This window comes from Bidens hawaiensis, unplaced genomic scaffold (genome assembly GCF_021521415.1).
Source record: "Bidens hawaiensis isolate Kalapana, Puna unplaced genomic scaffold, B.hawaiensis_p1.1 tig00003956_1, whole genome shotgun sequence".
In the NCBI taxonomy this organism is placed as follows: Eukaryota; Viridiplantae; Streptophyta; class Magnoliopsida; order Asterales; family Asteraceae; genus Bidens; species Bidens hawaiensis.
Genome location: NW_027491227.1, coordinates 1930838 through 2002926, shown reverse-complemented (window position 1 = coordinate 2002926; position 72089 = coordinate 1930838).

Sequence of the window (72089 nt, the reverse complement as noted above, 5' to 3'; positions counted from 1 at the left end):
ATCACATGAACAGTTTGCCCTAAAACGAGCCAATAACACTGTTACATCAGATCAGGACCAGTATGACCAAATAAACATGAAATTAATGATGAATCTCCGAACAAGTCATTAACCCAAACATCAATCCATATAATTTTATCCAAACCATCAAATAATTTCAAAACCCCCAAAATTAAAAAATTTCAACGAACTTCTACGTTTAACGATCATGGTGGATTTAAGAGCGAAATGAATCCGATTCAGTGGTTAGTCTGAATGATTCGGTAAACTTGTTTTGATACCAACTGACAAGACCCGACCCCCGGTACGGAAGCGTGAATAATCGATATTATTGAAAGAGCTCGGATCTGGGTTAGGATCGAATCACACTCGTATTCACTCTTGAATGATATTTGGACGGATCAGATGTATTGGGAGAGAGCCTGATTCGATTAACAATAATCAATAAAATATGATGAATACATATATGTAATCGAAACACAAACAAGATAGAAATCGTAGTATGATATCATTAGTCGAATGATTCTCATAAAGATGAACCACTCATACATACATACATTCATACATACACAAGAAGTATCAGCCACCCCGAGAGAGCTCATCCTGGGGAGGAGACTCTCTCATAGGGATAAAACCCTAGATCTCAATCAATACACAATACAATCAATCATTATAGACAAATGAATAAAAACATCTATTTATACTAGCCTAGCATGACTAGGTCTTCAAGCCATCCACCCTTGGTTGAGACCAAACCATATATTGTTCACCCACATATTAATTCGACGCGTCGGTCTAAAATATAAGACCCAACAATCCACCCCTTAGACCGTTGCCATCGAATTTTGTTCCATGATCACTTGATAACCCGTTGTCTTTCATTGAAATTCTCCCCGTAACTTTAAGCGGCTTTGGACTTCAATGATCAACATTAAGTAACATGGTAATCACAAAAGGAAATATGCTCAATGTGATCATTAAATAATCTTCAATTTTTTAAACCCGTTTACTCCCTTGTAAATCATCTTCAAACCATTCCCTGAATCAAGATAGCATTCAAGTCAACCATAACCCGTTCTTGACTGTTCAAGTGACTATTGCATAGGAGGTTAAACTCTACTGATTATCCTTTCAACATTGTTACTCGTGATGACTGTATCTTCTCATCCGTACTAGGAATCTGAAAAATTACCCACGATGAAACATCTTTGAAAAACCTTGGATTATTGATCTTGATAAGCTTTTCCTTAACTTGAGTCTTTTACTTGATTTCAAGATTGCCATTTTCAATGAAATTCAAAGATTCAAAGATTTTTACTCCCCTTATTTCATTGCAATTGTCTTTAATGAACGTGTCTTCAAATCAAGTGTGGGTGAAACAATCTTGACTATCCTTATCAAGATTGTAAAAATCTGAAGTAGACAATTCATATGTTGGCTGACACTCAAAGTCATTAAATCCTTAAGATTCATCAACACTTGCTCTTGTTAAACTCTTGATGAAGTCGTGAAATTTGATAAGGTTTGAATTCCATAAGCTTGTTGATGACTTGGGAAAATTTGCAAAATACCTCTGCGTATGTATCTTTCGTAGAGAACTGCTTGGTCAAACAGTCAATGGAATCAAATATCTCAAAAGTTCTTCAAAACTTTGAAATTGTTTCACAAACAAAAAACTTTATGTTCACGAGCACACATATTTAATCCTTTCACGAGCACACTTAAAAATTATGCTCCTGAGTAGAAGGTGTGCTCGAGAGTAAAAAGATATGCTTGAGAGTTGTCTTAAAGGTTCACTTCACGAGCATGCTCGTGAGCAAAGGTGTGCTCGAGACACAAACTTGAGTTTTCTCTTCACGAGCATAACTGTTTATGAAAAAACAAAGTATGCTTGAAAAAGAGTTTGCTCGAATAACCAGGCGAGCTCGAGACCAAAAAGATAGTTTTTCTTTGTGAAGACCAAGGATATGCTCGAGGTTACACAAATAATGTGCTCGAATTTGATATGCTTGAGATAAAATATGTCCGAGACATCAAAACTTCTTTTCTGCATCACCAGATACTGATTTGTAGAACCTGCTCGAATATTCACTTTTCCTCTGCTGCAACAAACAATGATGAAATTGCCTTTAGTACATGTGCATTCTTGACTTGTATATTCTCCTTATCAGTTTGTACCATTGGAAATATTTTTCCAACAAACCATGTACCGTTTGTGCAGGACACTCATCAGAAAAAATAACGAGGACACAAAATCCTAATTCTTTCAGATGGAGAAACTAGTTTCATAATCTGAAATAAATCATCGTAGCACCATCCAAGTCATCTCGAAATCAGAAAAAAATCTATCTTCATATTATTAACATTTTCAGATCTGAAAATCATCACATGAACAGTTTTGCCCTAAAACGAGACAATAACACTGTTACATCAGATCAGGACTGGTATGACCAAATAAACATGAAATTGATGATGAATCTCCAAATGAGTCATCAACCCAAACATCAATCCATATAATTTTATCCAAACCATTATATAAATTCGAAACCCTCAAAAATAAAAAAATTCAACGAACTTTATCGTTTAACGTTCATGGTGGATTCAAGAGCGAAATGAATCCGGTTGAGTGGTTATTCTTAACGATTCAGTAACCTTGTTCTGATACCAACTGACAAGACCCGAGCACCGGTGCGGAAGCGTGAATAATCGGTATTATCGAAAGAGCTCGGATCTGGGTTAGGATCGAATCACACTCGTATTCACTCTTGAATGATATTTGGACGGATGAGATGTATTGGGATAGAGCCTGATTCGATTAACAATAATCAATAAAATATGATGAATACATATATGTAATCGAAACACAAACAAGATAGAAATTGTAGTATGATATCATTAGTCGAATGATTCTCATAAAGATGAACCACTCATACATACATTCATACATACCCAAGAAATTTAAGCCACCTCGGGAGAGCTCATCCCGGGGAGGAGACTCTCTCATAGGGATAAAACCCTAGATCTCAATCAATACACAATACAATCAATCATTCTAGACAAATGAATAAAAACATCTATTTATACTAGTCTTGCATGACTTGGTCTTCAAGCCATTCACCCTTGGTTGAGACCAAACCATTTATTGTTCACCCACATCTTAATTCGATGCGTCGGTCTAATATATATGACCCAACAACCGATCATCATCACTCTTGAATTTTTAAAAGAAAAATGAGTTTTATTTTAAATCAGAGCATATAATTTGGGATGTGTCGGTAGGCTCAGCTCTTTAGTTGGTATAGACAGTACATGTTTGACTTTAATTGAATCTTAATTTTCTTGAGCTTCAGTGGGATGCGTTAAAATAATTTTGGGATGAAAGCCTGGGCCATACTCAAACCTCATGTTTAATATGATTGCTAATTTTTTTTTTTTGAAAAATGAATGCTGAAATACGATGTCTGGGTAGGTTTAACGTTAGGATATACTAGTCAGCCCATGATATAAACATAAAAAACATACTTCAAGTTTTAGTGGTGACACTTCATATGTGTATCGTTTTATAACCTTAACAACTGTATTGATGGGATGCTCGGGTTCGGAGACTATGGATCGGTACATGGTATATCATCTGGGTATTCACATCCCCTAAGTGGATTTGTGAATAATTAAATAAGCTAAATATAGCAAATCCACAATTTATTGCCGAATCATAAGTCATAAAACTTGATCACTCGTGCTTTAAAATACAAATCACATTACTGACTTGATTAAGCCACGTTGTTAGCCACATGAGGTCTCCTTGCTCGCGTCCTATACCATTAAGAAACGAATCACAAGGCTCACGCCATATGTAAACTGACAGATGAATTCGTGTATACTCACCGATGGTAATGGTCCTGGGGTGTTGCTTGATAACGGGGGCTTGCCATGCAGTAGGGAACACTAACTAGTTAGTTCTTAATTACACTTAATTGAGTATATAAGTGGCTGCCTAGTAGACCTTAATGCTTAAATTTAGGTGGATAAACAATATCCTTGATCGTCTCAGTTTTTGCTTAAATGTTACATTATGTTTTTATCAGTTGGATATAAGGTTTAAGTCAACTTGGGGTGGTTCCTTGTCGGTAAAACCGAGCAAAAAGAAATGAAAAATATTATTAATAATTTTGGATTCAACTAGTTCATATTAACTTTAAAAACCGTCACATGTCATTTATCTCGTTGTGTATGGAAAGAGCATGAGTTTAAGTGGACCAATATATTGGCAATCGCAGTTAATATTTTGATAATGTTTTTGAATATTAAAAGAATCAAGAATTGAGTTGCTACTATCTATCGGTTATGATCCTGTGCATACTTGTTTTTCAGGGACGAAAAAGTCTTAACTGTGGGGATATTTGATGTGTTGTAAATACAATAGTTTTCCACGCTATTTATCATTGTTTTAATTGCTTATTTATCTAATATTTAATGTTTTTAACTTGTTTTAGTATGATCTTACATGAATATGTATTTTGTAGGTTACAGGTTAAAAGAGAAAGAAACCGAGCTTTTCAAGACACTTAGAGGCCTTTTATGCACTATTCTTGAAGAACCAAGTCAAAGGCCCGACCCATATCCATTTTGTGAAGCCCAGATGTGTTATAAAATAATAAACAACAAGAAAACAAACCCTAACCAGCCCCTAGAGTCGAAATGAGCAGCAACTGACAAGAACAAAGATAAATAAATTTAAAACCTTAACTTGTGGGCAATAGTTCCGATCGCAGCAGCCAAGGAAGGAAGAAAAAAAAGTTAGCAGCCAAGGTTTGAAGTATTTTCAAGTGTTTGAAGCCTCCAAGGACTAGGGGTGTTCAAAAGATTCCAAATCTGTATCCGAATTATCCGATAATCCGTATCCGAATTATCCAAAATTTCGGATATACGAAAATTCGGATATCCGAATCCCGGATTCAAATTCGGATAGCAATTCTGAGAATTTGCGGATAGTTCGAATATCTGAACTACCAATATATTGAATTTAATAATTTTTTTTGTTTTTTTATATACCAGTTAATAAAAAATGAAAGTATGGAACCCTAAATCTAAACATAAGTTGCTCCATCCATGTGCTCTCTCATGAGTCTCATCTTTATTTCATATCTCCACAATTCTAGTCACCACCTCCAGGCCGTCATCCCCTTCAGCTCTCGTTTCACGTCGTCGATTACCCATCTTTCACAACTCTATGCGCGTCTCTTAAACAGACAAACTCATTTACCGTTCCTCCAACTCCGGCAACCCCTGCCGCCACCGTATTTTGCTATGGAGATTAGGGAGAATTTGATTATAGTACCTAAAATCACTATATTTATGTAATAATATTTTAAACCCCCTGTTCTTGAACTACCAACAATATCACATGTGTTTTGCCATTTGGATTTCTTGAGATTTTGACCAATTGAAATGAAGTCGATTTCTTGTAATTAAAGCCACATTCTTCTTCTCTATTAGGGTGATGACCATTTATTTGGATTTCTCATATCTAGGGATTATGTTTCAAATTTTTGGATATCCGTTTCACTATCCGAACAGATATATGAAATTTCAGATATCCGAACTTCGGATATCCGAAATTTCAGATACAGATTCGGATAGTGAAATCAACTATCCAAAAGGTTCGGATATCCGGTTTTGAACATCCCTACCAAGGACAACCAAGAACATTATACTTCATCCTCTTATACTTTGGTTTGATTTAAGTTTCATAATTGTCTTTTTATTTTATTATAAAGTTGAATTCTTTTGCAATTGAATTAAGGATTGAGTTGTGTTTGATTATACTTGATTGTTGAATGAGTTTACATATGATTTGGATGAGTAAAATGAATATTTTTATAAGTATATGCTGCTGTCCATTTAAGATGCTTGGCTAATCTTGTTAATTCTACCTAGGGTTGAGGATGATTGTTTAAGTTTAATGAGTTTTATGGTTTGTTTGATCAAAAGACTTGAATTGCTATTGTAAAATTTGATTTATATATGAATTAGTTTATGTTTAGTTGCTGGGATTTTATTAATATTACTTCATAAATCTCATGCTTTGATTGATTGATTGATTGATTGTGTTTTGATTAATTTTTGCATTTTTTATTCTAGACTTTGTGTTTAGGGTTTGTTTGCGGTATGTACAAATGTAAGGTTTTGTTAAGTGAGTTATATGATAAAAATAAGCGGGTTTACACCTTTTTAGAGACCGAGAGGCGATAAGAAGTTAGGGTTGTCTCATAGCCTTTGCATGCTAGGATTAGGATTGCGCGAGAGCGAGTTCGGTTCTTGTCGGGTTTGGGTTTTTGAGCGTGTAGTTTATCTAATTTGTGTTAAATTGAATTGTTCCTCTATCCTTGGTTGTGTAGTATTCATTTCCATTAGGTTTGAGTGTTGGTGAGTCCGAGAGGAGAGTCGACATTAGAACACCTTAGTAATCGTTTTCCGGTTTGCTTTTCTAATCAATTAGGTGTAGTTCGGGTTTGTTAGTGAGACCGAGATGTGATCTAGCTAGCTTGAGAGAACCTTAGTTGTGTCATATTTAGATACCGGTGTCGTGAGATCATTTAGTCCATTAACTTGTTGAGCCGTCAATTTGATTCTTACCTAGGTAGACGTTTTCTCCATCGTATCAGTTAAGACTTGTTAAGTGTTCTAAGTTTTGTAAGTTTTGTCAGTTAGTCCAGTTTAGTTAATAAATTAGTTTAAAGTAAATTAGGTCAAGTAGATTTTAATATTAAATTTAATCAAAATATTATTGTTAAAAGTTCTTGTCTATGGTGTAGTAATCTAAAGCGTTTTCACGTTTCCTTGTGTTCGATACTTGGATTTCTTAGTTCTATACTACTTACGATCGGTACACTTGCCGGTTGTGTGTGGAATTATTAGGATAATCCGTTTTAAAATTAAAGCTTAGTTGTGAGTTTCAAAGATATAGATTCGTGAATTAGGCACGCATCACATAATATGACCCGATTTTCCTTAGTATCAAATCCTTGGGCAAACCGAGCTCAAAAACTTAACCTTTAATCTAAAACGTACATTTTTGGGTCACTTTTTGCTTTGGTTCTGATTCAAGACGTGTTTCTTGATGCTTGAAACTCTTATTGGTTCGGATTTAAATTTAAGTCGAAATGAAAGAGGAGTACTTGTGTGTGTGTTTAAGGGTGAAAGGAGGCAATGGTGGTGGAATGAAGGTTTTAGGGTTTTAGGGAGGTTTAAGGGTGTTTATATACCCCTAAGCCCATGGACCTAAGGCCTATCACCACCCCTTATTCCATCTTTTTGTCCAAGCCCACACTCTATTATTTTTATTTAACTTAACTAAATAATAACACACCATTAAGTAAATGAAATTCTTTTATTTATTATTATCTAAAGTAGGATGTTACACAATTGATTCATAAACTCTTCCTAATCGCTAATCAATCCAACACTAGATCTGATACCACTTGTGAAACCGGTATACATTTGATTATGATCTCAATACATTTACGGATCTAGTCGTTAGATATGATTACGCTTAGTACTGATTGATTTACATTAACTGTATGTTGAGAGAACAATTTGGCAGAGTAACGGGATGTAAATGATACTAATAAGAACTCTGTTAATTTACTCAATACATTACAACTATATATAGACGACGACCTCATTCATTATACAAGCCATAACAAATGGATGTCATTCACTATCATACGTTACCATGAATACGTTAACGAATAATCATATTCGTAGTCCTCATTCGTTAACAAGTCTAAAGAATGAACCCAAATAAGCATGCACTGACACATTCGTTCTTATCTACTCTAAAGAATGTGCTTAAATACAATTACCAAAATACCCTTATACTTTATACAGAGATCAATTACATTAAACAAAAACCGAGATACACAAAATGTGTACTAACTTCTTTTGCACTTTTGCTATTATTGTTTATTCTCTAGTTATTTTCCTGTTGTCTATGAATTGATAGTATCAGATGTTATCCATTTGCATTTGGCACTGACTGTTAATTTTCATAAATGAAAGCATATCAAAGTATACTGACTCAATGATGATGGAAAATCGGATGATCAAGGAACTGGTCACCTCACCATTGACTATATGGAGTTCTGTTTTTATAATTTTGTTCTTACATTAGTAAAAAAAGTTTTATAATTTTGAAGTTATTTAAAAATATTTTTTTCTCGTTCATACAATAATTTCATGGAGGTATTATGAGTATTCAAGTGAATTAGCTCTTAGCTTTCAAGAGACTGCATGTTACTCATACATATGGTATCCAATAACTACTAATGCAAATCTTTTTTGTGTGCACATTTGTTGACAAACTGATACACACTATACTGATATCGTTAATACCTCTAAGTATAAGGAGGTTGCACCATATGATCCTAACTGGTACCACAAAGGTGTATGAATCGCGTAGCGTGGGTAAGAGTTCTAGAGGTTTATGAAAATACACTTTTTAGGAGAAAAGCGGTGTAGTTGTTTATGGAAACCCAAAAATTTTGTACCTAATAATTAGCTAATGTGTTTCATTAGATTAATGATGATGAATTTTTTTAGATATTTTAATGGTTTTGTTAATTCCTTAGTTTTAGAACATTTTGTATCATCAATAGCAAATGTTATTGAGCGTCCAACAAAATTGAACAAAATAGATAAACTTCATTCACTACAAAATAATTCAGAGGGGTAAAATGGTCATTCTGCATAGTCATTTAGAGGTCCAATAAAACAATACTTATTGGTTCAGTACAAACTGGCTTAGAGCCTGTTAACCAGTCAGACCTCTTATTGGTTCAATACTTAATGTTTCATCACTTGCCAAACAACCCCTACGAAGTTTACATCATTAAATTTCCATCCTCTCGACGATGGTTGTAATTCCCATGCCAACATAAGTCATTACATGATCTATCACTATAGTTGTTTAGAACATCTAATGAATCCTGGATATCATGTTAGGAAAAAATCGTACTCCTCAAAGCAAACGTTTTGCTTAATTTCATAATCGCCTAGTGTTTCTTGATGTGTGTTAGGACTGCCATAGCGTTCGCTGAGTCGTGTTTATTGAATGTATCAATCCTTGTGTGAGCTGACACGAAGACACGTTGATTTCCTCATTTATAGCCAGTTTCCCTCAACACATTCTACATGACCGATAAAGAGAAAATTCTATGATATTACCGACTTATACGAGTGTACCTATTGTGTAAGCGTTATGTTTGTAATCTCTATTCCTTTATAAAATTCTTAATTAAGGAAGAAAACTTCATGTTTTGTTGTGTATTACTGCACTCATATAGTTAGTTTTATAAATTGTCATACTCTTATCTTATCTCTCTTAATTTATGCATCACAACGATAAGTATGACTCTTAGAAGGAAGGCGAGGAACAGAGTACCGAACTACCTGCCACCGCAACTGGACTAACTCGATTAATACACAAAATTTCATCACCACTTTCACAAACCAAAATGCAAATTAGAATGCTTGCACATTAGTGGAATCATGACACACAACAAATTGCTTCCCTGAATCACCTTCAGTAGGAGAATTGCCAGATGTAGAAGTACCACCTCAATGCTGATCAAATCCTCTAGCCTCTAGATCCTTGTCATCATCATCATTCTTCAATTTGTTCAAAATATCATCCATACATGTTAATTGAAGAATGAATCATATTGTTTGCCCAATCGCTCCCCCTGAGCAGTAATCAGGGCCTTCAACTCACGATTTTCTTTCTGTGCATACTGCAAATGATGTACCATTTGCCATTGATTAGCTCGCATCTGCTTTTGAAACTACCTATTAGATGCCATCTGATTCTCATGAAGATGTGTCAAGTTCATCAGTTGTAACATTTGTTGTGAAACCAGCAGATTGTAGAAAGATGGATTCAAAAGTTGCATAGAACCATCAGGACTGTTGAAAGACATGAACGAAAAGTCTGGCCTTTCATCTGTTGAACAAGAACCGTATGACTTGTAGCTACTACTTGTTGAGGAGACGACATCAGAGATAACACCGGTTGAGGAATCAATGTGAATTGTGGATCAGTCAATGTCGTTGTCATTAGAGTTACCACCGTTGTTGGTGGAGTAGATACATTAACAGGGTAGACACCATAATCCTTGGAACACGTGGTTTTTTTCTTCTCATGTATCTCAACACCTGGACCTCTATGGGTTCTTTTCTTCTCCAGTTTATCCACAGCAACCGCTTTCCCCTTAAGTTTAGGTGCTGCCTCAGCAGCACCCTGATCACCATCACCTCCATCATCACCATCATTCCCACCTCACCACCTTCATGTTAAGAATCCGAATTATCATGGATCCAACGTTTATCAGGTGGAGCTATATAACCATCACGAGCTAGATGAGTAGTCAACCTCTTGAACCTCGCCTTTGTCTGAGAAGTTTGACCATGATAAGTTCTAGCACATCTCATCATGTCTTCTTTCATGTGCTCAAGTACAAGTAAATCAACTAAAACTTCTGGATCTTTCACAAGAAACTTGTTCCTCCTATTAGTGCAATTCTCCTTTAGGTGATAAAACACCATCTCTTAGAAGTTAAACAGCTTGTTCAGCTTGAGAGCAACAAACGTCGATTAACATGATTCTACACCCGTCTAAACCACCCTTCCTGTCCACAAAGGCATTGAATAAGTACATGGATTAAGTACTTATAGTGTTCGCACAGATTCGCCTTATTGTACTGTGACTTCTCCAGATCACCTTTATACTTTAAACGTCTAAATAATCCCTTGATCAACTCCTTTTCAAATTTACACATATCATCAACGGTATCCAGAAACCTCAATACATTACGAATCACATCCACATAAATAGTAATATTCTTTCCTTGAATCTCTGCAGTAATGTGATTCTCTCCCAATATATATTTAGCGGTATCCCAAAACGGCCGAATAATGCAAAAATGTATATTCAGATCCATAGATATAGCATAGTGAACCCGTGATCTCTTTAGGAATGAGATCACACCCATGAAAATAGGTTTCCCAAAGAAGTCTTCATCTAAGAAAGCACAAATATTGTGTTTCTTATCATATGGTAAACGAACCCCTTATGCTTCTTCTTCTTCTTCTTCTTCTTGCTGTTCAATATGTTGTTCTTGAATGATTTGAGCTTCTTGAACAGAAGGCTGCTCTTGCTCTCCCTCGGGAATATTAACTTGAGGATTATCAGCCATTTTTTGCAAAAACGAACAAGTTAATCCTTTTAAATATACATTAAAATGACAAAATTGTCCTCATTCGTTATACATTAAAGACTAACGAATGAAGCATATCTCATCAGTTAAATTTATTAAAGAATAGTCACATTCAAATCTTAAAACGAATGGGCACATTCATTAAAATTTAAATAAAAAAGCACATTCGTTATGAGTGACACATCCCCATTCCTTAGAACTTCAACGAATGAAGTCATTCATTAATCATTTTGCACGAATGAGCTCATTCGTCACCTGTTGAACGGATGTCACTAAAATAATAACGAATGACACTTAACGAATAAGATATGTTGACTTATAAAAGTCAAAGTCAAATCAAAATGTAACATAGAAAGTCAAGACATGCATTTCAAAATTTGAAATCAATCAATACTTGATCATATACATTAAAACTTGGTTTCTTATCACTAATGCATCATTGTTAATAAATCCAAACCATTTAATCTAGGTTTTACACTATTTTAAAGTCCAATTGATTCATTACTACGCCGTAAGGGTTTTAGCATCAAATACATTCAAAACCTGATTAAAATTGAAATTGAAACTATGACTATGCTCGTATATATCTTAGGATCACGAATAAATGATGAAATCAACAAGTTTTGATCACAAACTAGTATGGAAAAATTTTGCAAGAGGTTCTCTCTATATTTGTGGGTTTTGAGACAAATAGTGTAACGACAAACGGACTTCCATTCGTTCTTTAGAGTTTATATATGCCATACAATCTTTGCACACACCCCAATACAACCCAAGTGGCTCATTCGTTAAATATAATAACGAATAACCCTTCATTTGTTAGCAATTAAACGAATAACCCATGATTCGTTACTCATTCGTTAATCAAACAACGAATGCCCCCTCATTTGTTATGCATAGCGGAAACGAATGTGAAATGGTAACGAATGAGCAGTAACGAATGTATGGCTTTTTACCATTCCAAACCCTTGTAAAATATTTAAATTAACCACCAAAAACAAATTTTAAAGCATATTAATTAAAAAATTAGTTTAAAATTACCTTAAAGGATTTTAAATTAACCTCTGTAACTTGAAATCATTTATAAAAATCTTTTCTTTTTCAAACTTTAATTCGCATAGCTCGGTAGTCGAAAAGTAAATCAGAAAATAAAATATTTTTGGATTTCTCAAACTTTTATATCAAAACTAACTAAAACTAAAACTAAAACTAAACGAAAACTAAAATTCATACTACGAAATCAGTATGTATTTTTGTGAGTTTTAGTAGTGAATCATGTTGACCAAGAATTCCGTCCATCTCCATTGTATATTTCGGCTTTATTATGACTAGTGTTAAGTCAGTCATTGGTATTGTTGTCCACTTAAGCCTTACAACAAATTTTCATAAATTTATGTGATATGATTTAAATTACAATTAGGGCCCAAAATATAAAAAACTATCAGCCTCTGATATCGAATCAGGCTTATTTTGAATTTTACCATATCACCCCAACTTGACTTAAACCTTAGAATCAGTAGATCCAAACACTTTGACTTTCAGTTGTTTATAAGAGCAAGCTAGAAAATAATCCCCCACTACAAGATATACCCTTGTTATCAAGCAATACCTCGATTTCATTTCCCATGGATGAGTATGCATGATTTCATCTATATAGCTTACATACATTGTGTCCCTTGTGGTCCGTTTCTTAATGAAATAAAACGCGAGCAAGGGGACAATGTACGACTCACATTGTGATTTGATCAAGTCAGTGGTGAGTTTGTACAACGTATAGTGGTGATCAAGTTTAATGACTTATATTGGCAGATAAAATGCAGGTTCGCCTTTTAAGCATAATAATATTCACCGAAACGAATTCCCATAAGGGAAACCGCATAAAGACCCAATGGAGTCTGGAACTTTCGAAGCATCCCTTCAATACAAGATTTAAGGCCATAAGATCATACATCGTTGAAGTGTTAACCATTAACTAGAAGCTTAATCAATTTAATTTGTAACAATTTTGATGATCAAACTGATTTAAGGTTTGAGTGTGACAGGCTATTACAATTTTGCCTTCATTACCAAAACTTTGCAATAGACTAACACCTCTTTCAGTTTGACAATGTTTTATGTTTATATCACATAATCTTCCTTACTCTTTAGTTTAATACCTACCAATGCACTAATACAATAAGCACACAGTCTTTTTCGCCTATTTTTTTTACTGGATATAGGATATAAATGATCAATGTACTATTAATTTCCCTCTTTTCCTTAAAACCTCATTTTTGAGGAGCATTTTTAATGTTTTTAAAATTTTCATATATCTTAATGTTTTTGGATTTTATCTATACAAACAAAAAACAAAATGTTTTTGTATTTTTACCATTTTCTCCCCCTAAAACCAAAATATTAAAGAAAGAAAGTAACAAAAAACAAACCTGTACATAAACCACATAAAATGATTAACCGAGCTTTTGAATTTTAGCAAGAGTTTTTAAACCATTTAAACCAAGCACAAAGTTAATCTTGTTTTATCAAATGCTTTGGTAAAAATGTGTTCCTTTTGATGGTTCGTGTGTATCTTTTTAATATTAATTAATTTCTTTCATATCAATCAGAGATATAGTGATAATGAATTTTGACATGTTTCGTTTTCGGGTGGTAAACGGGGTTTTTCGTGATACAAATTGCATCAGGATTATCAATAAATATGGGAGTAGTAAGAAACTTCAAACCGTAATCCCGCAAATGTTTCTAGATCCACAAAACCTATGACTAGCAACATGAGGCTGCAACATATTCGGCTTCGGTAGTATATGTGGAGACAATTTTACACTGCCAGAAAACAAGCCAATTTCCTAAGAATTGACATCCCGATGTAGTAGACTTGAAGTTTATCTTGCATCCTCCATAGTTGGCGTCTGAAAGAGCAGTAAGATCAAAACTTTGCAAGATTACCCCTCAAATAGTAGAAAATAAGCTTTGCAACCGCCGGATGAGTCACTTGGGGACTCGATTGATACCTGACACACAAGCAAACATCAAACATTATATCCGGACATGATGCAATTAAATACATTAAAGAGCCTATCATAGCTTTATAAAGAGTTGGATCAACAGTATTCTCCAATTTGTCCGGTTACAAATTGTGACCCACATTAAGAGGTGTACAAGGGAATTTTCTTGAAGTTATCTAGAATCGGCTCAAGACATCGTTAACATATTTGGTCTGATGAATAAAGATTCCCGCTTCAGACTACTGAACTGCAACCCTAAGAAGAAACTCATCTCTCCCATCGAACTCATCTCGAACTCTGTATGCATCGTCTTCTCGAGGTCCTTACATAACTTGTGGTTTTTTAAGCTAAAAATGATATCATCCACATATATCTGGACTAGAAGGAGATCAAATTCCATAGTCTTATAAAAGAGAGTTCAATCCACAATCCCTCGTTTGAAGCCACTATCAATTAAATGCTCAGCAATTGTGCAATACCAAGCTCTCTAGGCTTGGTGAAAACCATAAAGCGCCTTGTTTAATCGGTAAACACACTCTGGATAATCTGGATCTTCAAAACCAGAAGGTTGCTTCACATACACCTCCTCATGAATTTCCTTGTCAAGAAACACACTCTTAACGTCCATCTGGTATACTTGAAATTCTTGAAGGCAAGATAGGCTAAGAAAATTCGTATAGCCTCCAATCTCGCAACCAGAGCATATACTTTAGTGCACTCCATGCCTTCTTGCTGATTAAACCCTTGGACAACTAACCGTGTCTTATTTCGCACGATTACCCCACGATCATCTTTTTTATATTTAAATACCCATTTTGCCGGGATAGCCATTTTCACCCGATCCGGGTTATCAATAAGATCCCAAACACCCAGTCTTATGAACTACTACAACTCTTCTTGCATTGCTTCTACCCAAGTTGGATCCTGAAGTGCCATAGGAATACTTGTCTGTTCTATATGTGATAAGAAGAAGGCGTATATGGTGATACTCATGATACCCGATGCATGCATGTCCGCATACGCACACAATACATTATCATCGCATACATTAACAAACTGACTATGAGTTCAAATTCCTTCATTCACATCACAAATGATTTTTTATATGAGGATGATAATAATGAATCCGGAATGTCGAATTCTCAGGAACTTCAACATTGTCTTGAAGATTGGTGATGTTTATTTTTTCCGCTTAATCATTCAAATGCTGGGAAGATTTTCAACTTGTATCTTAGGAGCATCCTAAGATTCAGTAAATGGAGCAGAGAAAGAATCTTCAAAGTCAACATCATCAGAAGAAATAGAAGCATCGTCTGATGTTTTTAGTTGGACCCGTCATTTCTAACAACTTACCATTCGAGAAAGTACACATGGATCTTTTGGACCCATGAATGTCAAAAGAGAACTGGTGTTGCCTAGTGGTTAATGATGATTACTCAATATTCTCATGGGTAATATTCTTGGAATCAAAAAAATGAGACGTTTGAAAGCTTAATGATTTTGTTCAAAAAGTTGGAAAAGTTGTATAATCTGTCGATCAGAAGAATTCAAAGTGACAATAAAACCAAGTTCAAAAATAACAGGATGTTGGAGTATTGCAATGCACATGGAGTTATTCATAAGTTTAGTGCACCCTAAACTCTACAACAAAATAGGATTGTTGAACGAAAATATCGAACATTAATTGAAACTACACGATCTATGTTACCCGATTCCAAGCTACCATTTATTTTTTGGACCAGAGTTCTGGCCTCTGCATGTTACACATTAAACCGTGTTCTAACCGTTAAGAAATATGGGAAGACTTGATTTGAACTGCTGAACCGAAGAAAACCAAATTTGAAATGGCTTGAACCTTTCGAGTAACAATGTAGGGTTTTAAATCCTGATGGTAAATTTGGTGCAAAATCACTAGTGCGATTCTTCGTGAGATATGCTAGTCCATTACGACGTGTATTTCTTCCTAGCATAAAACGTATCGTGCAAGTACAACATGCAGATTGTCAAAGATATAATATTCCAACTCTAAAACCAGGTGATGCGTGGATGTTTGATTATGTTAACCTATGTACGAGCTTCAATATTCCTGAAAAATATTTATTAGATGAAGTTGTTTCATTATTGTTTCAACAATAGTTGAATGATTTTCATCATGAAGAATCTACATCAACCGAAATCCTGTTATTCCAAGTTGAGCCTCATCTTGAAGATCTTGATCCTGAAGAAAATCCTGATGTTAATCCTGCTACTCCTTCGTTAGATGATGATGGAGAATCACATGATGATGTGATTGAGTCCTTGGTTCAATCTACTACTCCGAGTTCTAGTGAAGTGAATGTTGAAGAAAATGTTACTACTTTAATAAGATGTGAGTGTGTCGACCGATGTTATTCCTCGTACCGTGTCATACCATCCTGAGGAAAATATCATTGGAGATTTAAACACGGGGGTTCAAACAAGACGTGGAATTGATAAAAGTATTCAGTGCTTCTATGCAAAAGTTTATTCGTTACAAAATCGGTTCTCGTTCAAATGTTTCATTTCTTAAATAGAACCAAAGACATACAAAGAATTTTTGACCGAAGAGAGTTGGGCTAATGCCATGTAAGAGAGTTACAACAATTTGAAAAGGTAGGTGTGTGGAAGCTTATAGATTTACCGGAAGACAAGAAATGTATCAACACGAAATGGGTGTTCAAATGCAAGTGAGATGAAAACGGGTGATTTAGGAACAAATCTCGGTTAGTCATTCTCAGTTTTAATCAACGAGATGGAATTGGTTACAATGAAGTCTATGCTCCTATGGCTAGACATGAAGCTATCCGGATCTTTTTAGCTTTTGCTTCATGGAAAGGGTTCAAAGTCTATCAACTCAATGTTAAGTGTGATTTCCTTAATGGGAAACTTGGTGAAGAAGTCTACATGGGACAACCACCGGGGTTAGTCGATCCGAGCCACAAAGACTAGGTGTTCTTACTCGATAAAGATTTATACGGATTACATCAAGCCCCGAGAGCTTGGTATGAAACATTATCTCAACACCTATTGGATAATAGCTTTATTCGAGGAACTGTTGATTGTACATTGTTTATTAAAGAAGTGGATGTACATCTATTGATTGTTCAAGTTTATGTGAATGATATCATATTTGTGTAAACCAACAATGGTCTTCGTAAAGAATTTGAAGCTATGATGAAATCAAAGTAGAGATGAGTGCAATGGGGGAGATGAATGTTGGGACTTATGTTTTAGACCGACACATCGAATTAATTTGTGGGTGAAAATATATTGTTTTGTCCCAAACAAGGGTGGATGGCTTAAAGACCAAGTCATGCTAGACTAGTATAACTAGATGTTTTTATTCATTTGTCTAGTATGAGTGAGTATTGTGTATTAAGTGAGATCTAGGGTTTTATCCTTTTTGAGAGAGTCTCCTCCTCGAGATGAGCTCTCCCGGGGCGGCTGATATTTCTTGTGTATGTATGAATGTATGTATGAGTGTTTCATCTTTATGAGAATCATTCGACTTATAATATCATACTGCCAGTTCTATCTTGCTTGTGTTTCGATTACATATATGTGTTCATCCTACTTTATTGATTATTGTTAATCGAATCAGGCTCTCTCCCAATACATCTCATCAGTCCAGATATCTTTCAAGAGTGAATACGAGTTCTATTCGATCCTAACCCCGGATCTGAGCTCCACACCGTTAAATACCGAATATTCACGCTTTCGCAGCGGGGATCAGGTTTTGTTAGGTGGTATCAGAGCAGGGTTACCGAATCATTCAGACTAACCGCTGAAACTGATTCATTTCGCTCTTAAATCCACCATGGATGTTAAACGATGAATTTCGTTGAAATTATTTTTGGGGGTTTTGAAATTATTTGATGTTTTGGAGAAACTTTTATGGATTGATGGTTGGGTTGATGACTCGTTTGGAGATACAACATCAATTTCATGTTTATTTGGTCAGAACGGTCCAGATTTGATGTAACAGTGTTTTTTGGATCGTTTTGGGGCAACACTATTCATGTGATGATTTCCAGATCTGAAAAGGTTGTTGATAATATGAAGATAGGTTTCTTTGATTTCGAGATGATGTGGATATTGCTACAACGATATGAAAAATTAGGGTTTTATGTGCTCGTTGTTGTTTCTGATAAGTGTGCTGCTCAAACTGTGCATGATTTGGTGGACAAGCATTGCCGCTCGTACAAGTTGGTATGGAGAATGCACAAATCAGGAATGCACATGTACTAGAGGCAATATCATTATAGTTTGTTGCAGCAGATGCAAAGTGAATATTCAAGCAGGTTCTGCAAGGGAAAATCAGTATTTGATAATTCAGAAATGAAGTTTTGATATCTCGAGTAGACCATGAACATATAAGATTGAACTCGAGCAAATATAATGATTAAGTGTTCTTCGAGCACATGATGTGTTTAGCCCAAACACATTTTTGGTTCGAGCACAGTTTATATCGAGCACGTCTTATATCGAGCGTATCAAATTCGAGCATACTTTGTGAAAACCAGAGCATGTCCTTTGCCTTCTCAAGAAAAACTATTTTTTTAGTCTCGAGCACACTTTATCATGTATTCAAGCAGACTCTTTTTCAAGCATACTTTGTTTTGTCTTGAACAATTATGCTTGTGAAGAGAAAAATCAAGTGTGTGTCGAGCACACTTCCTACTCACGATCATGACTATGGTCTAGCCTGTTCGTGAAGGGAAATATGTGTGCTCGAGAACATAAATTTTGTGTTTGTGAAACATTTCAAGGTTTTGAAGAAACTTTTGAGATTTTTGGTGCCGTTGACCGTTTGACCAAGCTGTTCTTTAAGGAAAATACATACCCATGGGTATTTTGGTAAATTTCTCTCCAATCATCAACAAGCTTATAGAATTCAAATCTCATTCAATTTTACGACTTCATCAAGAGCTTTACAAGAACAAGTGTTGACCAAGCTTAAGGATTTAATCAGTTTGAGTGTCAACCAACATAAATTTCTTTTATTCTTACAATCTTGATAAGGATGGTCAAGATTGTTTCACCCACACTTGATTTGAAGACACGTTCATTAAAGACAATTGCAACGAAATTGGGGGAGTAAAAATCTTTGAATTTAATTGAAAATGGCATGCTTAAAATCAAGTAAAAGACTCAAGTTCAGAAAAAGTTGATCAAGATCAATAATCAAAGGTTTTTTCAAAGATGTTTCATCGTTTGTAAGTTTTCACATTTCCTAGTACGGATGAGAAGATGGAGTCATCGCGAGCAACAATGTTGAAAGGATGATCAGTAGAGTTTAACCACCTATTAAATAGTCACTTGAACAGTCAAGAACGGGTTATGGTTGATTTGAATGCTATCTTAATTCAGGGAATGGTTTAAAGATGATTTACAAGGGAGGAAACGGGTTTGAAAAATTGAAGATTATTTGATGATCACATTTAGTGTATTTCCTTTTGTGATAACCTTGTTACTTGATGTTAATCATTGAAGTTCAAAGTCTCGTTCTTATGCCCATACAACTTATCAAACAAGATAAGAGAAAAGAAGTCTAAAAGAACAACGGGAGATGCTTAAAGTGAGGGGGAGAATTTCAATGAAAGACTACGGGTTATGAAGTGATCATGGAAGAAATTCGATGGCATCGGTCTAAGGGGGAGATTGTTGGGACATATGTTTTAAACCGATGCATCGAATTAATTTGTGGGTGAAAATATATTGTTTTGTCCCAAACAAGGGTGGATGGCTTAAAGACCAAGTCATGCTAGACTAGTATAACTAGATGTTTTTATTCATTTGTCTAGTATGAGTGAGTATTGTGTATTAAGTGAGATCTAGGGTTTTATCCTTTTTGAGAGAGTCTCCTCCTCGAGATGAGCTCTCCCGGGGCGGCTGATATTTCTTGTGTATGTATGAATGTATGTATGAGTGTTTCATCTTTATGAGAATCATTCGACTTATAATATCATACTGCCAGTTCTATCTTGCTTGTGTTTCGATTACATATATGTGTTCATCCTACTTTATTGATTATTGTTAATCGAATCAGGCTCTCTCCCAATGCATCTCATCAGTCCAGATATCTTTCAAGAGTGAATACGAGTTCTATTCGATCCTAACCCCGGATCTGAGCTCCACACCGTTAAATACCGAATATTCACGCTTTCGCAGCGGGGATCAGGTTTTGTTAGGTGGTATCAGAGCAGGGTTACCGAATCATTCAGACTAACCGCTGAAACTGATTCATTTCGCTCTTAAATCCACCATGGATGTTAAACGATGAATTTCGTTGAAATTATTTTTGGGGGTTTTGAAATTATTTGATGTTTTGGAGAAACTTTTATGGATTGATGGTTGGGTTGATGACTCGTTTGGAGATACAACATCAATTTCATGTTTATTTGGTCAGAACGGTCCAGATTTGATGTAACAGTGTTTTTTGGATCGTTTTGGGGCAACACTATTCATGTGATGATTTCCAGATCTGAAAAGGTTGTTGATAATATGAAGATAGGTTTCTTTGATTTCGAGATGATGTGGATATTGCTACAACGATATGAAAAATTAGGGTTTTATGTGCTCGTTGTTGTTTCTGATAAGTGTGCTGCTCAAACTGTGCATGATTTGGTGGACAAGCATTGCCGCTCGTACAAGTTGGTATGGAGAATGCACAAATCAGGAATGCACATGTACTAGAGGCAATATCATTATAGTTTGTTGCAGCAGATGCAAAGTGAATATTCAAGCAGGTTCTGCAAGGGAAAATCAGTATTTGATAATTCAGAAATGAAGTTTTGATATCTCGAGTAGACCATGAACATATAAGATTGAACTCGAGCAAATATAATGATTAAGTGTTCTTCGAGCACATGATGTGTTTAGCCCAAACACATTTTTGGTTCGAGCACAGTTTATATCGAGCACGTCTTATATCGAGCGTATCAAATTCGAGCATACTTTGTGAAAACCAGAGCATGTCCTTTGCCTTCTCAAGAAAAACTATTTTTTTAGTCTCGAGCACACTTTATCATGTATTCAAGCAGACTCTTTTTCAAGCATACTTTGTTTTGTCTTGAACAATTATGCTTGTGAAGAGAAAAATCAAGTGTGTGTCGAGCACACTTCCTACTCACGATCATGACTATGGTCTAGCCTGTTCGTGAAGGGAAATATGTGTGCTCGAGAACATAAATTTTGTGTTTGTGAAACATTTCAAGGTTTTGAAGAAACTTTTGAGATTTTTGGTGCCGTTGACCGTTTGACCAAGCTGTTCTTTAAGGAAAATACATACCCATGGGTATTTTGGTAAATTTCTCTCCAATCATCAACAAGCTTATAGAATTCAAATCTCATTCAATTTTACGACTTCATCAAGAGCTTTACAAGAACAAGTGTTGACCAAGCTTAAGGATTTAATCAGTTTGAGTGTCAACCAACATAAATTTCTTTTATTCTTACAATCTTGATAAGGATGGTCAAGATTGTTTCACCCACACTTGATTTGAAGACACGTTCATTAAAGACAATTGCAACGAAATTGTGGGAGTAAAAATCTTTGAATTTCATTGAAAATGGCATGCTTAAAATCAAGTAAAAAACTCAAGTTCAGAAAAAGTTGATCAAGATCAATAATCAAAGGTTTTTTCAAAGATGTTTCATCGTTTGTAAGTTTTCACATTTCCTAGTACGGATGAGAAGATGGAGTCATCGCGAGCAACAATGTTGAAAGGATGATCAGTAGAGTTTAACCACCTATTAAATAGTCACTTGAACAGTCAAGAACGGGTTATGGTTGATTTGAATGCTATCTTAATTCAGGGAATGGTTTAAAGATGATTTACAAGGGAGGAAACGGGTTTGAAAAATTGAAGATTATTTGATGATCACATTTAGTGTATTTCCTTTTGTGATAACCTTGTTACTTGATGTTAATCATTGAAGTTCAAAGTCTCGTTCTTATGCCCATACAACTTATCAAACAAGATAAGAGAAAAGAAGTCTAAAAGAACAACGGGAGATGCTTAAAGTGAGGGGGAGAATTTCAATGAAAGACTACGGGTTATGAAGTGATCATGGAAGAAATTCGATGGCATCGGTCTAAGGGGGAGATTGTTGGGACATATGTTTTAAACCGATGCATCGAATTAATTTGTGGGTGAAAAAATATTGTTTGGTCTCAACCAAGGGTGGATGGCTTGAAGACCAAGTCATGCTAGACTAGTATAAATAGATGTTTTTATTCATTTGTCTAGTATGAGTGAGTATTGTGTATTGAGTGAGATCTAGGGTTTTATCCCTTTTGAGAGAGTCTCCTCCCAGGGATGAGCTCTCCCAGGGCGGCTTATATTTCTTTTGTATGTATGAATGTATGTATGAGTGTTTCATCTTTATGAGAATCATTCGGCTTATAATATCATACTGCCAGTTCTATCTTGTTTGTGTTTCGATTCCATATGTTGTCATCCTACTTTATTGATTATTGGTAATCGAATCAGGCTCTCTTCCAATACATCTCATTCGTCCTGATATCTTTCAAGAGTGAATACGAGTACGATTCGATCCTAACCCCGGATCCGAGCTCTACACCGTTAATACCGAATATTCACGCTTCCACAGCGTGGCTCGGGTTTTGCAATGAAGTTCTTCCTAGTACTTCAAGTGGATCAGTTACCTAATGGTATCTTTATTAATCAAACGTAGTATGTTGACGATATTCTAGCGAAGTTTAACGTGGCTGATTCAACGACTAGTAGCACTCCTTTACCATTGAATCATGGGATTAGTCCTGTTCCACCAAGGAGAAGGTTGATCAAACGATTTTTCGTTCCATGATTGGCTCTCTCATGTACTTGAATGCTTAACGTCTGGACATCATTTATCTTACATGCTTGTGTGCCCGATATCAGTCCAATCCTAAAGTCTCACACCTAATGATTGTAAAGAGGATACTTAGGTATATAAAAGAATGTCCTGGAATCGGTCAATGGTATCCTAGGGATGATGAATTTTATTATGAGAGTGTTTTCTAATTTGGATTATGGAGGCTGTAAGCTGAACGCCAAATCTACAACTTCTGGATGTCAATTCTTCGGCACTAGGTTGGTCACGTGGCATTGTAAGAAGCAAACAACCGTGTCTTTGTCTACCTGTGAAGTTGAGTATGTAGCTGCCTCAAGTTGTTGTTCTCAGGTTCTTTGGATTCAACACCAGATGCGTGATTACGGTTTGCATTTTCTGACAACTCCTATCTTTGTCGATAACTCCGCAGCTATTTATATCACTAAAAATCAGGTAAATCACTCTAAAACGAAACATATAGAAATACGTATCACTTTATTCGTAATTGTTACGAAAGGAAGTTGATCACCGTATATAAAATTCACACCAACGAGCAAAAGCAGATCTTTTTACTAAAGTTTTTGATAAAAAAAAGTTTTTATATTATTTAAAGCTCAATGGTATTAAAAGATGGGCGGTGGGAAAGAGAGTGATCATGAGATTATGGATTCAGATCTCGAGTAACAATTCATCTGGGTCAAGTTTGTTTTTGCAAATATATTGACTTTTCAAGTTGGTTTTTCGGTTTTCAAGGTTGATATAAAAGAAAATTCCAAAAACGTTTTAAATTTTGATAAAGTAAAAAACATTCAAATGTGTCAAAAAAGTAAAAAAACTTTGAAAATTGCTCCTCAAAATGAGTTGTAGATGCAACAAGGGAAAATGGTAGTACATTGACCATGTAGTCCCACATCCAATAAAAAAATAAGCTTAAAAGGTTGCGTGCTTAATTACATTAGTGTATTGGTAGGCTTTTAAACAAACAAGTAAGGAAAATTATGTGATATAAACATAAATAGCCAAATTGAAACAGGTGTTACTTCTCTATATAAAGTCTTGATAATGATGTCAGAAATGTAATAGCCTGTCATACTCAAGGCTTATGTCTCAGTATGATCATCAAAACTAGAAAGTAATTTAAAAAAAAAAAAAAACTTCTAGTTAATGGTTAACACTTCAGTGATATATGGTCTTCTGGCCTTTACTCCTGTATTGATGGGATGCTTTAGGTTTTCATGACACCATTGGGTCTTTATGCGGTTTGTCATCCGGGTATTCACAAATGTGAATATTATTATGCTCATTGAGCGAACCCAAGTTATTAAACTTGATCATTGTTGTACTTTGTACAAACTCATTACTGACTTGATCAAACCACGCTGTTAGTTATACATTGTCCCACTACTCGCATCTTATTACCATTAAGAAATAGACCACAACAGACACAATGCATGCAAAGCCATACAGATGAATTCGTGCATACTCATACATGGGAAAGGAAACTTGGGGTGTTGCTTGATAAGAGGGTTATATCTTGTAGTGGGGATTATATACTAGTAAAAGCTAAAATTGAAATGTATTTTGATCGGATGGTTTAAGGTTTAAGTCAAGTTCATGGTAAAAATCAAATTAAGCCTGAATCAAGACTAGATGCTAATAATTCTCTGATATTATGTGCTTAATTGAACCTTTAATCATATCACAAAAATTCCTGAAATATTTGTTATAAAGTTTAGGTGGACAACAATACCAATGATTGACTTAACATCAGTCAGAATAAATCTGAAATATAAAACTGTGATGGACGGACAATTTGTTTAATATGATTCCCTACTCAAACTCATAAAAATAGGTGCTTGTTTGTAAATAGTTTTGTTTGAAACTTACTACTTTATTTTTCATTTACATTTTTTCTTAAACCAAATAGATTTTACATTTATGAGTTATTTTCGACTTTAGGAGAATTGGTTACTGTCTGTTGGGTTGTTCTACCGAGAATGAAAACTGAGTGTTTGTTTCAAATTACATTTCAGAAGGCTAAAACGTTGATTATTTATTCAAGGCCATTAATTTTAACTTGGATGAACAATGATTTTTAAAATGGGCTTATTTAAGTTACTAAAGTTTAATCAGGGTCATTAACTTGGACTTGGTCAAACTCTAGAGTGTGAGTTTTAATTTGAAAATAAGAAAACATACATATACGGTGTGTATGTCAATGACATGTATGGCGAATATGTCAAATATATTTGTTCTTACATATACGACGCATATGTCTGTGTATATATACTTGTACGCCGTATTTCTTAATTAATTCACGCTCACATTGTGTTTCTCTCTCAAAGTTGAACTTGTTTTCAATCTATATAATCTTTAATACTCGTGTTAATCTAGTGATTTACACATTGTATTAACTTGTCAAGGTAAATTTGTTGATTTTATTGGATTGAATGTACAGGTTTCTCGGATGACAGAAATTGGATCTCAAACTTGTTCAAATAAAAAAGGGTTTTGTTAGTCATAGAAGACTGTCATCACAGGGTTAATTTTGCTTAAATGATTGTTAGATTGCCAAAATTCAAAACCATAAACCCTAATTGGTCGTTCACTGTCAGAATGTTTTGAAACATAAAATTAAGTTTATAAATACTGTTATCGGCATTTGAAGTTCATAATGTATTGTCAAATCATGTTGAAACTTTGTTTTATGGAGTACTAGATTGTAGAACCTGTATGTTGCGTATAACACTTATGCGCTACATAAGTCAAACTTTATGCATGAAATGTCAAATTGAATGATAAGACTTTATATCACCGTGTAATATGGAATGAATGTCAAGTTCTTACAAAGGTTAAAATGTAAATTATATTCTGGTTGTTTGTGTGTAAATTTGCAGGTAATAATGATTGGTGAGATGGATGAGGATGATTCGGAAAAGGGTGAACATGAAGAAGATGACTATTCATGGATTTTAAAGGAAAGGACGAAAAGGATAATATCAAGACTACGTCTTGTAACAACTCGGATTTTTAAATTAATATTTTATATTCGTTACCCGACCCGTCTCCAAGTTCAGGAAAATTTTACGAAGAAAATATCGCGTTAATCATGTATTTATTATTTTATTATTAACTGTTATTATATTGAATTAATATATGAAAATGACTTTGGTTTAGATACAATTGTTACCCTAAACTAACTTTATTCTCTGTTTGAATCCATCTCAATAGTTCAGGGACTGGACTGATCAGCAAATTATATTATAATACCCATTAACCCGTTTACCCCTTTTACCTAGACTCGTATCCTATGCAACCCGTGACCCGTTTATTAATCTTGGTCCACAATTTTCGTCCCAATCTTGGAAATTGAATCAAGAATCTTGTAAATCATTCCTATTTCGACCTACCGACACTCCTAATTATGTTTAATCGATCGATTGCGATACGAATTGCATAATATATCTAGCCGACATAACCCGTTCATCAATCTATATTATAACAGCACCATAACAAAATTAACTGGACATGAACCTTCTTGTAACCATCGCTAAGCAAACCCCCACAAGGAATTTGATTATAATAACCTCAGGTATCGTGTTATTGATCTGTTCTTGTCATCTGTATCGTGGTCAGATTGTTCATTCAATTAACATTTCTACAAGTAGTTATTTATATGGTTAGGATCGTCTTTGAACTCTCATCCATAACCCTAACGTTAATTGAACCAACATTTAGCGGATTTACGGATGGTTAGTTCTAGGGTTTTGGTGGATGAACTGGGTATTTTGGTCTGCTGGAAATATTTAATCTGTTCAAGTTTCTAAACAACTAAACCCCCTAGCCCAGTGGCTAGGGGTGTGTGTGTTAAGATTGTTGTGACTGGGGGCGCGGGTTCGGGCCACCCCCAACCCGTTTTGTTTCATTTTTGATAATAAACCTTTTTAAGCATGTATATATATACACACACACACACACACATTTTCAATCATCTAAATAGTATTATAAATATTATAAAAGTTAATGATTAATTTATAGTTTACAATAACCAACATACAAACTATTCGTTTTTTCCGAATCATTTCTAAAACCACACACACACACACATATATATATATAAATATATATATATACCTATACTAATAAAAGAAAATAATTCTGGACACATGGCATTCTGAGGTTAATTCTTACTCCCGCTCAAATCACTTCTATTCTATTGATGGAAAAGAAAGAACAAATTTTGGTTTTTAAATATAGTATTGATTATAAATTCAAAATATCATATTAGTTTGTCAATCCCAATTGATATAATTATTAGCGCCATAAATTATATTTAAAGAGTGCACTAACATACAATTTTTGAAACATCTTTGTATTGAAGAAAACTATAATAAATTTTCTTAATTTCTTTTACAAATATTCAGTCTTAAAAATAATAGACAAATTTTTCATTTTTTATATTTATTATAAGACTATTGTGATAGTTGAACAACAATGTGTTTATAAGGACTTCATGAAAGTTGTTTACAAAAGAAAAATCTGGTATTTTTTTGTCTATGGTCGGGTATGGAGTGTAAACAATTTTTGTGAGATACTTTAGCTACATCTTTCAAACTGAAAGACCACATTGTTTTAAATGTTGTTTCCAGAGGCATTTCATTATTGTATACAGATGGTAGAACAACCAATTCTCGATTTAATATTCAAATACATTTAATGATATAAAGCGACTATATTTGTAATACATTTTCTTTTACATAATATAGGACTTAGTTATCTTTTTTTTAATTGTATTAAATTATTCATTGTAATTTATACATTAACTTATCTCTTGTAATACACGGGTGTCTAAAACTAGTATATATATATATATATATATATATATATATATATATATATATATATATATGCAATAGAATATTAAAAATTTATAAAGGTTTTAATATTTGAAAAGAGTTTTAATTTAAAAAAATATATATTTTATGTAATCTTGTTAATCAATTTATTAAAATATAGTAACAAATATTTAATAAAAAATCGTATTTTATTTTATTTTATTATCTATTATTTGCAAAGTTATTATTTATTATTTACAATACTAGTATAAAATAAATATTTATTAATAATAAAAATATATATAAATACATTAAACGTATTTTTAGATTATAAAATTTTTATAAATATTTATTTAAGTATTTTTAAGCATTTTAAATAATTAAAATCATATTATCTATGTTAAAACTTTGATAAATACAAGTGATATTTCAAAATAGTAAAAATAAAAATAAATCTATGTAATAGTTTTCGCAAAGAAGACACCTGATCATCATCAAAATTCCCGACTCTTTATTTAGTTTACATCCGTTATTCAAATTATATTTATTTCCGCAACTATTTATTGGGATATCTCGTCGGTAACTCCCGAAGAGCTTGATCTACTTCTTTTTCTTAACAAATCATTATCTCTTGCTTAATTGCTAAGATGAGTATTTCACTCCCCTTTTTACTTATTTTAAACCTTTTGGGGACATATGCGTACTTTATCTATTATCCTATTATATATTATTCAATTGCAACTGTTAATACTTGTGTGTATATCTGTTTATGCCTAACTCGCTATTTTCTTACTTGCTTTATTTTACCGTATTTGGAGAGGTCCATCATAATTAGTATGTTCATACGACCATCGTAGTGGCTGGCGTCCAACTGCATGACAATGGTTTCACTGACAACTCATCTTTGGTAACCAATGCCCGATTCGCATGGCAATGATTTAGTTCTTTATTTGTTGTTTGTGTGAATTTTTTTATATGCTATGGTTTAATTGTTTATGTCACAGGAATAGTTTGCGTTTTCTCTTATATATTATTATTGTAGTGTCAAAATCTGGTGTTTTACTCACTCAATATGTGTTGTTGACAAAATTTCATTATACGCATATGCATGTTATCGTAGCAATTTAATGCAAGTTAGTGAAGACTTAGTGAAGAATTAATTAGAAGAATTTTAATCAAGACTTAGTTAAATTTGGAGATTATTAATTATCTTGTTGCCTTATTTTTAAATCCTGTGCTTTGTATTATTTGAATTTATTTGAATATTTAATTAAATTTAATAGATATTGACACCTTAAATATTGCATGATAGTACCTTGAGAGCTGTGAGCAATCAGCTCATGCCCTGGCATTTCCGCCTTAGGTTGGGGTGTGACACGTCTTGTTTATTATTTCCTGATGATTGTATGATTGATCCTGTAATGCAGTCTGTCATGAAAGCTTGTGTATACTCGGATACTATGATGGTGATCTTTTAAAACTTTTGTTCACCATCTAAAGGTTATTTTCGACAAGCTCAACAAACTGAATTTTCATATGGCTGGGGTGCTGCCAAGTCTACACGGTAATTTGATAGATCTAAAGTCTGTGTGAAGATTATCTAACCGAAGTTTCAGGTGACTTAGGAACAATAAAAGTTCTAAAAGATGTTGAAGTCATCTAGATATAGTTTTTGTTAAAGAAAATATTGAAGACCAAGACCTAGCAACATCCAAGGGGAAGTTTGTTAGAGCATAATGTCTATAGCTAGGGTCTTGTATGTAATATTTAAATAGTTGGAATGTGGTTTTGCATGTAGTAGCTCATAAGTACACATATACGATGCATATGTACTTATACGGTGTATATGATATATGCCGTATAAGAGACATATCCAACGTATATGTTGGTATATATAATGTAGACTTATGCGTTCATTTATTGGGGTTCATTCATGTACCTGCATTAAGATTCTGCCATATCTGATTGTACTTGTAATCGGTTTGATTGGAATATAAAGTTAAAGAATTAAAAGCTTCTTGTGATATCTCATCTCAACATGACTTACGCTCATGTAGTTAAAGAGTAGATAGTATTCAACGTCATATCGTTCCTACACGTCATCCGTACGTCACGTCAATTAAATCATGTACAACGTTTTTGTCATAAATAGAAGATCTTGTAATATAAAACAATTGTTCTTCCAAATAAGCATGTACCAAGTCATCTGCTTGTACATCAATCGAAGGAGTAATTGAATTAAATAGACCATCATAGTCTTACATCCAATCAGGTGCCTTGCCAGCAGGTGGTGTAGTGTATCCCTAACAATCAACATTATACCATTCATCTCAAATCCAAAAGAGAAGTTAAATACACGTTTCTTAGGTGACACATACCCAAGAAAGTAACCCTCGATAGCCTTATCTTCAATTTTAATCGTATCTCTTTTCAACATCGTGCAAGGAACCCAAATGGTTCGAGAAATTGAAGGTTCGGCTTACTGTTATTAAGCAACTCATAACTTTTCATTTTGAGATTCTTAACCATTTGAACTCGATTAAGTGTATAACATGCGGTACTCACAGCCTCGTTCCAGAATAGAACAAGAAGCTTAGAATCCCCCAACATAGTTCTAGCCGCTTCAATCAAGGTCATATTCTTCCTCTCAACAACACTCATCTGTTGTGGCACATATGATGCATTGTATTCACTAATAATACCTTTTTGAATACTGAAAAAGTCAAGCATACTATTCTTAAACTCCCTGCCATTATCACTTCGGATACATCTCACTTTATGTTTATAAAGTGATTCTATCTTGGTGATCAAGTTTTGCACAAGAACTGGTGTTTGATCCTTCGTGCTCATAAATAATACCCAAGAACATCTTGTATAATCATTGGTGACAACCAGAAAATAGAGACGTTCAACAATACTAGGCCGGTTCACAAGACCAAATAAATCCATGTGAAGTCATTCAAACGGAGTATCAATAGAGTTGATATGCTTCAACGGGTGTGATTTTCTTCTTCTGCTTCCCTTTATTGCACAAAACACAATGATCGGTCATCTTAAAGTTTTTCAATGAAACACAACATCCACCAAACCATTTTTCGTCAAATGATTCATCTTACGAATGTGGATATGACCCATCCGCCTGTGCCATGTTCTCAAGAATAACAAATCCCGGTTTTGAGAATAACACATTCTTTTCCAGTGAACAAAGTGGTATACTTTTTGTCACAAATATGTGAAACACTCAATAGATTATGATCCACTTTGTCATAATAATTTTACTTTCTCAAACGTAATACAACAATTCGAGACCTCTCCCTCCTTGGTAATTAATCCACCTTGATTTCCAGAAAATGCAACATAACCCCCCCTGAATATCTTTTACGTTTTAAAGAAGACTAAGATTTCCGGTGATGTGTATTGAGCATCCACTGTCCATTATCCATTTGGGTTTCTTTGTTGGAAGAACATCAACAGAAGCCTTACTTTCACTTGATTTCTCTTTTATGTTATTATGATGTGATTGATGAACTTTACAATAAGTCAAAGGTTTCTTTGACATTCGTTTATGACACTCATCATGAATCACACCTGAATCCATGAGAGAGCTTGTGATTGAGCTTAATACATTAATTCATACTGATATATGAATCTAGGATCTAGTTATTGATATGTGTAGGTGATTAGCTATAGCTTAGGATGAATTGAAGTGTTGAGTAATGAATTAGGCAGAGTAATTGAAAGTCCATGATCCGAATCATGTATAACATCATGTACGTGTAAAACGTTATAATACGAATCGATTAAAATGCATTTACTATACTAAATGATATTGCGGAAACATATCATAAAAGGAATAACAAAACACAGTCACTCATAAACTTGATATATTGATATAACAAACATTGATATGAAATTACCAGAACTATTACAAAATTATAACATGAATGTCCTATTTTTACACCCTCCTATGGGCCGTATAAGTTGTCTGTGGCGTATAAGACTTATATGCCACGTATAAGTCTTATACGTTGTACAGACTTATACGCCCTTTAACGAGTATCTAATAATGACAATTTTATCCCTTTACAATACACAAATGACAGCCCGCAAGATATTTCTAGGATATTGCTATGTCTAGCAAAATCCCACTTGGATATTGCTAGGTCTTTATATCTTCAATCCATAACAAAAACTCTCTTACGATATTCTTTTCTAGCTTTTTCAAAAGACGACTTAGTTGATCCTTTTCTAGCTATTCCATTATGCCTGAGTAACTCGATCCTTACGTTCAGCTTCCATCTCAGCCTCAAACCTTTCTTTTTCTTCACTGACTGCTCTCCAGTTTGTTTCCCAAACCTTTCCAGAATGAATCTTTTTATCAAAGCATAAATCCACAAATTTTTGGAACTGGTTGGCTTGCGTCTTGAGTTTATCATCATTGCACTGGATCCTGTTCATATATAATATCTCTATGTCTTTCGGCTAACAGTTCACCAACCACATCGGATCATATACTCGAATCACATCATACCTTTCATTTGCACGATCCAAGTAAATGCTTGCTTCACCAGTCAATGCTAAATAAGACCTACAAAGGAAATTAGGAAGAAAATCCTGTTTCATTGGGTACAACGGTATCACTCATAGCAAATCTGGTCTTGTATATCTCAACGTCCTTATCAGTTCACCTTCAGGATTTTTACGATTCCTTGACTTAAACACCTTAGGTAACTGAGGTGTCCATTTCTTGAAACCACGTTTTTCCTCACTAACCATAAATTCCCAAATATCCTTCACCGGAGCACACTTTGGTTTATACAAAAAATCATAATGCATGAAAATATCATACGCATCAAACCAAGGCAAACTCTTCAATTCCATTAAACTATTGAAGTATTGTACCCAAATAGTCTTCTTATCTCAATCTTTCGAAGTTTACTCAGATAAGCAATATTTAGACATTTCCCCAGTGCAACATCTTTTTGAGTTTTCTGATAGTACTTCACAAGATTTAGATAAACTTGTTTAGGAACATCAACTCGATCTAGAAACCAATCCTTCATTTCATCTTTGCTGAATTTCTTTGATTGTTTATAAGGATTTGGTTCTATCTCAATTTCTTCATCAAACACTTCATCAAAAGCATCAAACTCTTAATTTTCACCAACATACTTGACAACTTCAGGTTTATCGATAAATTCCACGTCTCTATTTAACCGGTCTTCATTAATTTCTGGTTTCAGGAATATCCTTTTTCAAAATCAAATATTAAATCCTCACAGGGACATCTAACATTTTTGCAAGTTCAGAATTGTTAATAGGAATCCCCCCCTTCCAAATCATCAACCATGTTTGATACACGAATATAAGATGTAATTAAATCTTCTAATTCCTCCAAAGGTTTATCGGATTGTGTATTTTTAGATTCTGACTCATGTTATGGTACATCATGCTGAGCATCACCACCAACAGAGTCAATCTTCTTATCAGACTTACTAGATACAACACCAGCACCTCCTTGTGGAGTATCATCATCATCATCCTCCAGATCATCATAATCATTATCTGAACCTTCAAAATCAACTCTCTTATCTTCTTTCTCTTCTTCCTCATCTTCTTTTTCAACTACATGATCAATAGGTTCTACAATCACTGGTTCACTACAACTACAGGTTCATTCACCTGCATCACATTTTCACTAGAACCACCCGCCTGCACTGAGGCATCAACTATATCATCAAAAATAATAGGTTCTTCAATCTTTGACTTTCCTTTTTCAGCAGGTTTTTCCATATCATGATCAACACGAAAAGAAGCTTCCGCCACACCAATATCACCACCATATACTCTTTCATACACGGTGTTACCAGCTTCAGCTTTGTCAACTTCTGAGTTAAATCGAATACCCAACTTCTGCTCAATAATAACAAAATATTTCATATGCTCAACCAGTAAATCATCAGCTAGCTTTCTTTTTCGCTCACTCTCATCCACTCTTTTTCACCTCAATATTATCAACCCTTACACGATCATTCTCTTCAACAAGACTTGTAATTCTCACATCTTGATTTGCAACTTTATCTTTCAACAACTCAAATTCGTCTCTTGATGGTCCACCTAATTGCAAATAAATATCAGAAAAATTTCCAAAAGATTGATGAGAAGCTTTAGGATCAGCTTTTGGAGTATCTTGACGCACAGATTCATCAACCTTTGGAGTAGAGCGTGGTATAAACTTCTGAGCTATAGGAGTTTCCATTAGCTTATCAACCGCATCACTCAAATTAACATCAAATGTTGGTGTCTTTTCAGTATCTACAACCACATCAGCTTTTATTGGCTCAGGAGTCTTTTCAACTGATATTTACTTTTCTTGAGCAACTCCAATGTTTACATTCTCTGGTTCATCCACTAAGCATGAATCAATCACAGATCTTTTCACCATGTGCTTTACTCTTCTCCTTTTAGGCTTACTAGCTTCAGGAACATATGTTTCATCTTTATCATCAAAATTTTTCTTTATTCGCTTCTTCTTTCGAATATCATGCATAGCTCAAGGATCAGCCCAAATAGTCTTAAGAGCTTCATTGTCAGACTCAGTTTCCTCTCCATCAACATTTGAATCAACAATTGGTTTGAGGAGCAGGAACAGGACCAGGAATAGGCACAGAAGCAGGTGGTGTTGTAGGTTCAGATTTAACAACACGTTAACGTTTCCTTTTGGCCTTTGGTGAACCTTCTGCGTCTTCATTTTTAGCTTTCACAAACCACCTTTCACCAAGAGGAACATAACTCTGCATGCAGACATTCTCATTTTCTCTATCTGAATCAATTTCCTCCTTCCTCCACTGATTATTGATGGTGCAACATAATTAGGATTAAGTAGATGATCAAATAGGGCTCGAAACTTAGGAAATCATTCCTCAGTTTTATTCTTGTAAGACTTGAGCTTAGCATAACCATTGACAGACATATGTGCCAATTTCATCTCTTCACCCGTCTTGTCAATGTTTGGAAATTGATGATCAATAATCAGCTGCACAAACCTCTGGTACATAAGCCGTTTGTTTTCAAAGTAAAGCTTCATATGCTCGAATATAACTTTAAAAAAGTTATACTTCAGGTCAAGCATAAAGCAGTTATCGTACACATGTGATAGTCAAGAATCTCTTCATATCCCCCTTTGCGATGTCCAACGAAATGTACAATCACATGCACCAAAAACTTGTAAGGCCTTGACAAACCAACTTTCAAGAATCCTCTGTCTAAATCAATCTTGTATCTCATTCTCAATAAACACCCTTTCACCATTATCTCATCCAGAATAGTAGGATCATTAGAGTTATAACCAAACTCTAACTCATCCCATAACACTTGTTTAGAAATGATGATCTCTTTCTTCTTTATCATAGACTTGATGCATTCTCCGTCTAACTTTGCGTTCTTCTAGAACTCCTCGATAATTTCCTTGATTATCATCGTGTTAGCTGTAATCGCTTTAAAGATCCTTGGTCTTTCAAAGAACGGTAATATAACACGAAACGGTTCCATCTAGTCATCTGATCCGTCCAAGAAAGCACATATATTGCGATTAGCATCAAAATCTTTTATCTTTACCATCTGCACACACACAACAAACAAATCATCACTTTAGCAAAAATTTTAAATCTTAATTATTCTATATCGTATAAGTATGTGTATGCACGTATATGTCTATGTGCGGATATGTCTTTCACACGTATAAGTTTTCAACGTGTAAGTTCAGTATAGCGTGTAAGATAAAATAAGCGGATAAGTGTAAATGAACAGATAAGTATGATGATTTTATACTCCGTATAAGTTAGTCAAACTTATACTCTGTATAAGTATTCATAATACTTATGCGGTCATCATTCAAGTTTAGGTTAAACCAAATTCAGACAAATTGGTTAATGAAAACCAAACAATCATGAACAAAATGGATCAATATGTCATTGAAAACCTTTTATCAAAAACCCTCTGTCTAATGTGCCAAATGAGGTCCAGTTTAGTCCAAACAAAAGAGTTACTGCTCATCGTCATCAAACAACAAATAACCACAGATCTATCATTCGAAACCCGATTTATACTTTTAGTGATTCAAGTGGGGTGCGGATCAACCACTAGAAACAAAGACATTAAATTAAACAAGATATACAGACAGTTTATAATCACAATGGACAGCGTCTATGTTCTTTTCAGAAGCGTATAAGCAAACAAATGAGAAACTCGGCGTATAACATGTTATTTATATGGAACACTAATACGTCAGTATAAGTAATTGACTTATACGTTGTTATTTTCAACAATGATTAAATTTGACAAATTTCACACATACGAGTTCGATCAAGTCCATATTAATGAACTTGATGAATTCTCTTGAAATTTTGATCACAATTTTGATTTTAAACAACCAATTTCACATTTTTGAACTTAATCAAGTCCAACTTAATGACCTTGACCAATTCATTTGAACTTTTACTATTACAAAATCGACTTTTAGTGACATACACCCCGTCAGGTCGATGCGACACTTTCGAAAAAAAGTGTCACCGTATGTATGCTTGAAAATTTCTGGAATGTTTTGGTGACGATTTCAGCGGGCTTGTGTGACTATTGCATAGAGAATCACATCTTTAGTCACACTAAACATAGCGTCTGTCACAAAATATTAGTGACATTTAATCGTAATGTGACCAAATGTCACTATTTGGTCACGTTTTTCATTTGTCACAAATGTAACTTTTTTTTTGTGATACCATAGATAAACATATGGTCATATATGGCATTTGTTTTTGTCACTATATAATGGCGCACATTCAGTGACATAACGTAACTGTGAGTAAATGTAATTTACAATGAAAGTAAATATTTGTTTGTGTGATGTTAAGTTTATGTTTATTAGCCACACTAATTAATTGTGTTACCATATGCTAAAGTTTATGGTGACAGTGAGAATTACAATGTGTCACTAACGATAACTAATAGTCATGACAAATGTAACAAACAGGTGACTAGAAGTAACAAATGATCAACTTCCTTTTTATTATGTGTCACTAAAAATTTAAACTAACGAAATAGTTATTGATGTATAAGAAGTTTATGGTCACAGCTCGAATATGGATGTGTGACAAATTATATATTATGGTCATGGCTAATGGAATAAACATGTGACTAGAATTGCAATTTGGTGATTGTTCACTTTATTAGGTGTGACTAACGGTTAATACTAAGAAAACGTTAGTGAAGTCTAAGTAGTTTATAGTCACAGTTCATTTTAGTAGGTGTGACTAAAATTTTTAATACTAAGGAAACGTTATTGATTTATAATTACTTTTTGGTCACATCTCCATTTCGGATGTGTGATAAAATATATATTATGGTGATGGTAAATGCATCCAATTTGTGACTAGAAGTAACATATGTTAATTGTTCACTTTGTTAGGTGTGACTAAATGTTCAATAGACAATCATCGTTATTGATGTAAAAGAAGTTTATGGTCACAGCTCAAATATGGATGTGTGATAAATTATATATTATGGTCATGGTTAATGAAAAAAAACATGTGACTAGAATTGCAATTTGGTGATTATTCACTTTATTAGGTGTGACTAACGGTTAATACTAAGAAAACGTTAGTGAAGTCTGAATAGTTTATAATCACAGTTCATTTTAGTAGGTGTGACTAAAATTTTTAATACTAAGGCAATGTTATTGATGTATAATTACTTTTTGGTCACATCTTCAATTCGGATGTGTGATAAAATATATATTATGGTGATGATAAATGCATCCAATTTGTGACTATAAGTAACATATGTTAATTGTTCACTTTGTTAGGTGTGACTAAATGTTCAATAGACAATCATCGTTATTTATGTATAATTACTTTTTGGACACATCTCGAATGTGGATGTGTGACAAATTATATATTATGGTAATGGTAAATGCATACAATATGTGACTAGAAGAAGTAACATATGTTAATTGTTCACTTTGTTAGGTTTGACTAAATGTTCATTACTAAGGAAATGTTAGTGAAGTGTAAGTAGTTTTAGTCAACATGTGACCATTACATATTACATTCTTCTAAGGAAACGCTAGTGTTGTCTTAGTAGTTTATAGTCACAAAAAAAATCTTTACAAAAGAGTGTGACTAAAGGTGTGTTAGGGTTATGTATTTATGTAACAATGTGAGTAAAGGTTAAACAATAGTGACTCTAAAAATAATTCGTGACTTTATAGATCGGTATTATCCAGATTATAAATTTCATTTTATTAGGTGTGTAAAAGTATTACTAATTAATTAGGTGTGATTATAGTGACAGTTTTAATTTTAATGTGTGACTAAAGACTATATTATGGTTTTCAATGGGCCATTTTGCTTAAAAGATGATTAATTGGGCCTTTTTTCAAAACACGATAATTTGGGCCCATTTTTGTTCTAAACACGATTATAAGCAGTTTGATTTATCAATAACCAGTGTATGCAACCATGAGTTCTTCATCCTTTCTTTTCACATTTTGCGTAATGAATGTAGTTAATAAATGAAGAGTTATTAATTATACAACCTATTATATGAATCCAATTTTGATTTTTTATAGTTTGATCAAACTATTTGATATGTATGCATGTAGTTTTGGATTTACCGAAACGTTTATATTTACTATTCGATATGGTATAGCGGAATAATGAAATAAAGTAGTCACAACACATTCACTCTTAACATTAAGTACATTCATTATAACAATCAGAGTACAAACTGTACTCTGAATAACCGACACGACTTTTACAAAAATCAACATTAAAAGCTGATTATTGATTATAACAATCAGAGTACAAACTGAATAAGTACAAACTGAATAACTGTCACCATCCTAAACTAGATCAGAGTACAAACTGAATAAGTACAAACTGAATAACTGTCACCATCCTAAACTAGATTTAGCCTAACTAATGATATAGTAGACCTCGGTCGTATTAACTTGAAAATTTGGATCTATCGAATTACCCATGGATGTCTTGGTAGCACCCCAGCTATCCGAAGATCCAGTCTGTTGACCTCGGTCAATGATGGTGAATAAAATTTTTACAGAAACACCATCATAGATTCAGATAATCTATCCGAGATTCGGACAGATGATACTATGAGAAATAATCCACCAATCGCGGATATTAGACTTGAACCGAAACCTTGTGATCTTCCTTTGGAGAGTAGCGATTGCGTCCATGACCAAATCAGCACTATATCATCTTCCATGTCATCTTCCTCTATATCAGTAATCTTCATCTGTAACAACAAATCAACATAGTTAATTAACACACACAACAATGGATACATGCTGATGCTTCAAACTGTTTATAATCTAAACAGAACTTACAAAATTACACTGTCATAGACGTGCAAGTAATATAAAAACTAGCAGACTAACCTTGATAGTTAACATCGTGAGAGAAAATCTGAACTAACAGATATGAAGAAAATAATGTGCCGGTGCCTTTTTAAGTACAAGGCAATGTTATTAATACTAAACAACACGTTAGATATTTGGTCAGCATTGGAATACGTGACAAAGTAACTCCACTAGTACAAGACTAGTTTAGGTGTGACTAATAGTAACCATTAGCAAACTAGATACAAACCGGTTCAACACAACAACATTATTTGCAAACCCACTCACTGCCAAATGTCACTATTTTATTGGACTTCTATTTAATTTGTTTTTCCTTTTCTTTACACATTAATTAGTTTAAACTATAACATTGAATTTTTATAATACCTTTTAAAAAATTAAGTTTTTAAAAAAATCTAAAAACACAGTCTTGTTCAGTTTATTTTTGTGAACAAGCCGGTATAAATTTTAAGTAAAACAGAGTTATATATATATATATATATATATATATATATATATTTTAATAAAAAATAAATATTGACCGACAACATGAGCTAAAGTGAAGATGATGAAATAATTTTGTGAACGATTTGGTCACATATCCAATTTGTGTGTGTGACAAAATATACATTATGGTGATGGTAAATGCATACAACTTGTGACTACAAATACAGTTTGCTAATTGTTCACTTTGTTAGGTGTGACTAAATGTTCATTACTAAGGAAGAGTTAGTGTAGTGTAAGTACTTTTAATTAGTTAACATGTGACCATTACATTCTTTACATTCTTTAAGGAAACCTTAGTGTTGTCTTAGTAGTTTATAGTGACAATTTTAATTGTAATGTGTGACTAAAGACTATTATATGTTTTTCAAAGGGCCATTTTGCTTAAAATATAATTATTTGGGCCTTTTTGGTTAAAACACTTTATATAAACAGTTTTATCCAAGCGCCTTTTCATCATACAGTACGAGTCGCGTCAATACAAGGTTCGTAAGGGGGATGATTTTCTGGAAGAGGACGTGATTGATGTCGGATTGAGGGCCAGTTTCAACTGGAGTGAAGACCAATCGATGTTCACAATCTATCTTCTTAATAATAATTAGCAGATTTTTTATTTTAATGTAAGATTTTATATTTTAGGACATTAAGTTTTTGTATATACTACTTTTTTAATTATATGAATGAATATTAGTTTTGATATGGTTTTAGTGTACTAATTGTTAATTATATGAAAGAATATCTACTACTTTGATTTAGTTAAGGTAAAATAATATTGTCTTTTATATGAATAAATTTAATAAATTAATAAGATATTATTGTCAATTAAATATTGCCTTTTATAGTTCCAAGGGTATTATGATATAAAGAAAATCACTTAGTGTAATGATGACATACATGGATGCTATATCTGAGTTACGGCTAAGTTGCTAGCCAAAAGTAATTCAATGATGATCGATGATCTAGTCCCTACAACTTCCAATCAACTTTATAAATAGATTAACATACCATATCTTTCCAAATCCAAATTTAAGCATATTTACATAATAATTAATAATGAGATTCAACATATAATGAGAAAATATTACATAATAATGAGACTCAACAAATAATGAGAACATATTACATAATATATTACACCTATATAATACTAGTCTAATATTAAGTAACGATGCGAGCCAATGGTCGACGTCCATGATAATCATAAAGGGTCCACTTGTGCCTGAAACAATCAAATGTAAGCGTTAGCTACACTTGTAAAAATGTACATGTTGACAACTTAACGTTTCAGATTTAACAAATGCATCAGTAGATTATCAAGAAAGAATTGCATACATTAGTACGTATAACTAAATCCCGACCGTCATTGCGGTAATAGTTATCTCGGGATTCCTTCCCCAAATCTTTTTTGTCTACAGGGAGCAATACATTTTCATTCTCATAACTAATCACAGTACTGAACTACTCATCTTCGTACGCATGCGTATAAGTTGCTGGAGGATTCTTGATTACTATTGACATTTTTTTATCGAGCTGGTCTGTCACATAAAAAACTTGTCGTGCTTGTGAGCCCAATATGAAAGGATCATTCTTGGGTCCTAATCTACTTAGTTCAACCAATGTGAATCCAAGGTCGTCTTTCTTGACCCCGTTTTTATTGTCAACCCAGTCACACTTGAATAGCGGGATTTTTCTAAAATGGTAATCAAGTACCCATATGTCCTGTAAAACCCCATAATAGCTTGTCTCGGTGTAGTTTTTAACTTCTCTAGAAATGTGCAAGTCATTTTCTATACACTAACCCCACTGTTCTGGTGAACTTTACCTTCTTGAGATTTTGTACGAAATGTAAATCCGTTGATGTCATAGACTTCGTAGCTCAATACGTTTCTATTTGGTCCATATGAAATCCACCTTACGGTATCTGATATACTTTCTCGCGATTCCACTAACTCTCTCTCAAACTGATACATATATACTACAAGGGTGATGATATACAATATATATTTAACTAGTAAGGCCGTTATGAAATATGTAGTATACGTACGTACCTCATATCGTAACCATATACCAAACTTTAAGTTGTAATCTTTCTCTAGCCATGCTGTTTTATTGTCAGGATGTTGTTGTTCAAGAAATGCCATGTGCCAACTGTAAATAAATATTGACGAATTAATTTTATACACCATGTAGCAGAAAATATAATAATATAATCCATGTACATAATACTTACTCGATATAAGGAACAATTTCAGATGTATTTTGCAGCACATAGAAATGTGCTTTCACGAACAGATCTGAAGAAATGTCATCCATCGATTTGGCCGTTGATAGTGGGACTCCGTCTTTATTACTTGCTATATTCTTATTTTCAATCGAGTTCCTCAAGATATTAGGAATACCAATAGTGTTCAAGTCTTTTTTGAATTCGCTCAAGAACTCAATCGTCTCCTCAGCAACATTATGTTTAGCAATGCATCCTTTTGGCTTATTTTTGTTTTGCACATGCCCCTTAATAACCTGCATACACATTTCATATGGATACATCCACCGAAAGCATACGGGACCACATAACTTAACTTCCCTAGCAATGTGCACGGTTAAATGAACCATAACATCAAAACCGATGGAGGGAAGTATTTCTCGAGAAGGCATAATGTCACAAACAAATCTGCCTCCAATTTGTCAACCTAATAGACCTCGATCTCCTTGCTACAAATTGATTATAAAAAAAACAGAACCCGAAATAAAAAAGTATACGATCACGTAACCACATGCTGTATTCCAACTTACCCAAAAAGTAAGGAGTGATAGCATAGTACAATAAGAAAATACCTTATTATAGCATATCTTGTGGGTTGTGGCATAATAGTTCGTATTGCAAGGGGCAAAAACTGTTGCATAAGCATGTGATAGTCTTGTGATTTAAGTCCTATTAGCTTCCTATCCTTTAGACTAACCAGACTAGCAATATTTGAACAATACCCTTGTGGGACCCTTAACTTGTACAACGTGCCGGAAAACTTGTCTTTTACCTCTGTCGTTAATGTGTAACTCGCAGGCGAAAGTTTAATGTTAGTGCCATCTCTTTTGGGATGTAACTCTGGCCTTTAGTGCGTATCATCTAGATCTAGTCGAGCCTCCAATCCATCTTTCGCCTTTCCCAGAATGTTTAACAGTGTTCCAATCAGACTCTCTGCCACATTGTTTTCAATTTGCATAAAATCTATACAATGGTTGACAGAATTAAACCGCCAATATCTAAGTTTCCGATGCCAAATATTAAATTTCTTCTTGTAGGGTTTACCGTTGCTGCCTTCTTCTGTTGTATTTGATTATTTTGTTCCCCCTTTTTTCCCCACATCTCCCGTTCGAAGCTTGTTGCAAGCCTGATGCATTGTTCTTGTGGCCCTTACCCCAAATGTTTATACAATATTGCATGTCGTTATATATTTCTACACCGTTCTTAGGTATTGGTTCACTTCTAAACTTTTGTGTTCCATCGAATCCCTTCTTTTGATTTCTGAACAGGTGGATATAAGTTAGATACCATCTGTGGCCACCATAGCTTTGCTTATTTGATCTTGTTAGTCTAACACAGTTTGTTTCCTTACAACAAACTACACAACCAAAGAAGACACTATATGGACAACCACAAAGTGTACCAAGGGCGGGATAAGCGTTTATGGTCCATAAGACAACAACATGTAGCGTAAACCGTTCTCGGGCATATGCATCGTATGTTTCTACCCCCGTATCAAATAACTGTTGTAGATCTTCAATCAACGGTGCTAAAAATACATCGATATCATTACCCAGTGTCCCCGATATCAATAACGATAGCATGATGAACTTCCATTTCATACAGAGCCATGGTGGAAGGTTGTAAATGACAGCTAAAACTGGCCAGACACTGTGGTGTTGATTTCCTCTATTAACATCCACCCCATCAGCTGCAATGCCTAGCCGCAAACTTCTTCGATCTTGTTTAATGAATTCATATATGTCATCTATAGCAGCCTATGCGGGTGAATCCGCCGGGTGACGTAAAACACCGTCTTTTATTCTACTTTCCGCGTGCCATCTCAAATGTGTCGTCGGTGGCTGAAAAAGTCGTTTAATCCATGGAATTATCAGAAAGTACCATAATACTTTTGCTGTAATTTTATTGTATGTTACTTTTTTAATATCATCTTCCTTTCATCTTGATTTTCCATAAGTGGGACATACTTCATATTTTTCGTACAGTCCCCTGTAAAGAATGCAGTTGTTAACGCAGGCATATATTTTGTTGTAACCTGACCCAATTGCTTTGAATGTTCTCTTAACCTCATATATACTACTAGCCATTTCATTACCTTCTGTTAGCATCTTCTTAAAGACAATAATGAATTCTGTAAAACATTTATCCGAAACTCCGTACTTGTTCTCCACGTTGAAAAGTTGTACCAGCGCAGACAACTTCATGAAGTCGGGACAGCCTTTGTAAAGTGGTTTCTCAGCATCTTCAATTAGTTTTACGAACTTTGCATAATCACGGTCATCCGTGAAAATTTTTTCTTTAGCTTCAACCATATTTACTGTTTGGGCAGCATCAGTTGGTAATTCCGAAGTAAAATCGGTTGTGTGCATTTCATAGTTGTCATCCAAAATCGGATAACTAATTTGGGGCTCATCCTTTTCTCCATGCTTAGACCATATGGTGTAGTTTTGATCTATGCCATGTTTGAATAAGTGATGTTTCACATCGTCCAGACTGAGTGATATGTGGTTTAAGCAAGTCTGACATGGACATGGTATTTTTTTTTTTGGCTTATTGCTCGATTTCTTTAAATTGGTGAGTGCATAATCTATAAAACTTAGAATTCCATCCATGTAAACTAGGACTGATCAAAGGGTCGGGTAGGGTAAACCCGACCCAAACCCGGTAGACCCGATTACCCTTTTAGCATGTGTTAGGAGACCCTTTACCCTACCCTAATAAGTACAAACGGGTCGGGTCCTAAAAGGGTTCTAAAGGGTCGGGTTCGAGGGTCCTTATGAAATACCCGAAAATAACAAAACCTCACTGTGTTTTATATAAAAATCCAAGTTTAAATCTACAATACGGGATTCGAACCTAGGTTGCTGGATCCTAGGTTCCAAGTGCTAACCACTGCACTAAAGAACATGTTTGGTTATGAGATAATAAAAAACTTTATTAATCAACAATCAATCAATCATTGTTACAAGGATATATACCAATATCAAAATACAGCAAGAGCAATAGAATTCCCATGATTCAATCTTTTGAATAAATGAAGGAAACACCATTGTTATAGTAATAACTTTTAACCAATTTGATTTCTTATGTTATTATTTAGATACATGTATTTGTGTATGTATGTGATGACATTACTTAAATGGCGATAGTAGGTTGAAGGGGAAATTGACAAGTTGTCAACGGATGAGGCTGGAAATCTGGAATACTGAATTGTGTTAGTGTTCCTGACTTGTATCGAATATCTGTGTCAAATGAATGACTTTTAAGATCATAATTCAATAGAGGGGTAAAATGGTCATTCATCATCGTACACAGTCATTTCTTTTTCCTAATTCCTAATAGAGGAGTAAAATGGTCCTTTACTGTAGTTCACACCTACCCTTTAACACACACATAAATAACAGTTTTCATGTATGGCTTACTCAACAAACCATAAGACGCCTACTTAGAAATATTGAAACAGATGGTGATGGACCTAGTCAACAAAGCCTAAAAACTGTTTGCAAGTCATAACGGGCCAATTTATTTTCCAGCATACCGAGAGCAGTCAACGCGTCATTTGAGATCGTTTCTTAAAAAATATGCCAAAACTAAGAAGAAGTTAACTGAGAGCTTGTCATTCTAGTAGGCGAAAACATGATGGTAAGACTAGCATGATCAGATAACGAATAATCTTCTGGCCAACATCCGGTTTTGGTTTTCTTTGAGAATAAAACTGCATTTTCAACAAATGATGCATACACACTTTTCAACAACCAAAAATAGACAAAACATACTAAAAGAAACAAATATACTATCAAGTGGATTGCAAATGGATTATTGTCAACTACTTAACTCTTAAAGGAAGAACCATCACTAGCAAAGTATAGTAAACTGTCAAAACAGTGGATGGTATCACACATCGCGACTCTTTAACACAAAACGCGACCCATTAACACAACACAAAATAGATTAAATGCAAATGAGTCAGTATTCGGTAAAAATTCAGTTTCCTGCGCCATTGCCACTCTGAAACGTAACTGAATACTGATGTAAACAAAGCCTAAAAACTGTTTGCAAGTCATAACGGGCCAATTTAGAAAAAAGTTAGAACTTAGAATGGTAACGGGCCAATTTGCAACTCATTAACTAAAAAAATACCACATCAAAGTCATAATAAACCTCATAAAAGTCATAAAGGTGAAAAAATGTTATCATTAAAAAACGCAAATAAACAATGTTTCTTCGGTCTTCCCGCATGCTTTAAAATATATATTTCATAAATCCTCATGCCATCTTCATCGACTCGACATTTTCAAAAACATCTAAATAATACTAACGATTAGAATTTAAACAAAAAAATAAATAAATAAAGGAGTACTTGTTATTGATAAAATAATAATTTATATATACCTTTTGCGAACTCGTCGAATTTCTCACAATATTCCCCTTCGTTAATTTCTTTTCTCCCCTTTCTAATCCAGTCTTGTGTGCAAATTAGCGCCTCGACAATGGTGGGGGATAACGAACTTCTATGCTTCTCAATCACCCGTCCGCCCGTGCTGAAAGCAGACTCGGAGGCTATGATTGAAACTGGAATAGCCAATAAATCTGAAAATAACAAAAATTAAGTTCATAGTAATTCCTAAAAATTAAATAACTTTAAAAAATAAATTTTACCTTTCACCATTCGTGCCAAAGTTGGATATCGAGTAGAATTTACCTTCCACCAATTCAAGATATCAAAGTGGTCTCTCATTTCTTCATGATCTTCCATAAGATATATTTCTAATTCCGTTTTCTTAATAAACAACTGGCCGACACCACCCGAAACCTCTCAAGTTGATCCATCCATGATTTTTTACTATCGACATGTTCTACTTGAGTATTTGTAGTAACCGGATTGCTTGAACCGACATTATCTAAAACCTCGTACTCTTTTAATGCTTGCTGCAATTCAAATTTCACCTCGTCAATCATTTCTTTAAAACTTTTCTCACACTCATCAGTCGTCTCCAACACACCCGAATCTTTCAACAAGTTGCAATTTTTTTGACACTCCAATTCTACCATTGTAAGTTTCACTCTTGGATCAAAGATGCTAGCAAACTGAAATAGTTTATTGGTCCTAACATCATTTCCAAAATATTTTTCTAACTTGAATTTCATGGCGGGTATCATCGTTAAAATGGCATTAATTTGGTCATCATCATTCTTAATAGTATTAAGGTGCTCACCAGCTTCCAAAACTTCAGCAAAAACTTCATGTGCTATCGCATAATTAGAACAAGACAGCTCCACTGTTTTTGTTTTAAAAAGTTACAATATTCTTTTCAATTGTTTTGCATACTGCAACACACTTTTTTCTGGCACCTGATCTAACTCTTTCCGACAACTACTATCTTTACGAACATACGCATTAATAGCCTTTTCAAGATGAAGAGACTTGTCCAACATATCGTAAGTGCTATTCCATTGTGTGGAAACATCCAAACTCACCAAACCTTTCACGTTTAATTTTCTTTTAGTTACACATGCTTTAAACATTGAAATCCTAGATGGTGATGATCTTATATGTTTGACAATGTCACGGATACAAGTAAGGGCATCATCTTGTTCTTTCAGTCCATCCTGAACTATTAAGTTAATAATGTGCGCCACACATCCAACATGAAGATATTTCCCTTTAACTATCAAATCAGGTAGGCTACTTCTAAGTTTCTTAATCGCAGCATCATTAGATGATGCATTATCCATGGTCAATGCCATCACCCTTTCTATTCCCCATTCAACAAGACACTCTTGAATCGCCCCGCGATTTTGTCGCCCTTATGGCTAATATTTGTTTAAAACTTATTATTCTCTTATGATAATTCCAGTTATTATCAATAAAATGTGCAGTTAAACACATATAATTGACACGCTGGATTGATATCCATGTGTTTGTTGTAAAAGAAATTCGTTTATTATTTATGAAAAATTCACGCAGTTTCTTTTTTTCATCTAAAAAGTAATCTAATATATCCCGAGCCATTGTACACCGAGAAGGAATGATAGAAGATAATATGGTTTGAATGCTTGCTATTCTCATTCACGTCATCACTATAAATACAAATTTGCATTCGATGATTGAGCCATGATTATAGGACCTAAACATAGCAACCAAATCAACATGATTATAGAACCTAAACATAGCAACCAAATAAATTACAATCGTTCTATTCTAATATACCTCCGCAGTCTAAGAAGGAGGATCTCAGATGCTTAGACTGGCTCGAAAGTCTTCAAACAGTGAACGCGGAAACCCCTTCGTAAAAATGTCGGCGAACTAATAACGGGAAGAAATGTGATGAACACGTATCTGACCTCTTTGCACCTTTTCCCGAACAAAGTGAATGTCAATCTCGATATTTTTGGTGCGTTGATGTTGAACGGGATTGCCCGATAGGTAGATGGCACTCACATTATCACAATAGACCAACGACGCACATGACGGCGGGCAACCGAGTTCTAACAAAAGATTACGAATCCAACAAAGCTCAGCTACGACATTGGCGACCCCACGATATTCAGCTTTGGCACTTGACCGGGAGATAGTTGACTGTCGTTTGGAGGACCACGAGATTAGATTGTCACCGATATACACACAATACCCAGAGGTCGACCGACGAGTATCCGGACAACCCGCCCAATCAGCGTCAGTGTACGGGACAAGTGAGGAGACTGGCCCCCGACGCATATATAACCCCTTGGATAAAGTACCCTTCATATACCGTAGAATACGCCTGATAGCATTTAGATGTTCGGTGCATGGAGCGTGCATGTGCATGCAAACTTGTTGAACGGCGTAGAAGATGTTCGGACGCGTGAATGTCAGGTATTGAAGGGAACTAGCTAGTTGTCGGTAGAATGTGGGGTCATCAATTAACGGGCCTGAATTGGTACCTAACTTGCCCGCGGTATCGACCGGTGTATGGACTGGATTGCAATTTAGCATGTTGGCCCTTTGGAGAATTTCCGTAGCATACGTGGACGGTGATAAAAACAACCCATGTGGATCACGAGAAACCAATAATCCAAGTAAATAGCTTAGTGCCCCGAGATCTTTCATTGCAAATTCATCGGCGAGGTGCTTTAGTATCTGTTGCTTTAAGGTAGACTAGGATGTGGTAAGAATGATGTCATCAACGTATAGGAGAAGGTATGCAACGTTAGGATCCTGTGTGTATATAAATAACGAGTGATCACATGAGCTGTGATGAAATCCCAACCGTGTGACGTAATCCATAAAGCGTTGGTACCACGCTCGTGGAGCCTGTTTTAAACCATAAAGTGATTTCTTAAGTCTGCACACATGGTGAGGTAAATAGGGATGTCGAAACCCTGTCGGTTGATGCATATAAACAGTTTCTGACAGATGTCCATGTAGAAAGGCATTCTTGACATCTAGTTGACTGATATCCCAACCACGAAATAAAGCAATACTCAAGACCGTGCGAATGGTTGCCGGTTTAACAACCGGGCTGAATGTCTTGTCACAATCTACACCAACCTGTTGAGACCTGCCATAACAAACAAGACGAGCCTTATACCATGTTAGTGCACGGTTTTGCGTATTGAGTCTTTGTATTTATCGTTAACGTATTTGTCGTTTTGTTTAATGTAATAAACAATTAAGTTATGTTTAGTTCGTTAATGTAATGTCTAGTTCGCTAAGGATGTTTAGCGAACTAAGACTTAAGTTATTATCCCTCCTGATTCGTTAAGGATGTTTAACGAATTCGGGGGTGATTCGTTTAGTTTATTACTTTGTAATGCATGTAACGAAGTGGGCTCTAGTTCGTTAGGGGATGTTAACGAACTAAGCCATTCTTCTATTTACAGGTGAACACTGTTCACGCTTAATTTAAGTTTTGAGAGTTAATTATCGAACCTCTGTCCAAATCGCTCTCGATCTTCATCTTAATTTTATTCACACACACACATACTAATACTGATAATATATAAACCTATAAACATATAATCAAACGTAACTGTGAGCTAGATCCGAGTTAAGGATTAATCGTATTCACACAGATCCGAGATCTGTTTATTGTTAAAGGATTGATCCAGGTTCAAACAAGTGGTATCAGAGCACTGAAAAGATGATGCACTGAAAAGACTCAAGAATGACGATGAAGATCCTGATGAGTCTGGTGCTGGTGGTGACACGAAACAAGCTCACGATTCATCTACAGGTGCGAGTGCAGGTACTAGTGGTGGTGGTGACTCAGATAAGCAGATTGTTGTTCATATAGACTATTCAGTTGCCAAACCTATTGAGATGATCCAAGCTGATACAGTCATATTTATTGATGGATCGGGAATGGTTAGGAGTGTGGTGAATAGGCATGAAATCGAGGTTGGTGAGTTTGTTGAAAGGTCTCTAACATGAGAGCAGATTTCCATACTCCTTGGGTTGAATGATGAGCAGTTAACCGTGTTAGAGACAGAGCCTGACATTGAGGTGGTGAATGAGGAAGGCATAATAAGTGATCCGTCTATTCAAATGAATATGGATTATATTTATGAAGACGAAGAGGTTGAGATGGAAGACGTCACTGCTAAGGAGTATCCTGATGTGTTTCAACACACAAATGTTGTTCAAGGTACTCCAGTCGATGAGCAAACGTTCAAAGCTGCTGAGGATGATCTGGTGAAGGCTTCTAAGGGTAAACAGGAAGCTGATGCCGTATGCAAATCACTTGAATTCATAACTGACGCCGATATTGCTAAGTGGTTCAGCTATAAAAAAGTGAGTAAGATTATCAAGGAATATCAGTATGTTGATCAAGAGCGAAAAGACGAAGCTGCAGCTTGGGTCAAAGCAAACCAAGTGACTTCCTTCAAGACTGTATCCAAGGTTCACGGTGATATCGTCTCTTGGCTATATGATTCCGAGCTTAAGGTATGTATACTTAAATGGGAGAAGGGAATCCAGTATTATGAGAAGATAATGGATGTTCTTACACTACCGCGTTGGGATGCTCGTACCCTCGCGTGTCGTCCATTTATCACCAAGTGGTATCAGATCTTTCGGTGCTCTTGTTTACACTTGATTTGACTGATTATTGATATTATTAAGTTTATGAATGTTGTTTCTGGTTTAAGTTTGAATACAGTTTAAATTTGATTCAATTTGAGCTTGAATTGGTTGAATTATGGAATGTTTGGATTGGTTTTGAGGTTTTTTAAGGTATTGGTACGGTTCAGATAATTGGAATTGGCTATTGATTTGGTTTTGGATTGATTGGTTTGAATCTGTTTTGGCCGAAAAACAGAGAGTGGTTTTTGGTCAATTGGTTATGATTGTTTATGAATTGGGTTACGAGAGTTGTTGAGTTGGATTCGCGATTGATTTGTGAGCATTTTGGGTGTTTATTTGTGCAATTTGGTTACAAACTGAGGTATTATTATGAATTTGAGTTTCTGGGTTTCTGGGTTTGATGTTCATCTTTTCCAGAAAATCTGGATATTATCTTTGTAGATGATTATGATTCGTTACCATCTTTATGTTGATTCGTCATCTTGGTCACATTGATTCGTTACCTAATTTAGTCAATTCGTTATAAAATCCAAGTGGTTCGTCAATCAGTTCGGTAACACATATGATTCGTGTCTAACATATTCGTGTGACACGTGTTTACCTTGGGATTTGTGTTATAACAACCTTTGCCACGTGGCATTGGTTGTCAGGGTTTGTTAAAAACGGTTGTAACAACCTGATTCGCTATAGTCTGATTCGCTATCAGCTATAGCTGGTTCGTCATCTTATTCGCTAAGTTTATCTTAGTGATTCGTTCCAGAAAACTTTCTGATTCGCTAAGCTTATCCTTAGTGATTCGCTAGCCAATTCGTTAGTCAATTCCTTAGTTTGACTTATTGTTGAATCTGATTCGTTGACTATCTGATTCGTTAGATTGATTCGTTAAATTCAATCTTGATTCGCTATCTGATCAATCTTAGATTCGTTAAGATTTGATTCGTTAATTAACTGTTTACAGTTCGCTATAACTGTTCACAGTTCGTTACATTTAACCCTTAAATTTTTGATACTTGTCAAAAATGGCTGGTATGTATGCACTAGCCTCACAGAATATGTTAATGCAACAAATGTTGCAACTTGATACCGAGATAGGTTCACATTCGAAATGTCCAAGGTTGATGAAGTTTAGCGACTTTGCCAAATGGGAACCTCGGTTTCGTGCCCATCTAGGATCAGTTCATCCTGACTGCTCATATTGTTTAGATGAAGTTTATACCGTTCCTATGATTGGGGATGAGACTATCGGATTCAGACCTAAAGCTATATCTCAATACTCACAGGAAGAGAAGAAAGCTTTAGAGATAGAGACGAAAGCTTATTCTACTCTAACCATGGCTTTACCTGAAAATATCTTTCACCAAGTGGGTAGTATAAAAATATGTGCCTCTTTGTTTCAACATATCCGAATGAGAAGTATGGGAAACACGACTGAAAGCAAAAAAGGTTATGCTTAAGTTTCAATTCAGAAACTTTAATTTACTCATAGGTGAGACAGTTGAAGAAATGACAACGAGATTCAATCACTTGATTGCAGAGATGGATAAAATGAAGTTGGAAATTTTTGAGATTGATAAGATTGATACTATTAAGAGTGCACTACCGACTTCGTACTCTACTTTTCTAATGGTATTAAAAGAAAACAGTTATTTCAATGAAGACTTGACTGCAAGTGAGTTCTTACAAAAGATTGAAGCTCGTGAATATGACCTCAAGTGTCAAAATCCATCCAAGGAAAGTCAAGATCCTGCCTTCTATGGTGGTAGCATGCCTCTAAGTTCAACCATTTCACCGATTACCGCATTTCTTACCCAGAATGCAAGAGAAAATGAAACAACCATCTATAGTGATCCTAGAGCTTGTTTTTATACTGTTGGGAACTCTGGATCACCAAATGTTTCTGCTGGTTCAGGAAGTTCATCTACTACAAATCAATACTCATCATCTCCAAATGTCAACATGAAAGAAGCTGAACAAAAGTTTGCCTTTTTATCAGCTTTCATGACTTCTTATGAAAATCTGGTGAGTAGCAAAATTGCCACTAGTGATCTGACTGATGAAGATTATGATCAGATTGATCCCGATCACTTAGAAATCATGGACTTAAAGTGGAACATGGCAATGATTGTTCGTAAGGTGAAAAGGTTTATGCAAAGGACTGGAAAAGATCTTCCTGCGTTGAACAAGAAATTGGGATTTGACAAGTTAAAGGTGAAATGTTATAATTGTCAAGAATTCGGACACTTTGCAAAAGAATGTGACAAACCGAAAAAGGAGTATACTGGTCCTCATGGTCAAAATCAAAATTCTTCAACTCCACGAGGTAATGATGCTGAGAAGAAACCAACAAGTTATGGGTCACAAGCAATGTTAGCTAATGGAGATGATTGGTCACAACGACTACTGTGTAACGATACTCAAGCTAATTTGGCTTTGTTTGGGCTGACTCAAGAGTTTCATGATGCAAGTGGAAGTGAGTTGTCTTTTGATAATGATTCTGGATCTAATTCTGATGACTCCTGTGACAAACCTACATCTGTCTTTGCATGCATGGCTAAGATTAATGAGGTTAGTCATTCTATTTCTGCTACATCATCGGTTAAAGTAAATTGTGTTGACTGTGAATCTAATAAACCTAAGTTAGAATCTTCAAAGAATCACAATGATAATTTAGTTACAGAAATTTGCTTCGTTGAAAGATACTTATCGACAATCTCTCGAATCTCAAATGAGATCTCGTGAAAAGATTGAAGCATTGTTGACAAGTAACCATGATCTCAAAGCTGAGTTATCTGTGAAAATGACAATTAATGACCAAAAGTTTCAAGAAATTTTGAAACATCGTTCAAAGATAACCGAGCTTGAGAATGAGGTTCTTGAGTTAAAGAACAAATTGGGTAAATTTTGAAATTCTTCTTTTCTGTTGAATGAAATTATAGAAGTTTCTGGAAAACAAAAAGATTCAAAGAAAGGTATAGGTTTTGTTGAAATTCCTCCACCGTTTCACAATGATTATAAAATTAACCCTTTTGCTTCAACTGAGGAAGATGTCATTCTTAAAGAACCTGCAGGTTCCCAGCCGGATCTACACAGGATTATCTTGTAACACGAGGGTGCAAAATCCCCACGTAATATGATACGAGTGTAAGACAAGTAATACGTTGAATCGGTAAAACAAACACACTGGATAATACTGTAAACTTGATATATTGCTAATCGCCAACACGTGATACACAAGATCACAAAACAACTCATTAACCAATAAAAAACTAAAACCCACACCTTTAAAATGGCCGAAGTTGAGGTATATATATACCTCGATAACTTCGCCTGACATACTAGGCGAAGTTGTCTAACTTCGCTACTCCCTAAGTTCGCTCAAACAAATCAGCGAACATACAAACTCAACAGTATTCGACACGAAACAAACAAGACTAAACGATTACAGACACAGACAAAACACAAGATACTGAACTACTGACATCATGCACCAACAGACTCCCCCTTGGTAGTAGCTTCATATCTCTATCTTCATTCTCGTGTCTTGTAATCTCAAAAATCACGTGCCATCCGTCTTCAAGCATGAATGCCCTGCCTTACACAGACAGAGACCACCCTCTGGTACTTCTTGGCTTTATCCTTCCACGCAGGAATGTAAAAAATCTGTAACACCCCGAATCCGCAGCGGAAACGTACACGGGATGCAACAGACACATCTGATATCAACAGCATTGCTTATAAAGAAAATACCACTACATTAATTTATAACATATTACATTGTTGCGAGTTTCGTTACTGTCTAGGTGTTACACACATATTTTACCGATAAGACATTAATAAATTCATTACAAAACATAGAGCAGCAAGCTTCCAACAGGTAGCACAGATAGTTAAGCACATATCAATCATTCCAACTTGGGCATACCTAGAAAACATGTAAAGAAAACGGGTCAACTACAAATAGTTGGTGAGTTTCGCTAATTTAAATAAACACTGACAAAACATTTTAATAATCATTTATTAGCAATATAATCATGCTGGGAACTATGTTACCCCAGAACATTTCCATTAATCTTCTGGGAACTATGTTACCCCAGGACAATAATAACCTCTGGGAACTACGTTACCCCAGAACAATAATAACCCCTGGGAACTATGTTACCCCAGAACAATAAATACCCCTGGGAACTATGTTACCCCAGAACAATAATAACACCTGGGAACTATGTTACCCCAGAACAATAATAACCCCTGGGAACTATGTTACCCCAGAACAAGAACAACCCCTGGGAACTATGTTACCCCAGAACAATAACACTTGATAAACAATTTATATATTCTGTGCATCAAACCATATATATATAAATATACAAGTATTTCCATACGATCGGTATGTACTTAAATACTCTAAATAAGACATGTTTTCCGCCCCGGGAAAATATATTTAAAAACAGTTCATTAAAAGGGCTCGTGAAAACTCACCTTTTTGTGAGTCGGTGGGTAATACAATGAACAGCTACGTGCCTGGATCTGTAATATAATATCTAGTCGTTACTATATAATTCCCGTAAATTAAATCTATGTCAATCGGTACGTCTGGGGACATTGTTAACCCAGTACTGTACTCGATCCGGGGACAATGTTAAACCCGTGACACTTCTAAGGACTCAGATTGTGACATTGCTTAGAGCCTGACGGTCAAGATTATCATTTTTATGATTTCCTTGATTTGCGTGCCTAGCACGGTTATCCGTCTTTAGTTTCAAGAATGAGTTTGGTCACACCCGACCCAAAAAGGGTGTTTGATTGTTAATTTAGTTAAAGTGATGAAATTAGAGCTCGGTTTGACACCCCGTTTGGCCGCGGGGCCCGTTTCCGTCATTTAGGTGCCGGAAACAGTAAAATCGGGTAAAATTACCCAAATCATCCGAATTATTTTCGGATGATTTATTTTTACTTAATTTACTTAGATTTATGAAAATAGTCCATTTTTAGGTTTTTATATGCCAGTCAGCTCGCTTATGCGAGTTTTGCCGGTTTACACGTTTTAAGCTTTAAAAATTTGTTTTTATGTTCCTTTTAGCACAAATAATTACCCGTTTAGTCTCGGGTCTTGAAATTTTGCACAAAACTTATTTTGACAGTAAGACATTTTATAAAAATTTTCCAGATTTATTTTCTTATATTTACATTTATTTATCTATTTTTAAACCTTTTTAAAACACTAAATATGTCAAAAATACCAAAAGACTTTAGAAAAATCCAAAATTTTTCTGGGATGATCCTTGCCATCCTCATAACTCCCTGGAATTTTTCCAGAACTTAAAACTCATTTTTCAAGCCATTTTCACCCAAAACCGAGCTAGAAAGCCCTAGAACTCGTTTCACCGAAAAGCCTACATAGACTTTTCCAACTGAGCTCAAATTTTGTGGGTGACTTTTATATGTTATAAAAAGCTTATCTTAAAGTTTCCAGAATTTTTCATCATGTTTAGCTATTTTTCACTATTTTTGGCCAAAACCGAGCATTAAATCCACCAAATATTCATCTTTTATCCAAAAATTACCAAAAATTCACAGATCTCATATTTTCATGTGTAGATTATCTCTGTGAAATTCCTTGACCCGACTCTAAGCGTGCTACAATCTGTCCAAATTTCATAACCACACGAAAACCAAACTATCTTGTGTTTTCTAGCTTTAGATCGCAAGGATCTCGGTTTCTAGCCTTTGCTAGCCGCTAGATACAACACTTACAAGCACAATAACACTATACCAAGCAAACTATACCAACAATCAAACCATTTCTTTTCAAAGTGTCGGTTTTTATGTAAAAACAAAGGTTTTAACCGTAAAAATCCGTTCTCGACTCTTTTTACTCATTTCTTGGACCAAGATCCCTTGTATAACATGTATACATCTCTTGATCATGCAAGAGTCGGTTTCATCTCGGGTTTTCACCCATCTTTCACTTGGAACCTCATTTTAACAACACACTTGGAACTATCTTGTGTTTTCTAGCTTTAGATCGCAAGGATCTCGGTTTCTAGCCTTTGCTAGCCGCTAGATACAACACTTACAAGCACAATAACACTATACCAAGCAAACTATACCAACAATCAAACCATTTCTTTTCAAAGTGTCGGTTTTTATGTAAAAACAAAGACTTTAACCGTAAAATTTTATTCTAAACACTTTTAACTCATTACTTGGATCAAGATCCTTTGTATAACTTGTATACATCCCTTGATCAAACGAGAACCGGTTCCATCTCGGGTTTTCACCCATATTTCACTTGGAACCTCTTGTTCTTGCAAAACAATTCAAAATAAAGAAATCAATACTATGATTTAACCAACTAAACCATGTTTTTACCTTCAAGATCTTGGTAAAATATGATGCAATTGGATGAACACTTGAAGAAATGAGAGAGTTTTGAGAGAGTTTGTGTAGTAAAAAAAAGAAAAAATGGATTGTGTGTGTGTATAAACAAGGCCGGCCAAGAGGTGGTGTGGGGGGGGGGCCCACATCTCAAACCATGGCCACACATTTGGATTACACAATCCGGATAATGTTGTGGATAATCTGGTTCAGTTCGTTTCTCGTTTAAACTCGTAATTCGGCTTAAAACGAGCCTAAAATGGTCGTTTTTCGGGTAAAAATAAAATTTACATAAAACCGACTTAAAAACTTTAAAAACTTAAACCATGACATTAAAACATCATATTATTAATAATTACGCATCTTTTTCGGCTTGATTGATCATCTCTTGCTTGGTTTGATGTTAAAGGTTTCGTTTATCGTACCGACGTACCAATAAATCGAAATCCTTTTTCTGTGCTATAATTCACTTATCCCGAAGCATTAATACTTTGTAAACATCACTAAACATTATATACTTCGTCTATAATGTAATTCCCGATCCGTTCGGGTTTCAATAACCGATCATTGGTTGATCGTAATTCCAATACGATTCACTATATAATTGAGTATGATTCATACTGTGAACCATATATATTCGTATAAACGTGCTATAACTCATATAATCAATATTAAATAACACGTAAATAGTATATTCCGCCTAGGGTATACCTGGATTTGCCGAATCGTTACATTCTCCCCCCGTTATAAAAATTTCGTCCTCGAAATTTTACGCGTCAACTACTTCCTTTTGAGGAAATAGGTGGGGGTATTTCTTCCGAAATTCATCCTTTTGTTCCCAAGTAAATTCTGGGCCTCGTTGCGAATTCCTTCTAACTTTGACCAACGAGATCTTATTGTGTCTAAGTTGCTTGATCTTACCGTCCACTATTTCGATGGGCTCCTCTACGAAGTTGAGCCTATCACTTATTTGAACACCCTCTAAGGGTAACACCGATGTCTCATCCGCCAGACATCTTTTCAAATTTGACACATGAAACACGTTATGAACTGCACTTAGTTCCTCAGGCAGTTCCAGTCGGTAAGCTACCGGACCGATCTTTGCAGTGATGTTGAATGGTCCAATGTATCTAGGGGCCAACTTCCCCGCCTTTCCAAATCTGACCACTCCTTTCCAGGGTGATACTTTCAAATATACCTTTTCACCCTTCTCAAATGACAACGGTTTTCGACGGGTATCGGCATAACTCTTCTGCCGATCCCGCGCGGCTTTCAAGTTGTTCTTAATTTCAAGAATCTTGCTGGTCGTCTCCTGGACCAGATCCGATCTAATGACCTGCGAGTCACCCACTTCAGACCAGCAAAGTGGTGATCGGCACTTCCGCCCATACAATGCTTCATAAGGTGCTGCCTTTATACTGCTATGGTAACTGTTATTATAGGAAAATTCAACGAGTGGGAGATGTTGATCCCAATTTCCCTTAAAGTCCAGTACGCAGGCACGAAGCAAATCCTCCAAAGTTTGAATGGTCCTCTCAGACTGACCATCGGTCTGAGGGTGGTAAGCCGTGCTTAGGTCAATACGTGTTCCCAATGCTTCTTGAACAGCTTGCCAAAGTTTGGAGGTGAAATGGCTATCCCTATCGGAGATGATCGAGATGGGGATGCCATGACGAGACACTATTTCATTTATATAAATTTGCGCAAGTCTCTCGGTGTTATAATTGTTTCTAATCGGAATAAAATGTGCCGATTTGGTTAATCTATCCACGATTACCCAAATTGCATCATTTCCCCGGGATGTCTTAGGGAGGTGTGTCACGAAATCCATTGTGATTTGCTCCCATTTCCATTCGGGAATCTCCGGTTGTTGTAACATCCCCGAGGGTTTCTGGTGTTCCGCCTTAACCCTCGCACACGTCGTACACTTGCCGACGTAGGTGGCTATATCCTTTTTCATACCCGGCCACCAGTAAAATTCTTTCACATCCTTGTACATTTTATCGGATCCCGGATGTATGGAATATTTCGATTTATGCGCTTCATCCATGATCAAATCACGAAGGTCATGGAGGGTCGGAATCCAAATCCGACTTTTGAAATAGAGAATTTCGTCCACACGCTGTTCGAAATTCTTCTCGTTCCCGAAAAGTCCTTCTTTATCCAATTGGTCCTCTTTCAACGCCTCGCGTTGAGCGACTCGAATCAAATCCGAAAGGTTCGACTGGACTATCATCCCCAACGCTCGCACGCGTAGTGGCTTGACTCGATCCTTTCTACTCAAGGCATCGGCTACAACGTTAGCCTTGCCGGGGTGATATCGTATGTCACAGTCATAGTCACTTAATAATTCGACCCACCTTCGTTGTCTCATATTCAGTTCTTTCTGATCGAATATGTGCTGCAAACTTTTATAATCAGTGAAGATGGTGCACTTTGTGCCGTAGAGGTAGTGTCTCCAGATTTTAAGTGCAAAGATGACTGCTCCCAGTTCCAAGTCATGAGTAGTGTAGTTTTTCTCATGAATTTTCAACTGTCGAGATGCATAGGCTATGACCTTTTTATTTTGCATCAACACGCATCCTAACCCTTTACGGGATGCGTCACAATATACAACAAATCCATCGTCTCCGTCGGGGAGACTTAAGATTGGCGCTTGGCACAATCTTTGTTTTAGCGTTTGAAACGCCGTTTCCTGCTCTTCACCCCATTCATACTTCCGATCCTTTTGAGTCAGGAGGGTTAAAGGTTGGGCGATGCTGGAAAAGTTCTGTATAAATCGACGATAGTATCCAGCTAAGCCTAAGAATTGGCGGATTTCCTTTGGAGATTTAGGCGCTTGCCAACTCTTAATAGCTTCAACCTTGCTCGGATCAACGTGTATTCCTTGGTGGTTTATAACGTGACCGAGGAATTGCACCTCTTGTAACCAGAAGTTACACTTGGAGAATTTTGCATATAACTTCTCCTGATTCAGGAGCTCTAGAACTAACTTTAAGTGTTACTCGTGCTCTTCTTTACTCTTCGAGTATATCAAAATATCGTCAATAAATACAATGACGAATTTGTCGAGATAGGGTTTACAGACTCGGTTCATGAGATCCATGAACACCGCTGGCGCATTTGTTAGTCCAAAAGGCATAACTAAAAATTCATAGTGGCCGTAACGAGTCCGAAACGTGGTTTTTGGGATATCCTCCTCCTGAATTTTAACTTGGTGGTATCCCGATCTAAGATCAATCTTTGAGAAATAGCTCGCACCTTGTAGTTGGTCGAACAAATCATCGATTCGGGGAAGAGGATACCTATTTTTGATGGTTAACTTATTCAATTCCCTGTAGTCAATGCACATTCGAAGGCTTCCGTCCTTCTTTTTCACAAATAGTACAGGTGCACCCCACGGGGAATAGCTGGGACGAATAAATCCCTTATCCAACAATTCCTACAACTGGTTGGATAATTCTTGCATCTCGGACGGTGCAAGTCTGTAAGGGGCCTTAGCAACAGGGCCAGCTTGTGGTAACAGATCGATTCTGAATTCGACCTGTCGGGTTGGCGGTAATCCAGGAAGTTCCTCTGGAAAAACTTGTGGAAATTCGCGTACCACGGGAATATCGTCCACCCGTTTTTCCTCAGAATCAGCGGCCGTCAGGCTCGCTAGATACGCCACACATCCCCGACGTATATATTTCAACACCTTGAGGTGGGATATAAATGGTATCATGGTGCCGGATTTTTCTCCCTGCACTAATACCTCCTCGTCATCCGACACCCGGATCTTGACGGTTTTCTTTTCACAGTTTATTTCTACCCTGTTACGTGCCAACCAATCCATTCCCACTATCACGTCAAAACTACCCAATTCTACCGGTAACAAGTCAATCAGGAAGGATTGTTCGCTCAGAATAAAAGGGCAATTCCGAACAATCCGATTAACTATCATGGTTTTACCGTTAGCGACCTCTACGGTGTAAGGTTCTATGGTTTCACCAATAGAAAGGTTTGCTATCGAAAGGAATTTAACGGAGACAAAACTTCTATCGGCGCCTGTATCAAATAATACAGAAGCGTAATGATCAGAGACGAGGAAGGTACCTGTCACTACGCTGGGGTCCTGGCGCGCCTCGTTCGCTCCCATCACAAATGCTCGGCCTCGCGCCGGATTGGACGACGATGGCTGACCCACGAGTTGTCTCCCGTTTCCTCCCTGGTTCAGTTTCGGGCAGTTCCTTTTGAAGTGATCCGTGCTGCCGCATTCTTAGCAAGCACGGCTAGTGGTCACCATCTGGTTTCCTTGCGGGTTCTGCTGTTGGGCTGGTTGAGTTCTAAATGGTTGCGCACGAATAGGTTGCGGTTGACGGTTCAGGTTGTTCAGATTTGTCTTACAATTTGGTGCGTAGTGTCCAATCCTGCCACACCGGTGGCACACCACCTCTTTGCACACGCCACTATGGTGGTAACCACATTTCCCGCACTTAGGAAACGTTCCCTTCTGTGGTTCTTGCCTTCCGCCCGAACTAGTCATGGCATAGTTCTGGGCAGCGGACCTAGCTCGTTTGCTTTGCTGCTTTTCTTGGATTCTATGATCATGCGTACCCCGTTTTCCCCCAGCGGATTCTCCTGTCACCTTTAGTGATCCGCTCCGCAAGAAATCATACGTGACTATGCCAGCCTGTGTCACTGCACTTTCATACGTCCGGTGTCCCCCCTCGTTGACTATACTCCTCACTACTGGAGTAAGTCCCCAAATATAACGTTCCACCCTCTTCGTCTCCGGGGTGACCAACCACGGTACTAATCGTGACAGTTCATTAAACCGATTGGTATAACCCAAGTGGTCCGCCCCCTTCATCTCCAGATTCCACAACTCATTTTCCAATTTCTGCAATTCATTCTTTGGACAGAAATGTTCCAACACAAGAGCCTTAAGCTCCGTCCAGGTCATGTGGTTTGTCACCACCTGACCTCGAGTCTGTACTATGGTGTTCCACCATGTCAAGGCATGGTCGGTGAATGTACAGGTGGCGTACTTAACGATACAATCCTCGGGACAGTTGCTAATATTCACCACTGATTCTATCTTCTCTATCCATTTAACTAACCCATTCGGTCCTTCAGACCCGCTAAACTCTAATGGCTTGCACAACATGAAATCCTTGATCGAACATCCCCTGGATGCACGAATTGGTTCCGTACGGTTTGTCTCTACCGTAGGTATAGGGCCATTGCTGTCAGTAACGACCACCCTAGGCGGTGCGTCATTACTCGGAATAGTGTTATCATTCCTTGGAGGATTAGCATTTTGTTCCCCGTCATTATTTATGGGCGTTTGATTGCTCGGAGGGGTTGGATTGGTCGAGTTATTAATACTGGCGGCGATGCGCGATACTATATCCGGTATCGCCGCCTCCAACTGTTGAGCAATCAAACGGCTCACATCTAGTTCCGATATTTTCGTTGATCGTTTCGGTGCCATTCTACACAACATCAAGAAATACATATAATCAATACCATTTCAAATTATAAAACACAATACATATTTCATTCATTAGTAAACATGGATACATATTACACAAACATCAGTTTACATACTTTCCAGTCAACATTACATAACTAAGTTTTATTACAAGGGCCCTATGTCGGTATCATCTCGACATAACCCGTAAAAGGGTCAGTGCTTGAATGATACCCAAAAGTATCTATAAAGATATGCCCCAAAAGAGACCCCTTATGGGCCAGTGGTTGTATCATAACTAAACAAGATTCACTCCGTGTTAGTATCACCACTAACTACTTACACGGAGTATCAAAAAGTGGTCCCTGTCTATTCCCATCCATGCATAACTACTAAACACGGTGGTACGCCCACCACATCATCACTGCCGCCAACGCCACCACTACTGCCATCACCCCCCGGAGCCACGCCTCTAACCGCTGAACCATCAATAGGGAGTACGAGCACTCCCTGGTCAACCGGTCGATTGCATGCTGGCAATCCAGTATGCGGTCACCAAGGTACACTCGTCTCTGTACCCCCACGGTCAGGGCGGCTGAGTGCTCATTTACTTGCTCTGTGAGCACTCGTAGCCAGGCCACCGCCTCCCGCTCCTGTCTGGGAAGGCCCCAGACAGGTAGAGCCATCGGCTCGGGCTGGGATGAGGACTCTCCCCGACGAGTAGCAGGTCGGGGTGGGGGAGAGGTCGGTGGGACACGCGGAATGCTGATCCGCGCCGTAAGGCGGGGACCAAATCCCGGAGGGACAGAGGTGGCCTGCGGTGCGAGGGGAGTAGGGGATCTGACGATCCGGGCCGGGGAGGACTGGCTCGAGCTCCGGTGACTCGCCTCGCTGGGCTCGGAGTCAGATGACACGTGTAGGCTCCCGGAGTTTCCGGGGCTAACCTCCTCCGGATCCTCCTCTACTGATAAGCTATGCGGGCTTGACATTTTTACCTGCACACAAGTTAACAAGCATATAGTTCTTTCCATAGTGTAATTCATAATCAAATTAATACATACTTATTTATACAACTTTACCACATAATAATATTATCATATATTTACACATATGTTGCTAATTTTACCTATTTAAAGTTCCTCGTGACTTCCCCTGAATTCTCCCGTGCAGACAAGTCTGTTATTATGTTCCGGACCATAATAACTCACTTGTCCATTCAAGTTCATCCAGATCCCGTCACATTAAATTATTAGTTGATATTCAGATCCTATAATACTTGAGCTACTGGTTATATTTTAGGTATCTCTTTCAGACATCCTAATTCTTTATAACCAATGGCTCTGATACCAAGTTCTGTAACACCCCGAATCCGCAGCGGAAACGTACACGGGATGCAACAGACACATCTGATATCAACAACATTGCTTATAAAGAAAATACCACTACATTAATTTATAACATATTACATTGTTGCGAGTTTCGTTACTGTCTAGGTGTTACACACATATTTTACCGATAAGACATTAATAAATTCATTACAAAACATAGAGCAGCAAGCTTCCAACAGGTAGCACAGATAGTTAAGCACATATCAATCATTCCAACTTGGGCATACCTAGAAAACATGTAAAGAAAACGGGTCAACTACAAATAGTTGGTGAGTTTCGCTAATTTAAATAAACACTGACAAAACATTTTAATAATCATTTATTAGCAATATAATCATGCTGGGAACTATGTTACCCCAGAACATTTCCATTAATCTTCTGGGAACTATGTTACCCCAGGACAATAATAACCTCTGGGAACTACGTTACCCCAGAACAATAATAACCCCTGGGAACTATGTTACCCCAGAACAATAAATACCCCTGGGAACTATGTTACCCCAGAACAATAATAACACCTGGGAACTATGTTACCCCAGAACAATAATAACCCCTGGGAACTATGTTACCCCAGAACAAGAACAACCCCTGGGAACTATGTTACCCCAGAACAATAACACTTGATAAACAATTTATATATTCTGTGCATCAAACCATATATATATAAATATACAAGTATTTCCATACGATCGGTATGTACTTAAATACTCTAAATAAGACATGTTTTCCGCCCCGGGAAAATATATTTAAAAACAGTTCATTAAAAGGGCTCGTGAAAACTCACCTTTTTGTGAGTCGGTGGGTAATACAATGAACAGCTACGTGCCTGGATCTGTAATATAATATCTAGTCGTTACTATATAATTCCCGTAAATTAAATCTATGTCAATCGGTACGTCTGGGGACATTGTTAACCCAGTACTGTACTCGATCCGGGGACAATGTTAAACCCGTGACACTTCTAAGGACTCAGATTGTGACATTGCTTAGAGCCTGACGGTCAAGATTATCATTTTTATGATTTCCTTGATTTGCGTGCCTAGCACGGTTATCCGTCTTTAGTTTCAAAAATGAGTTTGGTCACACCCGACCCAAAAAGGGTGTTTGATTGTTAATTTAGTTAAAGTGATGAAATTAGAGCTCGGTTTGACACCCCGTTTGGCCGCGGGGCCCGTTTCCGTCATTTAGGTGCCGGAAACAGTAAAATCGGGTAAAATTACCCAAATCATCCGAATTATTTTCGGATGATTTATTTTTACTTAATTTACTTAGATTTATGAAAATAGTTCATTTTTAGGTTTTTATATGCCAGTCAGCTCGCTTATGCGAGTTTTGCCGGTTTACACGTTTTAAGCTTTAAAAATTTGTTTTTATGTTCCTTTTAGCACAAATAATTACCCGTTTAGTCTCGGGTCTTGAAATTTTGCACAAAACTTATTTTGACAGTAAGACATTTCATAAAAATTTTCCAGATTTATTTTCTTATATTTACATTTATTTATCTATTTTTAAACCTTTTTAAAACACTAAATATGTCAAAAATACCAAAAGACTTTAGAAAAATCCCAACTTTTTCTGGGATGATCCTTGCCATCCTCATAACTCCCTGGAATATTTCCAGAACTTAAAACTCATTTTTCAAGCCATTTTCACCCAAAACCGTGCTAGAAAGCCCTAGAACTCGTTTCACCGAAAAGCCTACTTAGACTTTTCCAACTGAGCTCAAATTTTGTGGGTGACTTTTATATTTTATAAAAAGCTTATCTTAAATTTTATAGAATTTTTCATCATGTTTAGCTATTTTTCACTATTTTTGGCCAAAACCGAGCATTAAATCCACCAAATATTCATCTTTTATCCAAAAATTACCAAAAATTCACAGATCTCATATTTTCATGTGTAGATCATCTCTGTGAAATTTCGTGACCCGACTCTAAGCGTGCTACAATCTGTCCAAATTTCATAACCACACGAAAACCGAACTATCTTGTGTTTTCTAGCTTTAGATCGCAAGGATCTCGGTTTCTAGCCTTTGCTAGCCGCTAGATACAACACTTACAAGCACAATAACACTATACCAAGCAAACTATACCAACAATCAAACCATTTCTTTTCAAAGTGTCGGTTTTTATGTAAAAACAAAGGTTTTAACCGTAAAAATCCGTTCTCGATTCTTTTTACTCATTTCTTGGACCAAGATCCCTTGTATAACATGTATACATCTCTTGATCATGCAAGAGTCGGTTTCATCTCGGGTTTTCACCCATCTTTCACTTGGAACCTCATTTTAACAACACACTTGGAACTATCTTGTGTTTTCTAGCTTTAGATCGCAAGGATCTCGGTTTCTAGCCTTTGCTAGCCGCTAGATACAACACTTACAAGCACAATAACACTATACCAAGCAAACTATACCAACAATCAAACCATTTCTTTTCAAAGTGTCGGTTTTTATGTAAAAACAAAGATTTTAACCGTAAAATTTTATTCTAAACACTTTTAACTCATTACTTGGATCAAGATCCTTTGTATAACTTGTATACATCCCTTGATCATACGAGAACCGGTTCCATCCCGGGTTTTCACCCATATTTCACTTGGAACCTCTTGTTCTTGCAAAACAACTCAAAATAAAGAAATCAATACTATGATTTAACCAACTAAACCATGTTTTTACCTTCAAGATCTTGGTTAAATATGATGCAATTGGATGAACACTTGAAGAAATGAGAGAGTTTTGAGAGAGTTTGTGTAGTAAAAAAAAGAAAAAATGGATTGTGTGTGTGTATAAACAAGGCCGGCCAAGAGGTGGTGTGGGGGGGGGCCACATCTCAAACCATGGCCACACATTTGGATTACACAATCCGGATAATGTTGTGGATAATCTGGTTCAGTTCGTTTCTCGTTTAAACTCGTAATTCGGCTTAAAACGAGCCTAAAATGGTCGTTTTTCGGGTTAAAATAAAATTTACATAAAACCGACTTAAAAACTTTAAAAACTTAAACCATGACATTAAAACATCATATTATTAATAATTACGCATCTTTTTCGGCTTGATTGATCATCTCTTGCTTGGTTTGATGTTAAAGGTTTCGTTTATCGTACCGACGTATCAATAAATCGAAATCCTTTTTCTGTGCTATAATTCACTTATCCCGAAGCATTAATACTTTGTAAACATCACTAAACATTATATACTTCGTCTATAATGTAATTCCCGATCCGTTCGGGTTTCAATAACCGATCATTGGTTGATCGTAATTCCAATACGATTCACTATATAATTGAGTATGATTCATACTGTGAACCATATATATTCGTATAAACGTGCTATAACTCATATAATCAATATTAAATAACACGTAAATAGTATATTCCAGCTAGGGTATACCTGGATTTGCCGGAATCGTTACAAAATCTTCTTATCATTCAGTACCTGCAAATCAGCCTGAGACAAATTAACCAAGTGCATGGGATCATACACTCTCAGAATCTCCTGTTCATCTTCATCTTCCATAACAGCTTCAGCAGTCAGGCAGTCAACGTACCACCAACGAATTGGCTTATACTTCACTACCATCCAGGGCTTGCCATCAGCCCGCATTCCCCGATCCTTATCTTCAACCAACCTTCCTTTCTGAGGCTTTAGAAGTTCAAACTTTTTCTCATTAATAGCTTCCTTCCATACTATCGTTCCAATTATTCTTACAATATCATCATCACTCCTATTAATCAATCTCAAACGAGCCAAATCTTTCACCTCACACTCAAGCAAGGTGTTGAGCGATCTCAATGCCTTCTTAAAATACTGAATTCCATCATAACGCTTAATCACAAACAACTTCAACTGTTCATCATACAACCAGCAGATGATACCTTTCTTGGACTCAGCGTACCCCTTGATGTTATAACTCTTCTTAAACATTGTTGGAACTGCAGGCTTCTTTTTCTTGAAGAACCACTGAGCACAGGCTTCTTTCCATCTCGGCTGTTCTTCCCACTCGGACTCATCTGACATATTTGCATCCTGACTCAAGTTCACTTTATCAACATTCGGAATATCGTGCTCTACACCATCATCAACGATCTCCCCTTCTTCTAAATCACTATCAATCTCTATCTGTTCCCCAATCTTTCCAATCTCATCAGCCGTTAACACATCATCAGCTGACTCATCATCATCATTTCCCAACACTTCCTCATCATCTACAACTACCACATTCTCACCACCCGTACCGCCTGACTGACCAGCAGACTCCCCCTAAAATGTGGAAGTCCCAAGAGTTTGTTCAGTTCTTGGCCACTCACCACCTGCATCTTTCGATCCATTGGGATCATCGTCTCTGTCTTGCCTCTTCTTAGTTCTCAACTCATAACCCTTACAGATCGTCTCCCCCTGAGATGCTAAGAACTGTTTTAGAGCATCAAATAGTTTACCGTGTTCAACAAGGAGGGACGATTGGATCTGATTTTCTGCCACAAGTCGCTGGATAGCTTGAGTCTGGATTAGATTGATTCTTGACTGTTCAGCAACTACCCGTTCAAGAGCCGCTATTCTTTCAGAATCAGACAAAGTAGGATCAAAATTAAAACGCATATGAGAAATATCTTGAGCATACGGTGGAGGAATTCCCAAACTAGCTGGTATATCTGATGTAGACTGAATAGTGACCGCGGGTGGTATCGAAACAGACAACCCCGCAGTAGCAACCAACGTTGACTCAACAAAACGTGCAACAACCTCCGATGGAGTAAGAGTAGGAGGTGGCAAGGAAACTATTTTAGGAGCAGCAAACTGAAACGAGGTTGGAGGTACACCAAAAGATGATGATGTGGTCACCAAAGGCTTGAAGAAATTGGCAGTGAGACAGTTGAGGTAGCAGGTAACATAGTCATACCAGATAAGGATGGTGGAGAAAAACATACGACTCTCGAACTTTCACCAACCCTTGAACTTTCACCAACCCTTTCCTTCTTTGATCTTCGTACCATACGATACATATCCTCCTCATAATCTGATTCACTATCATCAGAGTCTCTCTTTCACTTGCCATGAATTCTTTATTGTCTAGCCAGAATTTGTTGTGCTTCAGCAATATCGTCATCGGAGGAGTCCGAGCCAGTTCTCTCAGGATCCTCCACAGATGTAGCGACCAAGGAAACCTTTACACCAGACGCCTCAGCCACTGAAGCTTGAATTTCAGCAGCTGGATTAACTCGTTCCATGTCAAAGAACCCATGCCCCCAAAGGCAGCTTCAAGGTCAACCTGTTCTTCTGGAGCGACGACAGGATCAACAGGCGGTGTTTGCTGCACCATAGGTGGTGGTTGAAGAACATTTGCCTGTTGCGGTGCCTGATCACGAAATTCATCACCTGGAGGAGCCACATAAGCAGGGTTCACCAGATAACCGAACAATGCAGTATGCCTTGGACGGAGATCAGGTTTACTACAAGCACTCGATGACTTACACTGCGCAAAGATTCATTTAGAAACACTTTCCACAAACGATATGGGACGTCGTTGTGGTAGATTAGAAGCTACATGGTTTAGAATCATCTGCAAGAATCTTGGATACATCAAAAGTCTTTCCCTAGGCACCGCGCGTCTCTGACGATCTATCTCATAAAAAATCATCTTACTAAAGCTGTATGGCTTGTTGTAAGTTAAAGCAGTCATTGCCGATTGCATTGTTGCCCCCATACCATCTGTACCAGCTTTCCGACCGGACATGCACACTATCATCACATGCATAAGAAACCGCCACCGATCTAACAAAAATCCTTTCCTCCTCTGAGAGTCACCCAACGGACCAGAATACCCCATGCGCAAAAACGCACCATCTCTGAAGGAGGCCAAAAATTCAGTAGGATTATCAGCAGTTTCAACCCCAAGCTGTAAAGCTACCCTTATCTGTTCGGCCGAGAACTGTACCACCTGATTGTTCACTGTAGCGCGCATAACCGGAGGATCAACCCTACAGTCATATTCAACTGTTCGCCAAAAGTCTTCAATATTTGGTAGTGAAATAGGAAGAGTAGTCGTGATGGCGTGAAAAATACGTGAGCGAACGATAAATGAAATGATCTCACGATAATCGTCTATACCACGAGCATCTGGATCCAAAGTGATATACATGTTGTGACCCGGAAAGAACTGTCGGTTATTATCACCACCTTCATCACCACCAACACCACCAGCACCTGCCACAGCAGCCATATCTGTATAACAAACAGTTTAAGTCAGTTCTTTGTCTAAACAGGTCATAACTTTGCCCTTTACCATAGGCGTAGTTATGAAATAATTGATTGTGAACTTCGCTTGAAGCCCAACTTCGCCTGAGCATGAACACAGAGAGTAACAGATCCAGTACATTTAATCAATATTTTCTTGAACAGGCAAAGTTAATCATATTTCTTGAACAGGCGAAGTTATTCATATGGCGAAGTTGAGTACAACTTCGCCTAAAGCCTAACTTCGCCTCTTAATCGGCGTATCACGATTGACCCATTTGTGGTTTTGTTCGGACGATTTTGAGAATGAAAACATGAAAGAGGTTGTTTGATTGAGATCCAGATAACCAACATTTGTTACTAAAAACGATATGTTAAACGAGGGTTTAGCGAGACCACAAACCGAATCATCGTGACACCGATTATCACCATATATAACGAATTACAGGTTACATGGATCCTACAAACCTTAATCACGGACAAGAAATAGAATATAATGAGGTTCGATTCAAGAGTATAAGTTCGCCGAGGGTTAGAGGGTTTGAAAATAGTTTGACCAAAAGACCACCGCATCAGTTTATATAGTTTAAATAAACCCCAGAGGCGAAGTTGTGATAACTTCGCCCCAAGACTAACTTCGCCAAGTCAAAGACAGGTCAACTTCGCCTCACTTGTTTACCTAGAACATCGCCATTATTATTATTTTAAAAACAGAACCAGAAAACGTTGAACAAAATTCAATTGGCTTTTAAACATCTCCGAAAAAGATTTAAATTTTTCAATCAAAGAACCAAGTAACCAAGTTTCAAAAATTTAAACCATAAAACGAAATACATAACGAAAAAGTTAAATAATTAGAATAGACGGGGTCAAATTTCAATCTCGACGAGAACCTGCATGTTTTAGAAAAGATCTAAACAGGAATCATACTAATTAAGTCGCTGTCACTCAGATCCATGTTCAGCGGTATTATGACATAAAGAAACAGGTTGTAAGCAGGTATAAAATTTAGTATGGTTTTCATCGCTTCTGTGATACGGATTAGGTTCAATTAAGCTCAAAATTTAGATGGACATCACATGAGAGATTGTGATGCCTCCTATCTATTCTCAAAGCGTATTTGGCTTTCCCCACGTCACCCGAGTTGACTTTGACCCGTAGTGCCTGATTAAACAATGAGCACACATCTATCTTTAGAGTCTTCTTCCCGTTCTTTCTTATGCTTGAAATATTCTTTCTTGCCTCTTTCTAGATATTTGAAACAACTTAAGCTTCAGAAGGCTTAATAATATACATTTTTTTACTGATACAAATAACGACATTAATACAACTCCAAATTGTAGACAACTGCAAGTCCCGAATCTGGATCACTGCAGGTACTTAACACTATCTTCGCGAACACTCATTGGCTCGTGTATGACTGGG